The sequence below is a fragment of the Furipterus horrens genome, unplaced genomic scaffold, assembly GCF_987537825.1.
Source record: "Furipterus horrens unplaced genomic scaffold, mFurHor1.1.pri manual_scaffold_5, whole genome shotgun sequence".
In the NCBI taxonomy this organism is placed as follows: Eukaryota; Metazoa; Chordata; class Mammalia; order Chiroptera; family Furipteridae; genus Furipterus; species Furipterus horrens.
The window spans coordinates 188,078,385-188,150,057 of record NW_028327175.1 but is presented as its reverse complement, the minus strand read 5'-3'; the positions used below and the strand labels follow the sequence as shown (position 1 = coordinate 188,150,057).

At 48.9% G+C, this 71,673-nt stretch overlaps 1 long non-coding RNA gene across 2 annotated transcripts; it reads left to right on the top strand.

Moving 5' to 3' along the window:
* Positions 1–36,425: 36,425 nt before the first annotated feature.
* On the top strand, positions 36,426–41,469 carry LOC150010626 (uncharacterized). Of its 2 annotated transcripts, none has more exons than XR_016511409.1 (3): positions 36,426–36,647; positions 40,606–40,719; positions 41,159–41,469. It is a non-coding gene; the product is annotated as an uncharacterized LOC150010626 (long non-coding RNA). The 2 variants fall into 2 exon arrangements; XR_016511410.1 differs by lacking the exon at positions 36,426–36,647 and adding an exon at positions 39,391–39,527.
* Positions 41,470–71,673: the final 30,204 nt, after the last annotated feature.

Sequence of the window (71,673 nt, the reverse complement as noted above, 5' to 3'; positions counted from 1 at the left end):
ACCACATTAGCCTAGGTTTTTATTTTTCTGTTCTTAATTATTAATGACAACGTCTTCAATATTGATGTCAGAGAACTGTATCCTGCTTTCAGTCATGAAAATCTTGGCTCAGCCTGGCTTTTATGTATAAATATTCCCTCCGATCTTCCCTACAAAGAGTTCTTAATTATAGGAATATATGTATTTCTGAATTTTGGGGGGGGGGTTGCTCAGTTTTCATCAGCTTCTCAAAGTTTTGTTTTTTAAAGAAATGTATTTATTTTTTATTTCAGAAAAGAATCAGAAAGAGAATGAAAAATAATCTATTTCTTTCATTCAGATGACCCCTTGTTTTGTTATTTATTTATTTATTTTTCAAATGTTTATTTTCTTATTTGTAAGCCACTTATATTCTTTATGGACTCATTTGACCTGGAGCATAGGGTTTTTGTTGAGCGGGGGTGCTGTTTTTGCTTTGTTTTCATTTTATTCCCCCACCGCCCTCACCTCAGCAGCTGCCAATCAGTTCTCTGTTTCTGTGAGTTTGTTGTTTTTTTGTTTTTTGTTTGTTTGTTTTTGTTTTAAGATTCCATGTCATGTAAGAGAACCTACGGCATTTGTCTTTCTCAACTTCTTTCACTTAGCATAATGCTTGAGGGCATTATGTTTTTCCTTTTTAAATAAGTATGGAAAACAGTTCAAATGCTACAGAAAGAAGAGCAAAATCCTCTCAGTTTTCCCCCTGCCCCCATTCCAGTTTTTCTTCCTAAGGGTTTGAGCTATTCATGTTCTCTTATAAATCCCTCCAGAAAATGTCTAATGCATTTACCAGCATTATACATGTATCACATGTATCCTAGTCTTAGAAGGTCCTCCCATAAGTTACGAATGCTTGCTCTTTGACCTTTGGTAATCTATTTTTGTTTTAAAAAAATTTTTTCCCCCATGTCCTATCTGCATTTAAAAAATATTACTCAGAGGAATCTAAGTTTCTAAAGCTCTTCTGCTTTCAGCAAGTTACTTTACCTCTGTGACCTCAGTTTCCTCATCGCTAAAATGAGGGTTTTTGTGAGGCTTCAGTGACAGTGTGACTGGTTGGCTGGTCGGTGTTCCACAAATGTTTGAGCTTTCCCTGAGTCCCTTCTGGAAGGAGACGAGGCTGCTGGTTCTCAATGAACGTTACAGAAAGGCCTGTCAGCAGTTGCCCCTCAGAATGGCCTGTCACTTCGTTTCCCAGCTGCAGGAAAAAAAATGTAGGCGGCTCCTGACAGGAGATGACAGGGTCACATGAGTTCCTCACCCTTGGTGTCGGCTCCCACCCCAGGTGCCCAATCGATCAGGATTCTGGGAGGCTGGTCCCATCTGTCCTTGGCTGGGAAGGAATTCCTGCCAACAGCTGGGACAGGCCCCTGATATATAACCCCTGTCACCCTCCCCCTGTTTCTTCTCTGATCTCAGGTTGTAAGACCTCTGTGACCCCGGCATCAGGGGACAAACGGTTCACAGGAAAGGTCTCAGCATCTTCCAGGGTCCAGAGGCAATGTGGCTATTGTCAGCAAATCTGCATCCGGCCCCAGGGAGTCAGGAGAAAAGGCAAGGTTTTAGCCCAAGGCGGCAGGGCTGTGGTAATGGCAGATAATGGCAGAGCGTGGACAAGAGCCGTTTGTTGCCTGCAGGGAAGAGTCTGCCACAGAGCTGGGTCCTTTTCAGGTGTTCTTGCTTGGCCATCCTAACTGCACTCCCATTGTACAGATGAGGACACTGAGGCTCAGAGAGTTGAGCCAACTTGCTATGCAGTGATAACAGACAGAGCCAGGACTGGAATCTGACTGCAGTGTCCAGAGCCTATGTTCTGGCCCTGTGCCAAGCATGAGTGAATACGAGGGAGGGGACCAAACAGGGTCCCCAGAACTCAACGCTACGAGGTGGCTGCCAATTCACAAGCATGGTCAAACTTCTCTTAGGTCCACTTTTATTAGTCCTGCTCTCTCTGTATCCTCAGTGACTAGAATAGCACTTGGCAGGCACGTTGTAGGTTCTTAGGAAGTTTCTATGGAATGAAGACAAGAATGGCAACAAAGATGATTGATTAGCTAATTAGATGGCTCCACCCCATACTCCGAGGTTGACATTCCCTAACTTGTCTCAGAACCCTGTGACAAATGGGGTGAGCTAAATACTGAGCCACTAGCGAGATTTTGGGTAGGAGCACAGGCTTCACTCTATTCAATAGTCCCCTTGCCAGCACCCAGCCAGGATTGGAGACCCTCTTCCTTCTCTGTAACATGCAGTCGGGGGCTGTGAGTTACCAAAGCCCAGGCCCCTGGAGGACTAGGACCTCCTGCTGATACCTCTCAGACTGCCTGGGAGGCACTGACAAAAGGATGGGGGACAGGAAATTTAGCAACAGGAAACCCTGTGTCTCGAGTTAGCCTCTTGAGAATACGGTGGGAGGGAGGAGCAAGCGAAGGTCACAGTGGGGTCAGCCTTGGTTTCTTTCTGCCGAGCTGTGGTCCCAGCTCACGAGGTAGTCAGCCATCCACAGCCCAGCCTATGAGGAGCACATATTAATAATAGTAAGAGCAATAATTATGGAGTGTTCTCTATGCATCGGACTCAGGTGTCTTCCATGTAAGTTTCTCACTTAACGCTCACAACAAACTTAGGATTTAAGTACTATTTTATTTCAATTGTACAGATGAGAAAATGGAAGTACCAAAAAGGTAGGTTGTAAGTGGGATTTGAACCGCAAGCCTGGCCCCAGAGCCCTTGTGTTTGACCACTGGGGCCCACTGTCATGATCACGGCCAGGACCATGAGCCCTTTCCTGCCGGCTGCTTCCTCCAGCTTCTGAGAACGGCTCTACAGTTTTGGGCTGTCTGCCTCCATGGTCCTCACAAACCACCATCACCTCTGAATAACTGCAGGAAAAGCAGAGAAAGCTAGCTCTAGGGGAGGAGCTTAGGGAAAGCCTTAGGGAGGACTGGCCAGATGGGCAATTTGGAGGAAGGACATTGTGGGTAGACAGCAGAATGTGTAGAGGCACAGAAACAGAGGGTGGATTTTGTGGCGAGCTGTTCCATTAAGAGGAGTGGGGCATAAAGGGGAGGAGCTTTGAAAGATAAATCTAGAAGGCCATAGACAGAGCATTAGGTTGGGGAGGCCGAGACTGGTTTTTTAGAACCAGCAGCACCAGAGTGAGCTGATGGTAATAGTAGCCAGGCCCTGGGATACTGCACCTATGCATTCTGTGCCCACACCCTCAGAATACCCCATGAGATGGGGTATTCATTCTTTCTGGGCCTCATTGTTAAGGTCTTCCTGTAGAAGCTGAGATTCTAGGTAAGAAGTCCAGCTCTTCTGCTAGAGAGGCCATGTGGAGAGACCCATGGAGAGGGGGTGGTCCTGATGGACAGGGAGAGTAGCCCAGCCATCCCAGGGTTCCAGCTGAGCCCAGGCCTCAGCCGGTCCCCCACTGGCCATGTGCAACCACATACATGACACCCCTACCCCAAGATGAGCAGAAGAGTTGCCCCAGCTTGACACCCAAGGAGCAGAGATGAGCTGTCTCCACCAAGCCCTGCCCATGCAGCAGAATCATGAATAAATAAATGTTGTTTGAAGCCACTAAGGCTTGGGGTGCTTTGTTACACACAACAGGTATTTGAAACAGAAATTGGTCAGGAAACTGCCCTTGGAGATGTCAAATGAATGAAAGCATCAAGGGCAGGTGAGTCACTGAATAAGATGTGGGAGGGCTTTCTAGGTGGACCAACCCCAACCTGGCTCACCCAGGTCACTCTAGTCACTTTTCTTTGTTTGGCTGCCATTAATTGAGTCATTTATGTCTGTTTTTTGAGCCCTGTGGCAGGTTCCCTGGGGCTGGGGCCCAGGGAGTTGTGTTTGTTTGCCCCTGGGAGCCTCAGCTAGAGTTTTGCACACAGTGGTGGCCCAGTTCAAATTGCTGTCTGACTCACCCGAGTCAGCTTTTCCTAAGTTAGGTCTTCATCCCAGGCCAGGTGGTAACAAAGGAGAAACCTTCAGAGCCAAAGTATCTGGTTCAAAGCTCAGCTCTGCCATTTGTTTGTTGTATGATCTTGGATGATTCAAGTCAACTCTCTGGGCCTCTATGTCTCTTTATCAGTAAAATGGGGAGAATAATACTCAAACTTCCAAGGGTTATTTGTAAAGAGCCTAACACAGTGCCTGGTCTAGAAGTGCTCCCAAGAGTATTCATATTTCCTTAGAGAGAGTGAGCAATTTTAGGTTCCAATGACCCCCTCTATTTGCCACCCCTAAAAATCTCTTCTCTGCAAGTTAAGCTTGGGTATGAAATTCTAGCATCAGTCATCATTTTTGGCTGAACTCTCACTGATCAATTGTAGGTTGGCTAGAAAGAGGTTGATGATAGAGTGAGCCCCTTTTCTAGAATGAGAAGACCTAGGCTCCAGTTCCACCTTTCTGCTTAATGGCTGGGAAGCACTGGGCAAGTTGCTTCACCTTCTGTGCAGTGGGGTTTATAGTTTCTGTCCCTCACCTGACTCCAGTGGGGACCAACGGACATGGAGGAACTACGCCATTGGTATGGTGTTGAGCGTGCATCTGGACGGTGGTGCCATCATTGCAGAAAGTTCCACTGGCCAGCATTGCATTAGAATTTTTCCAATAGGACAACCAGCACAAGAATGAGAGGGAGAGATAGAGATAGGAAATGTAAGCAGAAATGGATGGGTCGCATGCATTTTTAGTTGATTTTTATAGACCCTGTTTGACTGGCCAGATTCAGGGATGGCTGCCACCCTCAACCCCCTCCCTGCTAAAAGCCATCTTGGGCAGCTTCTTCAGAAATAGGATTTTCTCACCATGAGATCAGGAAGCCTGAGAGTTGCCTCCAACAGTAAGTGGCCAGGCTGAGCACTGAATACTGATTTATTCCCTGGCTTGGCTGCTGGTTGGATAGGTCCGTGGGCTGACAGAGGGCATGGCCGGGAGCAGAGGCAGCGGTGCCAGGATAATGGTGCCTGCACTCAGTGCTAAGGGACCAATTAGCCAGTCATGGGGTGCATCCCATGACCCTTCTGCCAATTCACAGAGACTCCCTGAGCCTCGGAACCTCTCCCCACTCCAGGTCATGGTACTGAGAAGCCAGAGAGGTCAGGGTCACCAGCACCAGCTGATGAAGCTTGATCAAGAGTCTTTGTGACAGGGAAGGGATGGAGAACAGAAGGGACAGACCCCAAGTGCTCATGTTATGAGAGGCCCAGCTGGGAGGAGACCCCAGGGAATCTACATTTCCTGACTTGCTCTATAGAGCAACCTTCTTGCCTACCCCACGCCAGCATACAGACTGTATTCATGTATGTACACAGACACATAGACAGCAGGCACCCAGACATGTACGCATAGATCCATGCAGAGACAGACGTGGACATAGGCACCCAGACGTGCAAAGAAGACGTGCCCTCCCAGGTATAGGCACATAGCCATAGTTACCCATGGGCAGGCATCAGCTACCATTGGGCCAGAATTCCCCCACCTCCCCCTAAACCAAAGAGACCTCCCATTAGCCAAAAGTTTAAACTGTGAGTCTGCAAACAAAAGTGGTTCCAGGAGCCTCCCTGGTTGTCACTGACTACAGGTCAAACACCCTGTCATACCGCCAGCTCCACACACTGCACATGGGCTTGGGGAGGGGGTCACTCAGCTGCACACGTGACATCCCTGCTCTCAGCCAGAGGCTCCTTCTCTCTTGGGACAATGAGAATGTGAGAACACAGCACCTGTTCTCGGGGTTGTCCTAGGTGCACCTGCCCCTCCCCCTGTCTCCTTCTAATCTTCACAACAGCTTCAGTTTTCCCACGGGCCTTCCGGTGCCCTCCCCACCCTCTAGAGCAGGAAGGAAGCATGACAGGTGACAAATCAAAAGTCATTGTCTTCTGGACAGGTGTGTGCCAGGGCTGGAGTGCAGGGTAGGGAGGCCAAGGTGGTAGTTCCTAGAAGTCTGTGGGGCCCTAGAGTGTCATGGGCCTGAGGCTGGAACCCTGATTTCAGCAGATAGTTGAAGCTGTGGCTGAGTTCCTCCCCTGCCCCAATGCCAGATTCACTTGCCATGTTAGCCTTCAGGAACTTTGGCCACCTACTCATGGCTGGGCTTTCAAAAGGATTCTCAAAACAAGGTTGGTTCCCATCCTTTCTGCCCCAGCCAGGCCGACCACCCCTGCCCTCTATCCCCATGATTTCTCTGCCCACCCAGCTGCTGACATGAGGTTACTCAAGCCCTGAACCTATGGGCACAGTTGTCCCCACAACTTTTCAATCCACCTGCCTCGAGGCTGATAGGCTGGCTATCAATAGCTTCACCTCTCATCCCCAGGCCCAGTGGGGGCTTAAAGTAAGGTCACTCACTCTTCTCTGAAACCACAGGAAATGTTTTTGTGCCTTACTCTCTCCTTGCTTTGTGCCCTCTCAAGATCAACAGAGCAGGATTTATTAAATAATAACAGATCATTCAAAAATAATAATTAAAAATGGCTAACAGTTAACATTATTTACATAATAATAGTTCATTTACAAATAAGAGCTATCATTAGAATGTGAGCAACAATGCAAACTCTGCAAAGGCAGGTATTTTTGTCTATTTTGTTCACTGTTATATCCCAATTGCCTAGATCAATGTTTAGTGCATTGCAGGCACTTGTAAGTATTTGTTGAATAAAGTGCTTACGATGTACCAGGTACTACCTAACTGCTTTTCAAGTATTAATTCATTCACTCTTTAAAAGGTTGTGGGATGGGTAATATTATTCCCATTTTGCAGACGGGGAAACTGAAGCCCAGAGAAGCCTACCCAAAGTCACACCCCTATTAAGGGAGGCTTTGTGCCCAAGAGCCTGGCTCTAAGGCCCAGGCTTTCTACCACCTTGTCTGGGGCCTCTCTCGACAGCAATATCATGTCATAACACTTCTGCTCTATTTCATTGTTTTTTAACAATTAGTTATTGCTATCTCTCTCCCCCAGCAGACCACTATATCCCTGAAGCCAGTGGAGGGGAGCATGTCTTAAACATAGACAATGATTTAAATGTTGGTAAAATGAATGAATGAAGTTTCCTTCCATCTCATATATATGTCATGCACCAAATGTCTTGGAAATTATTGGGGGTGGCGGAAGGAGCTGAGAGCTCAGTAGCTAAAAGCACAGACTCCAGGGTCCAAATGGCTGGGTTTGAATCCCTGTCTCTACCCCTTTTTAGTCCTGTGACCTTGGGCAAGTTACTCAGCCTCTGAGGGCCTCAGTTGCATCATCTGTTAAATGGGGATAATAATAGCTTTTGCCTTCTCGTGTTGTTGTGAGGATTAAATGAGATAATGCTTGCTCAGTGCTTGGCACATAGCACGGGTTCCATAAATGGCAGTTATTACCACTGTTAATATGATGTTGGGGTGACTTCTGCTTGCCTTGAATCTGATGTGAAGTCAAAGCTGCCTATTAGCTCTTCCTCAGGCCACAGCCAGCGGCTTGTTGGCAGGCGCCTGCAGCAGGCATGACCCACTTCTCCCCATCTGTCGGGGTGAATCCTCTGCAGGTTCCGGTCGGACCTTACAACCCACTTATTAGGTTAATTAGATACGACACCTTTCCAAAGATACCCTGGCTCCAAAGCCAGCCCTAACATCTGGTGAAGGCTGTGGCTTGCCAAGGGTTTGGGGAATGACAGGTTCTCACTTGTTGGAACAAGCAGGGTAGGGGAGGGGGAGGGGTTGAAGGAACCATCCGTTCCTCTTGAGATTGTTTTTTGTCACCTGGGGCCTTCTCTGGGTAGCATTGCCTGATACAATACAGGATATACAGCTAAATCTGAATTTCAGAAAAGTGTCAATTTTTTTTGGCACATCTCAAATATTTCCCCAGGGCATTATTATATTAAAAATATTTGGTGTTTATCAAAAATTCAGCTTTAAATGAGTGTTTCCCCCTGTCCTGTCTTCCCCACCCCCTGCCCCCACCAGCCAAATCTGGCAATCCTATCTCTGGGGCTGCAGGAGAGGGAGATGAGGAGGGAAGACCCAGGTATTTGAAGGAGCAGAAGCAGAACTTGGTTGGCCCCAGCTCTCTCTGCTGCCCTGGCACTGGGAGCTGCACCCTGGGCCTCCTGGGTCTGAGGCGAGGTGACCCCAGGGGACCTATGAGAGCCAACCTCCTAAGTGAGTCTCTGCGGGAGGAACAGGGGACTGCTGCCAACTCAGAGTTGTTTGCACTTCACTGGCTCCCTGGAGCACAGGCCCCCTTCCTGGTTAACATCCTGGATGGGAGGACGAAGCACAACAGCCTTTCTCCCCCGAGAGGCATTGACATGCAGTCCCAGGAGCTCAGCAGTGGGGACAGGCCTCTAAGGCCCAAGACGGTGCAGAAACTGGAATACTCATCCCTCCTGTTACAAGAGGGTCTCCAGGAGGGTCAGGAGCTTGTCCGTGTTACACAGGGCATCCATGCTGGAGGTAAACCTAGAGCGTGGTCTCCGGACACCTCATTCCCATTCTTCCATGCCTACGTGGCTACCTTTCTGTGACGGTCAGGAGGGAACAGCTATGGCCAAAACAATTTTGATCCTCAAACTCGATAGGCTTCAGCGTAGACTGATCACCTTCCCTTTCCAAACTGCTTCTGCACCTGGTTTCACAGCTCAGTACAGGGCAGCCCACCTACTCACCTGTGCAAAATAGAAGCTCAAGCATCATCCTGGGCCCCTCACTCTTCCCCTTTTCCTGTAACTCACTAAGCCCTGTTAATGCCACTTCCTCTGCCCAGGCAGCCATCATCTGCCAGACTGCGGCATCGGCCTCCTGACTGGTCTCCTGGCCTCAGTCTGCTCCTTCCAATCCGTTCTGCACCCTGCAGCACGAGAAGCTCAGCTCTGTGCTTGTCAGCCTCTACCTTCTCATCTTACAAATGCACCCAGGCGTATTATTATTTTTAGGATCAAGATTGGCCTTCTTAACATGGCTTACAAACCTATGTATGATCTAGCCCTGTCCACCGCTCCCATCAGTAATTTCTCCAAGGGAATCCCTCTATCCACAGTGCAGTGGACCTAAACGTCCTTCACTCCTTCCATGAACCAAGCTCTTTCTTGCATTGGGACTTTCCAAGTGCTGTCTGCCTGCCTGCCTCCTCCCCTGGCTAACCCTTACTTGTCCTGCCTGTCCCTCAGAAATCCACCCCCTCCAGAAATCTTCCCAATAGCTCTGCCAACCTGCAGAGGCTGAGGTGGAAGCTTTTTCCATGCACCCCCACAACACTCTGTATTATAATGACTTGTAATAATTACTAGTCTGTCTGCACCACTAGCCTGTGGGCCTTGCAAGGGCCAAGTCTAGCATATTCCTTGCTATATCTACAGTAAGCAAGGTGGTGGTGGGCACAGAGAAAGGGCTCACTATTTATGATTTGTATTGTTATTATACATGTCTGGGTAATGTCAGGCTGCAAGCTTTGGGAGGAGAAAGGAGAGGAAAGGAGGGGCCAGCCCAGCAGTTTTTCAGTTCTAGCCACACAACAGAATTACCTGGGTTGTTTTATAGACATATTGGTGCTCAGGCACCACTCCAGAGATTCTCATTCTTTTGATCTGAGGTGGGCCTGAGCATGAGTAATTTTTAAACGTCTTCAGAGAGTCTGATATGCAGCTGGGATTGCAGAGCACTGGGTGAGCTCTAAGTCAGTGCAGTTAGTGTCAGCTCAGTAAATTCTTGCTGACTGGGGTCCACCTCTATTGCTAGTGGGAGGGGGTGTCCTGAGACATTTACCCCCAGTTTCCCTTCTTTGGGCAATGGCTCCCTGGCCCAAGGACCAAATAGTCCCCTTCTGCCCACTTCCTTACCATACATGCTCTCCCCTTGGAACCAGTCTGGCAGCCCCTGCATTGGTTCTGTGGGGAGATAGCCAGGCCCAGGGGACACAGGGGCTGGGATCTAGGGGTCCTCAGTCTCCTGCCAGAGCTGGCCCCAGGGGAATTCAGTTGGTTCAGCAAATATTTGCTGAGCACCCAGTTTGGGCCAGGTATTTTGCTGATGGCTGGGGAGACAGCGGTGAATCCGGTAACCCAGCATGACCACAGATCAGCCCCATATCCGGCTCAGGGCGGGGTCTAAGAGAAGCCGGTTGGGGAGTGACACTGTCAGCCCCCCAACACACCCCCATGGTCACCTAAGGAAAGGGAAACTGTAGACATCATGTTCCCACCCTTGCTGCCCTCAAAGTTTACTATGCTATGGCTCAGTGTGGCCAGAGCTGTTGCATCAGGATCCCATGGGAAATTTGTTCAAAACACAGGTTCCTGGGCACCCCCCACCCCCCAGGAACTTTGAGTCAGAGAGTCTGGCATGAAGCCCAGTACTCTGCATTTTCAACTAACTCCCCGAGGGATTCTGATGTAACAGGACGCTGTGATTCCAATATGTCGCTGCCTGTAAGAACCCACAGCAATCTCACTTCCCCAGATGGGTTTATGCATTTGGGGGGAAGAGGGCACAGAAATAGCACAATGTGTCCTGGGCCTGGGGCTGGGCCACACCTGGCTCTAACTGACTCAATTCACAGTCATCATTCCCCAACATTCTCCAAATATGTATTGGAGGCATTGGGCTGGGCCAGTTGCATAATCCTCACCCCATCCAGGAAAAGCTGGTGTTATCCCCATTTTATAGACTAATCTGAAGCAGGAAAGGGGGAATTACTTCCCAGGGCCCTTGAGCAAAGACAAAGTCAGGGTTCTGGCTCTCAAGCTGCTTACAGACTACCTCGTGCAAACCACCAGTAGCTCTGGGCAAAGTGTAATCGATGCACCAGGAGACATAAAAGCAGAGCAAGTGCAGAGAAAGAAGCAATTAATGTCTACTGGGGAATGACAGAGAAGGCCCCAAAGGAGGTGGTGGCATCTGAGTTGAACCTTGGTAGATAAATTCAACTTTGACATTCAGAGAAGGAAGGGGAAGGATACCGGGCAGCAGATACAGCATGAGGGGAGTCTTCGAGGGGGGGAACATACAGTAGGAACAGTGGGTGGGGTGCTGAGGTGCAGTGTAGGGTTTATGAAGGGACATGGGAGTGATGGCACAGGAAGGGTCAGCCAAGGCCTCTGCACTTGCTGGGCACTGGGAAATGGCCAGAGAGGTCTGAATAGGGCAATAAGGCTGCTCTGGCTTTAGGAAGGTAACTCTGGGGACAGACGACTGGGTGGAGATGGTTAAACCTGGGAGGGCAAGTGAGTCACTCCACTTCTCTGGGTCAGTTGGTTCATCTCCAAAATGGAGATAATTGTCCCTCCTTGACATCTGTCCCAGGCTTGAGAAGATGGAAGAAAATGGAACATGGGAAAGGGTGCTGGTGAAATGGAACATGGGAAAGGGTGCTGGTGAAATTTATGGGGACCGAGGGAGAGTCAGAATCGGGAGGTTGGGGGCCATGTGTACAATGATGTAGCTTGACCAGAGACCCAAGTGGCAGGGCTCCAAGACACAGGGACATCCAAAGCTGAGGAGGAGACTTGTGTCATATGAACTGAGAGAGAGACAGAGAGAGCAAATTCAAAGTCTGGTCTGAAGCAGGATGGCTGACTGAACTGCACCTGCCGCTTCTCCAACATGGAGACACCAGCGGGAGAAACCGCAGCCAGCCGGGCCCAAGGCCCCTGGGCGGGAGTGACGTGAGTACATCCTGCTCCAGAGGGGTTTCAGGGGGTCAGGTCCAATGTCTTGCCTCGGCAGGAATGGTTTCTGCAGTGTCCCCCCAGAGGACTACCCGCCACTCACCTCACCCCCACCCTTCCCCAGCCCTTGAGTCTTAGTCATTCTTCAACCCTGTTCCACTTGGGGCCAGCGCCTAACCCATGTCAGCACCTTTAAGCCTCATAACTCTCAGAAGTAAGGTTTTTCAATCCTAATTTTTCTGGTGAGGAAAGGGAGCCTCAAAGAGTTCGTACAACCAGCACATGGGAAAGCTGGGATTCAAAACCAGGCCTGAGACAGTAAGGGCTCGGCCTCTGCTGTATCATGCGTCTTTCAGAGAGGGGCTCAGCTGTCCTTTATCAACCAAACATCTGGAGGTAAAAACAGTAAGAAGCTAGCTATGTGAGGGCAAGGTGTGAGTTGATGAGCTCATTGGAAAATGCTTTCTGGAGGAGTCAGTACGATTCTGGGGGAGGGAGCCCACAGGCCAGTCTGGAGGCCTTGGCCTCTCTGGGCCCAAGCTCTGAACTTGCTCAGTTCCTTGGAAGTAGGCAGGCTGTGTTTCCAGAGAGACATGGTCCTGACCCACGCTTGGGGGCATGAGTCCAGTCCTTTCTTCCTATGTGGATTCTTTCAGCTCTATGGGTGTTTTGTCCTCAGGAATCAAGAAGAAGACACACAGAAACCCCTTGTTCTTAGAATAGACTGATGTCACATTCATGCCCTTTCGTTCCTCAGGCCATGACATCTCAGGGTCCAATGTGTTGGCCTAACCAGCCAGGAATGGTTGAACCCAACAATTCATATTACTCGGTGATACACTGGGTTCATGTTGAAGCTTCCCGATTTGGTGGACAGACCATAGGATTTTTTACATTTGTGTAACCAAAGGACCCCTTTAGTCACTTTCCCCAATAAAGGGCTAGGGATCTCAGAGGAGCATGGAATAACCAGGCTCTCTTCCCCCATGCCCCTTGGTTCTTCTTTTTTCTTTTACCCAGTCTTCCTACCTTTTCATACCCACACTAGTTCCAAGCGAAGCGACCATTCTCATACTGTCTCTGCCAAAGCCATTGGTTTAGCTGAGACCCCATCAGCTTTGCTTCGTTTGACTGACAAAGGAATCCCCATCTCCCAGGCCCCCATTCTTGTGACCATGGTCCGTTCATCTTCATTCTACCCCAGCTGGGGCCAGAATTCTCCTTGCTTTTGCTTTGGATTTAATTTAATTTTTTTTAAAATTAAAGTTACCCGTGAGTGTAATACGAGGAGTCAAAGAGTTCCACAGTTAGTGGTGGACAACTGCAGCCCTGATCCAGCTCCAGGTATAGACGCTTTCAACTCTTGAAACGTAGTCTTTGAAACATGCTCCGTCACATCTCTCAATAATGTCTCATTCTTGGTCTTGGCAGTTTTAGGAATAATTTATTGATTTCCTGTCCTGGGAGATGACTTCTTTCACCTCCTGTGTGCATCACCTCCACTCTCTTTCCTCTGCCTCCCCAATACAGCAGTATATGGTATAATAATTTTGGTTACATCATTATTCACTGTTGACCTTTTATAATTATGTAAACACTATGGCCAGCTGAGCCACATGGTGGGCTAGGATTATTTTTTTCCACTCTTCTTTTAAATCTGGGTAGTAACCAGCTCATGGACAGCACCGGGCATCAACAGCTTAGTAATAATCTGGTTCAACTGATCTCAGCCTCTGACATCATCACACTGAACCCTCAGCTTCTTCTTATGCAACTTCTGCAGTCAGGCTACTGGTGATTTTACCAAAAAGACATGGTCCAAAAAAACCCAAACCGGTGTGTATTTGTTTTATGAGCCACGAAAAAGCCATGGAATGGTGGCTCTGAGGGGGATTCCAGAGTCAGAGTGTGTGGGTTTGAATTCAGCATCTTCTCTCTGTGGCTGTGAGAACCTCAGAAAGTGACATATCCCCTCTGAGCTTCAGTTTCTTTACTTGGAAAATGGAATTAAAGGATGGATCTGCTTAGGACTCTGATTGGGATAATATGAGATGGTACATGCAATGTACTGAGCACACGGAAAGCGTAACAAATGGTGAGCACTATTATCACTACTGGATTAATCAGTAGGAGGGGCTCCTTTAGTGGGTATCCCAGAATGAAGAAACAGCATGCTTCAAAATGTGCAGGACTTACAGAGGGGTTAATGGTCAAGCCCCCTGTCTCCTGAAGGGTGAGTACTCCTGCACCACCTTCTGCAAGGAGCACAGTCTCTGAGTGCTGTGTGGGGCCTCCACCAAGTGCTGGAAGGTGGAGCTGTGGACTGGTAGGCTCCCCGGTCACCAGGGAAATGGAATGGTCTTTCCCCTCCCCCTTATTTTCATGATCGCCTCCCCCTCACTTGGCCATTTGACCCTCTCCAGTTTATTTCTTGTTTATTGGTGTGTGTGTTAAATCAGACCTAATGTGTGCTAATTTTAAGAAATTCATAGAGTGCTGTGCAGAAATGTATGAATAAAAATTAAAAATCTTTTTTCCACCCTAGAGGTAACTGCTGTTAACAGTTTGCTGTGCACCTCTAAGATTTTAATTCCTATGCTTCAAAATGTGTGTGTGTGTGCATGTGTGTAGAGTAGGTTCATGTACTATATTCGGTTATATATAGTAATAAACTGAGATCACACCATATATTTAATTCTGCTACTTGCTTTTCATGTGCTAATGTACCATGAACCACTTTCCAGTTTGATCTGTGTATATTTTCTTTGGGGGGGGGGGGCATTGCTTCCCATTTTTACCAAGATAAGCAGTCTTGTGATGAGTGTGCTGTTGGGGTATATGTTTGTGTACCTGTGCTAGTATTTTTAGAGCAGAGTCCTATAGAGAGAACATGGAAGCCGTTCAGGAGTTACTCATCAGTGATCTCTCTGACCCCTTAGCTTCAGGAAAATGATTTCCTCCAGCTTCCCTACCCACTGTCCAATCCACCAACCCACCGCTCCTCCCACAAAACTTCTAGTCTGGGCCAGGCTAAGGCAACTGGATCGTCGCCTGTGCGTGGCTGGAATCACGGAGCCCTCCATTGCTTTCCGTTCTCATGGAAAACAAAAGCGCTCCCACCATTTGGAGTTTAGGGAGCACACCTTCGTTCCAGCCTGTGCCAAAACTAGTATCATGCCTCCACCTCGAAGGACACAAAACTGCCTGCAGACCAGAAATGACTACTTTTCCTGCCTTTGGCCTTTTCATAGAGCTCCCAGATTCATAAAATGAAGAAACTAAAACCCAGAGAGGAAATGATCTACCTAAGGCCTGCCCCCTGGCCTCTAGGTCAGATCTGGGGCTCCAGACACAGACGAGGTGGCGTGAGAGGTGGAAGCAGTAGCAGAGGTGGAGGAGGGAATCTATGTGCTGGGACCTTTACCGAGTCCCCTCATTCAGTCCCAGTCGCCAAGCCGTGAGATGAAGGCAGCATCATTCCCATTTCCCGGGTGAGCAAACTGAGGCAGATCTCCCCTGCCCTTCCTCTTCCCTTGACTCTTAAGTCTGAGATCTGACTTACAGCTCTCAAGTGTTGTAGACACCCCAAAAGTAGTTGCAGGGAAGACACCAACTCTATGCCTTGGAGAGCCCAAACCTGAAGTGTTCCAGCCACTCCCCTTCACACCCCTTCATACAGCCAGTGAGGCTCTCGGGCAGCCTGACTGCCCTCCAGGTCCCTCCACAGGATCAGAACATGAGGGTTCCCAGCCTCCCTGTCCCTTGGCGGGCACCCCTGGTGACTTCTCAAAGATCATGCAGCAGAGTCAGATCCAAGTAGAGGGAAGAACCTCCATTTCCTCCTTCCCCCTTCCTTGGCCAGCAGGTCAGCCTGTACCGTCTCAAGTAGCCTGCCTAAAGGGCAGGGAGTTAAGGAAATGGGCACCTGGGCCAATCAGCCACGCTCTGCTCCGCGGAAGCTGGCGACTACCTGGGCAGGGCCCTCTTCCCCAGGACTCCAACATCCTGCTCAAATAGCAGCCCTGGTGGCTGGTCAACAAAACACTCCCCACAGGTGCAGCTCTTCCTAGGGATGGAGAACACCAGTCTTCAGGGAGAGGCCCCGTTTCCCAAGGCTGGCTCAGAGGTACAAGTGAGGCGTGCTGGGAGGCAGCTCCTGCTGCCTTGGTGTTTGGAACACTTGCCAGGAAATGTAGTCTTCTCCTCAGGCCTACGTGGCTCCTTCCTCCCCTCCCCTTCCTATCTGATGGTCATGCTCCCCAACCAGTTCAAGAAGGGCAGAGATCTCATTTCCTCATGATTATCTCCCAGTGTCTGGCACATTGTAGATGATCAATAAACATTCGTTGAATAAGTGAACATAATAAGTACCAGTTTACCAATTGCTTACGTGGGCCCAGCACAATAGCAGATATGGGGGGACACTTGGTGGAATAATAAGACAAGGTCAGGTTCTCAAAGGTGTGGGTGGGGGTGGAGGCACACTAGGGATGGGGGTAGGGGTTTGGGTAACTGCTAGAATGTCATGTCAAAGGGCTACAAGGGTGTGGGTTTTGAGGTCCTTTTGGGATATGATCGATCAAGTCATTGATTGATTGTCTTCTCTACTCTTCCTGTTAAACACAGACCCCTGGAGAGAGGGGCCTTTGTTTCTACTTCGGTCTGCTGCCTCCCCCACTCCTCCACCAGCCCCTCTCTCCTCACTTAGCCCAGAACTGAGGTCTACAGACAGCGTGTTAAGAGGGTGGTTGGATGCATGGAAGGATGCATGGATCTTAGAGCTAAAAAGCCAGCAGGGACTCAGAGATCCCTTATCCACACTCTGATTTTTAAAATGAGGAACCTGAAGTCTAGAGAGGTGGAGTACATTTTTTATCACTTCTTCTTTCTGAGAACTTCTATTAATTTCTCTCCTAAGCCTGTAAACATGTTGAAATACCCTGCAACCCACACAAAACAAAACACCTCTTTCCCTCTCCCCCACAGCCACTCTCCTGAGCCAGGACCTCCTCATTTTTTTCACTGCCAAAGTTCTTGAAAGACTTGTAAACTTGTCCCTGGACTTCCTCACCTCCCTCCACCCCTTGAACTCTCTGCCTCTCCTTCCACCCACATCGCCATGGCAACTGCTCTGAAGTTGCCACTCACCAAGGACCTAAGCCCTGAGCCCTTCCTTCCTTCGCTCCAGGCTGAGTTCTGAGCTGTCGCCAACTCCTCCTTCTGAAACCCTGAGGCCCTGCTCTGGCCCAGGGCCACTATCTTTTTTTTTTTTTTTTTGTCCAGGAGGCCACTCTTTTTCTCTCAGTACCCTCTGCCATAGATTGAATCTCAGCCCTTTCTTTGCTCTCATTCTGCAGTCTCAACAATTACTGGATGCTTTCCGTGTGCCCGGCACCACGCTGGGGGGCTCTCAGCTGTCCCTCCTTTTGTCATCCTCATGTTGACCCTCTGACTTGGGTGTATTAGTTTCATCTGCATTTTGCAGATGGTGAAGCTGAGACCGGGTCAGGATAATTCAGTCACCCAATGCCACACAGTTGGTAAGTGGTGTCTTTGGGCCTCAACCAAGGTCTTGCTATTTCCAGGGTTAGGCAAAGTCAACACCTTTCTCCTGTCTTGTTCACACTCGGACCTCACCTCTCTTCTTGTGACTCCCAAGTTAATATTTTCAGAAGTGACTTCCCTTTAGAAATCCAGACCTGCTCTTTCAAAGGCCTGGCGAGATTATTTTTCCTAGATATTCCCTTAAAATCTCAAAGCCGGACCCCTCAGATCTCTTGCTGGGGATAATCTTACCAGTCCTGTGCTCAAATATCTGCAATGGCTCCCCCTCCCCATTGAGCAAGGGGAGACTTCCCAGCTACTCTCAGGCTCCTGGCTATATGATTCCCACCTGCCCCACGCACCGCCCCACCCCCACCTGCCATCATCTCTTGTATCCTTTTGCCTCTGACTTTCTCTGTTTTCTGAAAGAGTCTAATGCCCCCTGTAGCACTCCCCGTGCTCAGAGGGGACCTTCACTGCATGTCCTTCCTCGTGTCCCCCTTGACCACCAGCAATCCTCAGTATCCAGAAGATACACTAGCAGAAAATGTACTAAACATTGACAATGGTTACCTCCAGGTGACTGGGACCCAGGTGACTGTTATTTGCCCATCTGTTTGGTGTTTTCCAAATTTCCTATAATGACGACAATTACTTTATGATCAGTAAAGTACTTGTTCAAATAATTTCAATAAAGAGTCTTATTTATCGACCCTGCCCACTTCCCCTTTAAAGCCATTCTGTAGCATTGTTCACTGGGGTCTCCCCAAAGGTCATGGGTGGGGCTGCCTTCCCCTCTTGAGAGCCAGGGGTTCTCTCAGGCACTGTGATCACCCTTGTCCCCTGAAGCACCCTCTCCAGTGCCCTGGGTATACCAGTCACCCCAGAAATGCAAGAGCAACAGAGTTATAAACAGACATATTCACAAGAGTGTTCACCAAAGGAGGAAAAGACTGGAGACCCAATGAATGTCCATCGATAGGGACCTGGTTAATAGTTTGTGGTGCGTCTAACGCTTGCCTAGAACCACTAGAAAGAAAGACATAGATCCCAGCTGCCAATATGAACCAATCTCGAAAATATGTCATTAAATGAAAAAGAATTCCAGAAAAATGTGAACTTTTTTACAATTACATAAAACATAAAAGGATAGACTCACATATATTATATATGTACTTCTATATGCATAGAATATCTTTGGGAGGCTATTCCCCCAAACTGGTAACATCAGTTGCTTCAGGGATAGGACTAGGGGACAGGGGAGCTGGGTAAAAGATATATATATTTATGTACTGTTAAAAAAGAAAAACGAAACGAAACGAAAGTAACTATCTGGGAGCCCAAAGCTATTAACTGAGAGGACCCTCAGGCACTCTGTACCCCCTTCCTCTCCCTTCTGACGGGCCTTCCCGAGGGGTGAGGGGGCAGAGAGCAAACACAATCCCCATCCCCACTTCGCCCCCACAGATGGAGCTGGACCCCTACCCCAAGGAGGGCTCTGGGCCCTGAGGAGTCCAGCCAGGAGCCGAGGCTGAGAGTCGCGGAGGGATCTCCTTGTGGGTCCCGAAGCCTCTCCCAGGTGGGAAACGGCTCCTGGGGGATGGGAGGGGCAGGCGGGTCCTCGCAGCCTGTTTGCCCAGGGTGCTTCTCAGGGCGAGGAGCATCAGCTGACAAGGCAGCTGCTGTCCCACAGGGGGAAGACGTGTGCATCGTGCCAGGTGTGGTGGCTCAGGATGTGGCGGAGAAGACAGCACAGACCGGGCTTCTTCTCTGGCTGGGATGCGGGACTTGACTGTAGGCAAGTGCTCTGAGCGTTTATCTTCTCCCCACAGGGGTTCTCTCCAGGGGGGCAGGGACCAGACTGTACACAGTCTAGCAGGCTGCAGTCCAGGGAGAAAATCATCATCAATGATGAAATTAATTTGCATTTCTTTGGAGTCTTTTATCTGAGGATCTCATAGCACTGAAAAACTCAAATTCTATTTGCAGTGAGAATTTGGCTGGACCAAGAGCTTAGGCACCCAAGGTGAGGCAACCCAAACCCTTCCAGTATCATCCCTTGTTTCACACCTACTACCTTCCTTCCCGCAGGCCTGGGGGCCTGGTTTTGTTCCCATCACCCCCCCATCAGCCACAGACACTGAGAGCAATAAACAGCCTTTGTCACTTAAGACCAGTTTGGCCAATGGCCAGAGCCACCTGTGCTGGCCCCCAACCCTGTGAGCAGCCCACCCCACTTGTCAGGCTGGGAACGTGGACGGGGACAAGGAACAATGGCCTGGGACTCAGGGGACCTGGGTTCTCATTGCTGTGGTCACTCCCAGGGCGAGTTCCATCTCCCACCTGGGCCTTAGTTTTCTCATCCAATAAATGGCCTTTGGAATTCTCCAGGCATTGTAAATCACGCTAAACAAAATCCTAGCATTTTCCATGGGAGCTTAGTGGCTTTTTGCCAATGCTCAATTCAAGTATAATTTCCAAAATGTATTTTAAACTGCTTGAAAATGTATAATAAGCATCAACACGCACATTTAGAAGCAATATGTGATTTTCACATATTGAAGCCCACTTGTGTTCACCCTGCTTTTATAAATAACACAGTAACATGTTGGCAACTTGAACTAAGAAAATAAACATAAACTAATGGAGTGTAGCTTTGATCAGCTGTATATGTTGGGTCCCCATGCCCTGTCAAATTCTGTTTGGAAGACTGGTTCTGCTTCTAAAAAGGTTGATAGGCACTGAGCTCAGTCACCAGGGAGAGACAAGGAGAAGGGATGTGACCAGTGCTTTTCTGCTGAGTGACATCTGTGTCCAGCAGCTATGCTAGGGGATGGGGTGGGGTTTTTCAGCAGACAGTGGAATGTCTTGAGATCTGACTCCTAGTCTGAGTAGTGCCTCTGATTGGCAGCAATTTGTAGAGTCAGTTCTGGAAGTCACTAGCAGGTGACAAGTGTTATACATGTCTCATGTGCTGGGCACCATGCTGCCACCTCCCCCACATGAATGCCTTATTCCACACATCTATATAAGGACGTCTAGCCTCATTTTACAGGTGAGGAAACTAAAGCAGAGGTGGTTTGACACCCTTCAAGTCTCACAGCTAGTGAGTGGGCATGCGGGTACCCCAATCCGCAGTGGAGTCCAGAGATCTGCACCCACGTGATGCAGGTGATTCTGATGCAGTTGGTCCACAGAGAAATACTTCACTGCCTTGCACTGGGTTCCAGGTACTGGGATACTGGACTGAGGTGCAAACAGTTCTGACCAGCAGAGGCCTTATCATGGCCATCTGCTTTTTACTGGCTTTTTATCCACGAGGCGGATCTGGTGGAACAATGTTGTAGAGGGGTCTCTGGCACCTGGTGCAGGCAAGCCCCTGCCCTTTCCCTTGCTTTCATTCCCCCATCAATAAAGTGTGTGTGTGTGTGTGAGGGGTTGGACTTGATGACATCTAGGTGCCTTTCCTGCTCTGACATCCTGCAATCCATCACTAGCCTGGGTGACCTGGGAGAGGTCAGGTGTCAGCGTGGTTAAGGGTCTTGCTGAAGTCTGACAGCAAGTCTCGCTTCATCTGTCTGCTGGGCTCTAGGTTCCCATAGTCTTAGCTTCTAAGCAGTGGCATCTCCAAGGAGTAGGGAGGTTGTGGGAGTGGTCCTGGGCGCAAGAAGGGGACATATTATTTATAGAAGAGTTCAAAACAATAATAAAACCAACTAAAAATAACGCACAGGAATTCTAAACAGTGTCAGTAATAAAGTGCTTTCCACTGAGAGGCGGGCGGCTGCCACTGCCCCCAGCCTGGTGCCGCCCACTGCCACTCTGCCACACTCATGAGTGACTGCCACGCACTGAGGCTTCTCGGAAGAAGGAGATGAAAGCACCTTGGTTTGGGGGCGGGGGTCCACTGTGACGTGGTCCCCATCCAGTCACACCAGCTGTGACAAACAGACCCAAGGGAATGTGGTCTGGGTGACTGCAGAGCTCATTTACCTCAGGCTAAAAATAGGCGCCTTCTCCGCAGCAGGTGTGTGACTCAGCAAGCTCCCGGGTGGAAGAGACGAGATGCTCGTGGCCCTGGTTTACCGCACGTGCCAGGACAACAGGAAGCGGCTGACGATCAGGGACAGAAGCGTACAGAGTAGGCATTTCACAGCTCTTCTGGGCAAGCTGACTTTTTCTCAGCTCCCCTCCCCTAAACTCACTTTTTAAAAGCCATGAAATTGCTGGTTCAGCCCCAATAAGAGCCACAAGTCCAACTGTCCAAACTCATGGTAACGTTCTCCCAGGGTTTAAAGAGAGAGGCTAGCGAGAAAGGGGGTGTGCGTGCGCGTGTGTGTAATGCGCACATGCATGCCTATGTGGTGTGCACACACATCCTTGGGTTCCCACCTGGTTGGTGTGGAAATAAACAGGCCACACAGTGGCCATATACAAAGGTCTGCTTTTGTCTCTGATTCCTACCCTGGCCCCTACCCACATGCAATTGAACCAGAGGAGGGCTGCTGATGCCCTGACTACTCTGCGATGCTCTGTGCCCAGAGAAATGAAAAGTGCTCCCTTCTCCCCATCCCAGGCTCTTCCGGAAACAAGCACAGTGCTGGTCTCCTCCATCCTTCTCCAGATGTTCAACGGAAGCTGAGGAGCGAGGCAGTTGTTTGGAGAATTCAGCCCCTCCTCAGGTAGCTGTCTGAGCAGGTTGGTGTTATTGGGAAGAGGAGGGACCCAGCACAAGGAGACCTGTTTCTGATCCTGGCTCTGCCACTTACTTGCTGTGTGACATCGAGCAAGTCCCATTTCCTGGTCTCCATTTCTCCTCTGTTAATCTATTTCTTTATTTCTTCAACAAATGCATACTAAATGGGGCCAGGCACCTGTGTATGCCATGCTAGATATATGAAAAGAACCCACTATAGAGAATGAAAAATGCCCAGGAAGTCTTGCACCTCCCCCTATCAAAGACTGACACCATTTCTTCATCCCTTGACTCTGGGATGACCTTGTAAATTGCTTTGACCAAAGGTGACATGTGACTATCACTCTCACCCTCTTAGAACCCAGCTGTGACATGAGGAAGCCTGAGCTACCCTGCTAGAGACACCCCCTGGAGAACTGAGGCGCCCTGACCAACAGCCTCAGCCAGCTGCCAGTCATGTGAGTGAGACCATGCGGAGCCCTAACCACTGGACCAGAGACAAGCCATCCCAGCTGTGTCTTACCCAAGCTGTCAACCCAGAAAACTGCGAGCTATTAAGTGGTTGTAGTTTTAAGCCACTCAATTTTGGGGTGGTTTGTTATGGAGCAAAACATAATCAATACAATTAATGTTTATCTTTGTGCCAGGAACAATGTTAAATATTTTACCTATGTAATCTTTTTTATTTCTCACATCAACTGCGTGAGGCAGGTATTGTTCTTCTAATTTCCAGTTTATAGAGGAGAAAGAACAGCGAGGCACGAGAAAGAGAAGCCACTTGACAAAGATCAAGGAACAGGTGAGTTGGCGAGCTGGGATTTGAGGCCAGACAGTTCAGGCTTCAGAACCCGCACTGGTAACCCCCACACTATACAGAGCCAAGCAGATGTGGTTCTTTTGCCCTCACGGAATCTACAGTCCAGGGGGAGCCTGGCACAGACCAGACACAGAAATAAATACACAACCACAAGTGATGATAAGTACTATGAGGAAAATGGGTGCTGTAGTTAGTCACAGGGACGCCCACGAGTCAAGGAAGGCCTCGGTGGAGTGCTGAGGATGGAAGCGGGGTGCTGAGAGAGACTGGGGTGCCTAAGGGGTTTGCAGTGGGGCCATGTTTCTAGCTTCAGTCAGCATAAGTCACTTGGCTCCCAGGTGACTCCTTGCCTCATTCCTCACGGATTCTGATTTGGTGGGTGTGATTGGTTTGGGGCCTGCTCATCTCTTTATTTATTTATTTATTTATTTATTTATTTATGTGCCCCCTGGGTGATTTTTATCATAAGGGAAATTGGAAAAACACAGTTCAACAGAGTCTTCTGAAAAGATTTAAAAATATAGCCGCCCAGCTGCCATCCTGAGATTAAAACTCAAGTGATTAGAAGGTGAGCCCAGAGAGCAGTACTTTTAGAATCCTCAGGTGATTCTAATGTGCAGCCTGGGCTGAGAACCAATTCTAGAAGATTCTACAAGGTCCCAGACTGCTTTTTTCTGTATCTCTTCTGAGACCCCAGAGTTACCTGGTGCTTATTGAGCCATCTCTTCAGTGAGTTAATACTGTGGCGGCCAGGCCCAGACTTACCTGAGATAAACCTGTGCTCAGAGACTCGCCCCTGATTGAACAAACTTTCCCTCCACCTCACAAACTTTCTCCCAGATAACTTTCCTAGGGGCTCCCCAAGGCTCCCAAGTCCCCTATAACTTTTACTTGTTTTAGAGTAGAACATCCCTTCCATTGCTGGGAGAAAATGACTACCATCACAAACACTGGCCCTGCCTCTGCTTTATTCTCTTTTCCTGACTTCCCAGCTCAGGGGCCTCTGGGGCATAGGTCCCCCACACTCAGAGAATGACGACATCAGCGGCGTCAGCGGTGTGGCCATAAGAAGGGGCATGTTGGTGCATAGCCGATTTCTTCTCCGGGCTGTGCCTCTTCCAAATAAGGCAGGAGGGCCACTGGGGGTTGCTCCTGAGCCTGCTTGATTGAGGTCAGAGAGTACAAAAGAATCCACTCTTGGCTTAGAGCCTGCCAGCCTTGGGCCTACGGAAGCTGGCTGGAGGCTAAGAAGGCAGAGAGAGCGTGGCTCTGGCCCAGAACAGCTTCAGCCCCCGGGGGAGCAGCGGGGCACAGGCCAGCAGCACGCGGAGGGGGTGCTGACGCAGGTGTGCGCTCCGCCACCCAGAGTCTCATTTCCTTGTTCTAAAGTGCGGTTAGCGTTCTCCGTGTGGAAGGTTGTTATGAGAACTCAGAGTTCACCAAAGGGCCTGCGGCACAGCAGGCACTTGCTGAAGTTTGCATTTGTCTTCTTTGGGACACAGAAATGAACTTGACCCTGTGGACAGAGACAGGGCCTGTTGGGAGAGACCCCTGGGAAAGTCCTTCTTTAGGGGTGGCAAAGACTCCAGCCACTGTGGCTCACCCCCAGAGGCCCCAGGAGCTCAGAGTTCACCTATCCTCACACACACAGGCCCCTGTAGGCGGCTCTCGGGCACAGCCTGCACCATACGCGGCACACGTGGCACCGCCAGAGGAGGGGCGGGCAGAGGGCGGGGCCTGGCCGCTGAGGAAGGAATGAAGAGAATGAATGAGGCCCTGAGTTGTCCTTAGGCTCCTGCCCTAAGAAGGAAAGGGCTTGTTTGGGGGTGTGGCTGGGAGGGAGCCAGGCCAGAGGGCACAGTGAGGAAGGAGGGTGCATTGAGAAATGAGGGTGCTGTGAGGCCTCTTAGCTCAGGGATAGATGATCCCCCTAAGGGACCCATTTAAAAAACCAATTCTATCGGGGCTCTCTTCTTTTTTCTGACCCATCCTTCTGACTGAAAGCCACAGTAGGAGGCCGCTGAAGCCACCTCAGGCAGGAAGCCTTCCCTGAGCTCTGAGCTAAGTCCCTCAGGAGTCCGGACTGACTACAGATTTTGAATCTACTTGGGCTGGAGCAGAGTTTGTCATTGTGCCTTGTTCTCTCTCCCCCCCCCCCCCACCCCTTCACCTAGCGCAGGAGGGACTGTATCCGGGACTTTTTATATACAGCACAAATAACTAAATAGTACAAAGACACCTGTGGGCAGGTTGTGGGTGGCCCTGGCCATCTCTTTGTATGAGTTAATTTGCATGGGGTAAGTAGGCCTCCAGGGAGGAAGTTCAGTGAGACATTGGGGGTGAGGATGGGAGAGAAGCAAGAGGCCCCAGTCTGACCTGTATCACTAGAATTTTGGTTGCAAGTGAATGAAAATTACTTTAATGCAAAATCAGAATGTGTTGGCCTTGCAACTAAAGTCCTGGGTGTGTGGTTGAGTTTAGACAAGGTTTGATCAGGGACACTAAACAACGTCACCAAGACAGGGTGCTCCCTATTGTCTTTTGGCTTGGCTCTTCTCCAGGTAACAGCTCTAACACAGGCGGATTCTACCCCATAGGGGCAGAATAGCTGCAGAATCTCCAAGCCTCACACCCTCTCACTGGGGCAAAGAACTGAAACCGGAAAAGCCGGTGTTCCTGCTGCCTGTCAGCTACCAGACCCAATAAGCAGGGACAGGGATTGGACCTTTATGGGCACTTTATTCAGATGGTTGGTGATCTGAGAAGACAGAGGGTTTGTACCCTAACAGATCATCTTCAATTGCGTTATAAACAGACCCTTTTTATAAGAAGAAAAGTGTAGGTAAGGGTTTTGGAATTCAGGGGAAAGGTTAATCAGATAAAAGCTGCAGCATTCCTTCATCTGTGTCCTGGACGGTGGTCTTTGTGTTCTGGGCGTTGATCTTTGTGTCCCAGGTGGTGGTTGTCTCACCCTGGAGCACAAAGGCTCCGATACCATTTTGATTGCTTGCTGTCCTCCTGAGGCACAAATGTGGAGCTGCTTTATGGTCTCCTAGAATCAGGGAGGGTCATACTTCCAGTTCCTGAAACAATAGCTTTTTACCAACATCGATTACCAGCTTATTAGCTGTTAGCTGAAACTAAAATTTTCTAACATTTGAGTCCCCATCAGAACCAGTCCGCTTCTCTAATAGCGCTAAGTTCTGGAACTCAGTTTCATGGGCTCTGATTGGCCTGACTTTGGTCAATGACCAAACATCCCTTAACCAATGACTGTGGCTGTGAGCATGGAGTACACTAATGGGGACTGGGGAGTGCCACAGTCTCTACCCTGTATCTGGATATCTGGGTATCTGGGTGTGTGGGACAGGGATGTTATAGGGAGCTTGGCCATGGTGGTAATGTAACAGAACCTCTGGGCTGCTCCGACTGAAGCAGAACCCACAGGCCGTTTAGTTAGGGGCCCGATTGCCCTCCGCCAGAAATGTAACCCTCAGTACTAGAGTTTAGTGAAATGAAAAAGAACTGTTTATTTAACAGTTAAATAGATTTAGATTATTTGAAGATTTCTGCTGTTGAGTCTTATGTTCTTTAAAATACCCACAAACACATAGTTCTGCCTCTCCCTACCAAACCAGGCCAGCCTTAGAAAAGTCGGAAACACCGTTTCCCTACTTCCTAGGCACAGTTCAGCTTTACCAGTAGCTGCCAATCACTCAGTTCTGATCGGGGAGGTCCTTTCTGCACCATGGTGCCCTCCAGCTTTTAATGAAGTACTGTGTGGATTCTCAGCCTCCCTTGAAAATGCCTTCTTCCTGCAAACTGCGTGGATCTCCTCTCCTTCTCAAAACCGCACGGTGAGAGCCTCTTAAAGCGGCCTGGAGAGGCCTCTCAAAACCGAATGGAGAACTCAGCTTCTTTAATCCGCACAGAGAAGGCCCCTTCACCAAGCTGCATGGAGGGGGTGTGAGAGAGAGCGTGAGCCCAAGCTAAAATGTCCGCAGCTGCTTATATACCCCTGACTGCGTCCTCCGACGCAGTGGGTGTTGCAACCAGTTCTGACCATTCACAGAACCCTATGCAGGCTCTGTAGGCTACTTCGTACCATCCCACAGTTCAAGACTCCTCCCATCTTCTTGGGCCTTGGAAGTATCAAAGCCATTTTGCATAACAAAGACACTAGCAACTAGCCCCAGGCATGCAAAGGCTTCCTAAAAGCTGCTTCCTCTTCCCCATCCCCTGTTTCTGTAACAGTAACGGAGATAATTTCATTGGAATCGTATAAAATGAGTTGAGGCTGCTACTGCAACTGAATAAATGGGCATAGGCTGCCAAGAAGCACTGACCCCTTACTCCCTCTCTAGCAAGGGCTGCAGGGAAAAGCTCAGAGGCTTCTTTGGAGCCTGAGTTGCAAATTGGGACACAAGTTAGAGAAGTCTTCTGCCTATTTTGGCTTAGAGACAGCACCACTTTACTGTGTCCTGAGGACCTGCTGCCGGAGCCAACACTGGGGGGCACAGCCTGAGTAGGGAAGCAGGGACCTCGTGGAGTGCCTGGGCAGTGAGAGAGCAGTGATGGCAGTGGACGTCAGCAAGGAGCTGGAGCAGAAGGAATATCTACAGATTGGTAGTGGGTACCTATGAGACACCCAGAGAAGTTCCAGCGATGACTGGGGGGAGGGCCCAGTCCACTGAGGTCCCCTATTAAAAAGAAGGGCTGCACCCCTGGTATGGGTACCTTTGCTGGCTATGATGATAATAAGCCAGACTGGGTTGGGGCGTGGGTCAAAGGATTTGGTTTGGATTTAGGCCATTGCCAGACCACTTGGTGGCTAAATAACCTTGGGCAAGTCCTGCTCCCTTTCTGGGCCTCAGTTTACTCCTCTGTGAAATGGGGGTGATAGCATTCACCTCAGGGGCTGATGTGGGAATGCAGGAGAGCCAGCAGATGGAATGGGGAAAGGCTAAAGTGCCGCCCCAGGGTTGGGCCCCTTCTCATCCTAGTTGCTGGAGACCCGAGGGAGCCCTACATTTGTGCCCAGAGGCGTTCGCATCATAAGGAAAAGCATAGAGGAACAGTGTGCCCAGTGGAAGTTTGTGGACACACAAACCCTCAGGGCAAGGCCGCCAGTCAGGGATGTGGGTGGCTCTCTGAGACACTTCCCTTCCTTGCCAAGGCATCAGGAAGGGACCCAGGCCGGCATCAGCGCTGCAGGCTCTATTGGTTATTGACAAGGGAGAGGGGAGGCTAAAGGGAGAAGGAAAAGCAGACAGAAAACAGAAAACACACCCATCCCTCCACAAACAACCTCCTCCCACAGCACAGAAGCAGATCTTCCTCTTTGGGCCTGGGGGAATGTTCCTAGGCCCCAATCTGTACTTCCTCTGGCCTCTTCCCCAGCCCAAACAACAGAGGCCCCTGGGTAGGGACTGCATGCTTCCCAGAATGTAGCTGGTCACAGGGACCCAGGCTCCTCGGGCCTCTCTGGGCATCTCAGCCCAGCCACCCCCCAGAGCCTGGGTTCCCTTTGCCTCTTTTCCGGGGAGGTATCTGCACTGCCCTCTCCCACTGCTACACTCTGTCTGCTAGACCCAAGTCATGTGGTTGAACCAGAATTAGATCTGGAATCTAGGAGACCTGAGAAATGTAGTGGTGCTTTTAAAATAAACCTTTTTTTTTAGAGCAGTTTTAGGGTCATAGCAAAATTGAGCAGAAAATAGAGAATTCCCATGTACTCCTGGCCCCACACACGCATAACCTCCTCCTCTGTCAACAACCCCTTCCAAAGTGGTATATTTGTTACAACTGATACACCTACGTAGGAGACACATCATGACCACCTGAAGTCCGTAGTTTACATTAGGGTTCATTCTTGATTTTGCACACCCTATGAGTTTGGGCAAATATATCATGACATATATTCACCAATATAGTATCATATAAGGTATTTTCACTGCCCTAAAGATCCTCTGTGCTCCATCTATCCATCCCTCTCTGTCCCCTAACCCCTAGTGACGATTGATCTTTTTTTTCTTCGCCAGGAATTGTCTTTATTACTTTTGCCCCAGAAAATCCATGTTTTGAAAGACTTAGTCTAGGATCAGGTAGTTAGGGGAACAGTCCTGGAGCCACAGTAGTCTGGGCTCATATCCTGGCTCAGCTGCTTCCTAGCTGTGTGACCTTGAGCAAGTCACTTGACACCTCTGTGCCCAAGGATCCTCTTCTGTATTAATAGTCCCATCACATAAGATTGATGTGAAGATTAAGTGAAATTAGTCATATAAAGCTCTTGACAGTGTCTAGCAGGTGGTAAAAATTCACTACGTGCTTGCTCTACTTGTTTCTTAGTGATGAAATCAAAGCAGCCGCATCACAAATACAATTTCTGTTAAGCCTTTTTCCCTCCTGACTTTTTATTTTGGAAAATCCCAACCTGCAGAAAAGTTGAAAAGTGAACATAATGACCACCTGGAGTCATGAATCACTAATATTTTGCCACATTTGCTTTTTCTCTCTCACTTTCAGGAGGTAAATTGTAAGCATGATGACAATTTATCTCTGAATACACAAGCTATTATCTTAGGAGAACAAGGACATTCTCTGCAACTACTTGCAGAGTCAATAGATTTTATGCAATAATAGGATCAAATATATATTCCATATTTAATGTTCTCCAAGGGTTTCAATAAGGTCCTTTTAAATCTAGGGTCTTAATATATATGAAGTCACTGGTTATCTTCTGCCTTTTCTTTCTTTCTTGACAATGACAGCTTTAAGAAGCTATTGACAGTTGTTTTAACAGAATACCATATAACTTTGATCTGTTCGATTGTCTCCTCATGGCTAGATAAACATTTTGGGGGCAAGAATACTACATAGGTGATATTCTCATTGCATCATATCAGGAGGCTCTAATGCCAGTTTGCTCAATTATTGGTGCTGCTAAGTTTGTACACTTAGTGATATCCTCCAGATTTCTGCATTTGAAATATCCCCAACACTGAGGTGAAGTGACCTTTAGAAATCATCTAGTTCAACCCCAATTTCCTGGGGAGGAAACTGAGGCCCAGAGTAATGAAAGCACCTGTCCCAGGGTTCATGGGCTCATGAGGCCTCCCAGAGGCTGCTTCAGAAGGTGTGTGGGGGTTAAGTGAGTGGGGAATGAATTTGACCTTATCCCATGTATCAGTGTCTGCTCCTCAGTTTCCCAGAAAGAGAAACTAAGTTTGTTGAGGGCATCCAAAGGTGACCACCACCTTGAACATGGTTGACATTAACTAAACTCTGGAGACCAAAGTCGAAACCGGAATCCCTTGTACTGATGGCAATGGCAATGGCAATGGAATAGTCTCGTGAATCAGTATCGTCATTTCCTGAAGGGTCCCAGCATACCTTTCTCTACCTAGTCATGGAGACAGTGTACCACAGTTTTGTTCTTTGAATTCCTTTCCTGAATTCGCTGCAGACCAGTTCCTCTCCCCTATCTCCTTTGGCCCATTCTTTCTCAGAAGAAACATCATATAATTTGTTAGCCTGTCCTTTCCTAGTTACAATAATTCATCTATCACACCTGTCTGAGGTTTTGCCCAGTGTCTTGTTTAGAGTCTGGGGATTCACAAACCATTTCAATCACATATATCTTCCCAAAAGTCTCTTGGATTGGATTGTTTCAAAAGATTCATACATTTATTCAATCATATATTTGGGGTTGACTTGTTACATGCCAGGCTCCAGTGGTACAATGGTAAAAAAGATCATGAGTGATTCCCATCAGGAGAGAATGTCACCAAATATTCTGCTTATACAGAAGACTGTGGATGGGGGAGGGGGAGGGGAGAAAACTAGTCAGGATACTTGGGGACTAGCCAAGGGACTATTGCTCTGAGTCAAACAGGAGGCTGTGGTGGCTGGAATAAGGTGCTAACCATGGAGATGGAGAGAAGTGAACAGATATGGAGGTACAATCAAAGACGTTTGTTGGTGGATCAAGGTAGTATCACATGTTGCTTAAGACCACAGACTCTGGAGCCTGACTGGCAAGATGGGTGATCATCTGTGAAATGGTGATAATAACTAAATGCACTATAGGATTATAAACTAAGGAGACAGAGCAATATAGTTTCTAGCTTTCTGGAACCCAGGTGCTACTCCTGAGCTAGGAAATGCAGGAGGAGCAGGTGGGTGTTGGGTGGAAGGTACTCCAACCCGTTTGGAATTCTTGGTTCTAAGGACCCTGCAAGGCATCTCACTGGAGTTGCTCAGCAGTTGGATGTCGCTTCACAGGCTCCAAAGGAAAAATCTGTGCTGGAGTTTTCCATTTCATTTTGATTTTTTTCTATTCGTTCTTTTTAATTTGGGCTGTGTGAGTCACAGCCTTCACAGATGCCTTACAGGCAGTGATAGAATTGGGGCTAGAACGCAGTCTCCTTTGTCTTAAATCCTTCTGCTTCACCGAGATGCACCTTCTACTCCAAGAGCCAATAGTTTCCTTTTATCAGCTCTTTCTATTAGTAAACACTGTGCCGAGTACGCCTGGATTCTCTCATCGGACCTCAGGATTCTCCAAGATAGCTACTATTGTAGATGAAGAAACGGAGGGAGGCTTCAGGAAGTTGAGTTGTCCAGGACCGCAGAGTAAATGGCAGAGGGTCTGTCCAAATTCCAAGTTCATGCCTTTAAATCTTCTGTTGTAGGCCAGCACCATCCCACAGAACTTTCTGTGATGATGGAATGTTATAGTTGCACTATCCAGTATGGTAGCCACTGGCCACATGTGCAGCTGAGGAATGAAATTTTGATTTTATTCAATTTTAATTAGTTTCAATTTAGTGACCACATGTGGCTAGTGGTAAGTGGCTACTGTATCGGACAACACTGTCCTAGTCCTTCCAGAAGGCCAAGGAAAGATCCAGTACAACCTTGCATGCTTTGTTGCAGTTAATTGGTTCATAGTAAGGCACAGGATTGTCTTGAGCAAAACACAGTTTTTTGCCACAAGTGCCTGAGCAACTCAAAATAGTACAGTGGGTCTAACCCTCCAGGGTTAACTTATTTCCTGCTGCCCACGGTGCTCAGAGGTACCAGATGGGAAAGTTGGATGGTTTGGGAGATGCGAAGGCCCCTTGTGGCTTCTGAGATGGGGAAAGGAAGTGCCTTTCTGTGGCATCCTGAAATACCAGAGTCCCAAGCTGTTGCCTGGGAGATGAGGATTGGTGAAGGGGCACCAGGCCTGCAGCAAGGACCACCCTTGAAAGGCAGTAGCAAGAAGAGGATCAGATGGGGCTAGGATGGGCCATTAGGGGCAGAAGGTGAAGAGATGTTGCGACTTTGTCAGCTTGTGGAAGGGGCCAGGATGGGCCTGCTGGAGATGGCGTGGCTGAGGGGGAGGGAAGGGATGGCAGTGGCTGTCAGAAGAGGGACATGGCGAGGAGTGTGTGGGGGGGAACAGAACAGCGTAGTGGAGACTCAGCAGGCTTGGGAGAAGTGGTGCCTACAAGCTCAAAACCCCTTACTTAAACCAACTCAGCAACAGCTGAATAAGAGTAAGTAATCAGAGGCCAGGAAGAGGCTTGTTACCCTGTAAGCGGGGCACTCACTTGCCTTCCAGACTGATACTTTGCTGGCTGTAAGGATGCCTTAGTTATCCTTTCCCAGCAGGATGATTTTTAATTACCTCTAGCCAGGCATACCAAGTGTGTTTCCCCCCTGCATTTCATTTCCGGGCCTACTGAATGCTGAATTAATTTTCAATCACCCCGAAGGTGTTCAGTTTAATTACACAAATTGAAAGCAACCAGAAGAACAGGATTTAGAGGGCAATTTTGGGGGGGTGCTTCTTGGGAATAAGAACATATATATTTCCAGAAGGCTGATGGGAGGGTGGGGTGGGGGGCAGGGCATGTCTGGGCTCTCCAGCTAGAGTGTCTATGTATTTGTGAGGCCACAGAACAAGAAGACATGGTCAAGGTGAGAGGAAGTAGGAAATGTGGTCCCTGGAGAAGCCCAAGCTGGAGAGAGTCTCGCCCAAGCACAATAACAACAAAGAAGCAGGACCGACGCGAGACCTTCTGGCCTCACATCCTCCATGGCAGAGTGAAGCCTGTTCATCAATCCATTCAACCCAGTGCTCTTTGTGCTACAGCTCCACATCTGTCCAAATCCAAAAGCCAATGGCCACTCTTTTTTCGTGCATCTTCTACATGCCAGCCAGGCATAGACATAGTTGCCTCCTAAGGTCTTTCCCCTTTCTGACTGGACGCAGGTAATCTCTCTGCCACATGGCCAGATGCTTGATTACCTGCTCACTTGGGGCCGTCCTATTTCCTTCACCAGAGATGTAGGTGTGGACACGTGACACCATCCTGGCCAATGAGTTGTGAGGAAAAGTCAGGAAGCAGGTTCTGAGAAAGGTTATTGTTTTGGTTCTCACAATGAGACACACAAGAGATGCTCCCCTTTTCTGCCAGATTGTGTTGTGTCTTGGTGTGAGGGTTCAAGACCTGAAACTGTGTCTTTTACCATAAGGGGAATTCCTTTGAGCATATGGCTGACATTTCTGAAGATGGTAGAGCAGAAAGAACCTGGGTCCTCGATGGAACCTGTCTGGGTTAAATCCTGGCCTTGCTATTGATTATGTAAACTCTCTGGGTCTCAGTTTCCACCTCAGTGAAATGGGTATAATGACACCTACCTCAGAGGGTTGGGTGATTACATGAATTGAAGAATGTAAAACTCCCTGGAATAGTGCTTAGCTTGTCCTCAGTGGGAACTGAATGAATTTTTAAAAAATAAATTATACAGTAGGAGCCAAAGAAAAGATGTTTTAATGGCTAAAATACAATGTCTCTGAGTTTTCATATTCTGCCAGGCTCCCTCTGAATCTCCCTCACGCTGGGGCTGCAGGAAGGGAGGAACAGGAGAAAGAAGGGAGTCACGGGAGGGGGAGGAATTCTCCTTCTACTATGAGAATGAGACCCAATTTCCGGTCTATCATTGTCAAGGGAAAAGGAAATCCTGCTATAGGGCTGGAGGAAAACCCCCACCTCACCCTCCACCCAGGGATGTGCACTGGCTAGAAGAGGGAGGGAGGGAGGTGGGAGGTCCTCCTTCCTCCCAGCAACCCCCTCCTGGAATCTCCCCCACATCTCCTCCCCCCACCCCCAGGAGAAGAGGCTGCTGGAATGCCTGTGTCCAAGCGTGAGCCATCTTGGTAACAACACCTGAACACATGCCTCCCGACCTCCCTTCCCTTCGAAGCTGAGCAGAGAATATTAGCATGGAGGCAGAGAGGGTGGGCTCTTGAATTTGAATGGTTTGGGTTCAACTCCTGTGATCCTTCCTGCGCACTGACAAAATGGCCTGTTGTGGTGAACACTGTTAGTCGCTCATGTAATAAGCCACACCCGCATTACCCCTGAGTACCTGTTAGTAAACACAACACACACACAACACACATATATCACACATGCACACACCACACACACATCACACACACCCTTTTTTCCTTGGAGTGACAGTGTGCCCAGCCCCAGGGAATGGGTTATGATTGGTCTCCACCAAGGACTGACAAACTATGGCCTGAGGGCCAAATCTGACTGCTCCTTCTTTTTGTATGGCCCACGAGCTAAAATAATTTTTTACATTTTTTAAAAAGAAAAACAACATTTTGCGACACATGAAAATTATTTGAAATTCAAGTTTGTATCCATAAATAAAGTTTTATTGGTGCATAGCCACACACATTTCTTAATGGGTTGTCTAGAGCCCTTTCATGCTACGAAGGCAGAGTAGATAAGTTGTAACAGACTGAACCGCCTGCAAAGCCTAAAATATACACTCTCTTGCCCTTTATAGAAATTTGCCAACCCTTAATCTAAGGTAATTGTGATAATCCTGCTCCCTTTTCCCCAGCCTTTCTTGCAGCTAGGAGTGACCACATGTTCCAGTTCTTTCCAAAGGGAACTAATCTGAAGTCTGCCAGGGAGATGTGTATAAAAGCATTGCTTTTCTGAAAAGGGGACGGCTAAGGCTGGGACCTCTTCTTCCTGCCTTAAGCGTGGGTATGTTGTCTGGAGTCCACTCAGCCCTTTTCTTTCAGAGCTCATTTCCTGCCCAGGAACCGGAAAGCAAGGTCAAGAGTCCAGTTGGGAGAGACGGCTGGGCTGGCTGGGGTCCAAGGAGGGAGGTCCACCCTGCGCATCTGCCCTGGAGCATGGGTTGCTTCCCACCCAGACCTAGTTTGAACGGAGGAGCCACCAGTCCCCTGGGCTGGACTGTCTGCTGGCCCCATATTGACATCCAGAGAGTGGAAGAAGGGCTGAGAATCCTAGTGGTCAGCACTTCTTTGGGCCTGCCTCGGTTCCTCTCTCCTCCTAGCTCCTTCCACAGTGGCTGAGAGAAAGGAGGTGATAAAAATAAGGTTGGATGGTTGGGTAGATGGATGGAGATGAGGGGAGGGAATGAATGAAGGCAGGCAGAAAAATAGTTTTAAGAGGCTTCCACACAGATGCGCTGACAGCAACAATGTGAGGTCACAGGCTAGGTCTCATCATGCTCATTTAACAGAGGAGAGAGTGAGGCTCGTTAAGACTCATTGACTTTCCTGAGGTCACAGAGTTAGAAGACATGAAGCTGGGACCCTAACCCCAAAGCTGGTCCAAATCCCTGGGCACAGGGCCCTCCAGCCTCACCTCCTTGGGCATCACCTCCAGACCACTCTGGGCCCACTAGACAGGGACACAGACGAAGAACCTGCCATCACCTCGGCGAAGCATGAAAGGAACTCATGATGTGGGTCTGGGCCGCTGCCAGGAACGCCTCTCATCCACATCCTCCAGTTCTGCTCTTGGGGCCGCCAAGGACACGTCACCTCCTTAGCAGGTGCTCAGAGCATATTTGTGGAATGAATGAGTTGCCTTGTATCAATACAAATTCCTCAACAAAAAGTCATAGGCTGCAAAATCCAAAAAAAAGTAGGTAAAACTGACCTCGCATTTCCTAGCTTCGCACTGGTGGCGGAGTAAGCCTCCTGTTGTGCTATGTGAACACATGATAATCATGGCTGTGATATAAAAGAACTGCACACACACATGCCACTCACTATACCCAGGACTTGATGTAAATCATCTCAGTTAAACTTCAGAACAACCTGCCAGGGTAGATAGCATTGCTATCTTCATTTTATGGGTGAGGAATCTGGAGCTCAGAGAGGTTAAATGACTTGGCCACAGCCACACAGCTAGTAGGGGGCACAGTCTGATTCAAACCCAGGTCTTTTGCCTCCATGGAATAAGAGAGGAGGTGCAGGAAGACTGAGGTGGGTTGGGTCTCTGGACTGGCTTGGCGGACACATGCCCTCTCTGTAATCTGTATGGAGCGTTGACAGGGAAGAGAGCGGTGCAGCTCAAAGAAGCAGAAGTGGGTGAGGCCTCATACGCCCACAGGACCGGTCATTTCAGCCGGCCTGTCTCGTGCCAGATTAGCCCTCGTGTGATCGCTCAGCCGGCCTGTGTGTGTTTGGGCGTGGGGAGGGCAGTGGATTAGGAGGGACCCGGCTGGGCTGGCGTGATTGTGACTCTCACCCACATCAGCCTCTCATTGAAATGCTGGTGATTCATCTACTCTTCCCAGCCAACGGGGCCTCTATCAGGGTGTGACTTGTAGTAAACAAGCCACAAAATGCCATCTGGGCAAGGGGGGAAGTGAGGAGGGCAGGGTGGCTCAAAGGGCGGCCACTGGTCTCATCCTGGGTGGGCCAGACCTCCCGTACCAGGCCCACCCAGCTTATGGCAGGAAACCTTTTCCTGCCTGGGGTGAAGCATGTTGCAGAGTGTCGCTGCTGGCTGCTCTGATCTCTTTTTCCAGAGACGTTCAAGGACCTCCCATGCCCTAGGCTGGACCACAGGTATGGCTTTCCTAGCGTGGGCCATGGATCTTGGTGCCTGGAGACCACCTCTTTGGGGGCTTCTGAGAGGTGTGCCTGGATAAATTGACCTGCCTGGGGTCATTGACAACTACTCTAAGTCTGGCAGATTAAGATGGCTGACGTGGGATAGGCAGGTGCTCTATCAAACTTGCTGCCTGACTGAGTGATTAGATTAAATGGACCTAGAACTCAGAGGCCAGAGGAGAAACCAGAGGAGGCATATCCCAGCCCTCGAGGGACCTCCTACCTCACTCACATATAATAACACAATTAACAGAACAATTAAGTATTAAGTTGTAGGGTTCTCCCTGGGTATTCTTGGCATTTAACATGGGGGCTGGGACCCTTCGGCAGACTTCCTGGAGGAGGTAGATGCAGGTTGTTCCAGTGGGGAGCCCGGAGGTGGGTTTGAGTGCGAGGGAGTTCAGTCTGAGCCCAGCGAGAGATGTGGTGATTGTGGGATCCTTTACAGTGTGAAGTCCTTAAACGTCTGGTCTGATGCCCACAGGCCCGCACCCCAGTGCCAGGGGTTTACCCCATGCTCTGTGTCAGGAACCCAATAAGCTCAGGCGCATCCCTCTTACTTCATCCTCATGCCAACCCTGTGATGAGGGTATCACTATTGTCCCATTTTATAGATGAAGAAACTGAGGCTCTACAGGCTCAGTAAATTGCCTGAAGACACATAGATACACAGGGGAGACGGAACTGGACCTACATGTCCAATACGGTAGCCACGACTGTGTGTGGCTATTGAGCCCTTGAAATGCGGCTAATCCCAAATGAGCTATGCTGAGCGGAAAAGAGCACAGTAGACTTTAGAGACTTAACGTGAAACAAACAAAAAATATAAAGCATCTCAATAACTCTTTTTAGTACTTAGGATATTTTGAATACATTACATAAAATAAAGTATATTATTAAAATTAATTTCCTCTGTTTTTTTAATGTGGCTTGTAGAAAACATTTTAATTACATGGGTAGCTTGTATCTTATTTCCATGGGATGATATCCTGCCACATGGCTGTTGACCTCAGCATGAGCTGGTGTTCAAGCCACTGAGTTTGTGTTTAAGCCGCAAACTCAGTGGCTTAAACAACAGAAATTGTTTGTTTTACAGCTCTGGGGGCTAGAAGTTTGATATCAAGGTGTTGGCAGGACTGGTTCCTTCTGAGACGGGGAGGGAGAAGCTGCTCCAGGCCTCTCCGCTGGTTTGGGGGCTTGCTGGCCACCTTTGAGGTCCTTGGCCTGTGCCGTGTCGCCCCAGTCTCTGCTTTCATCTTCTCATGGTGTCCTCCCTGTATGTGTATCTGTGTCCAAAATAGTCCTCTTCATAAGGACACGTCATATGGGATTTAGGGCACATCCTACTCCAATATGACTTCATTTTCCAAGACCCTATTTCCAACTAAAGTCACCTTCTGAGGCACTGGGGGCTAGGACTTCAATCTACGAATCTTGGGGGCACACGATTCAACCCCTAACACACGGGGAACACCTCCCCTCTCCTGTGGCTCATCGCATAGTATTTGGATCGCCCTAGAGTGCCAGCTCACAGATCCGCTAAGGATTCTTCCTTCAAATCACGTGCAAATGCCTGGTGCACCTGCGTAAGGGGGCATTAGGGGCCAAGGACATCCACATTTCTTCCTCTGGAGCCCAGGTGTGACTGGCCCCGCCTTGGTTGAGACTGCATCTGATTATAACGACTGGAGAGCAGGAAGGAGAAAACTGATAAGGGAGGGAAGGTTAAAAATAACCTGGGGGGGGGGGTGTTTGTCAGCCCAGAAGACCTTGCCCTTTGCAACTTTGATTTACAAACAGCACAACCAGGAGGTCACCTGGGTCCGTGCCGGCTGTAAAAACCCCGTCGGCTGACACAGCATCTGCTCAGTGGCCTGGGAATTCCCAGTCCAGGGGTGATGTGACCATAACACGGTGGGTCACTTCTCTTTCTTCGTCCTGGCAGCCCTTCAACACATTTCTAAGCATGGGGCGGTAGGTCCCGGTGAGGGCTGAGTCTGCCAGACTTACCTCCTCCGTCCCCGTAAGAGGATGGGGTTGGCCGAGGAGAGCTCTCCAGTCCTTAAGGGCAGGCAAGTATCTGGGGCCCAGCTCAACTCCCTGCCACAGGTGCAACTTGGGAAAGTCACAGAATTTATTTGAGCCTCTGTTTTTTCACCTGCAAAATAGGAATAAGAAAGAAAGCTCGCCCTGCCCACCTCACTGGGTAGGCTGAAGAGTAACTAAGAGGCGCAGTTGGGCTTCAAGGTGTAGGAAGGACCAAGGTGGTCACCAGTCCCACCAGCATCTTGGTTCCCCTCACTCATTGTATGTTAGGTTCATTGGGGCCCTTGCCACTTAAAGTGTGGGCCCCAGTGGGGCAGCAACTGCATCCCCTGGGAGCTTGTCAGATGTGTAGACTCTCAGGTCCACCCCCCCAGACCTGCTGGACAGAATCTGCATTTTAACAAGATCTCCAAGAGATATGTGTACTCACTGAAGTTTGAAAAGCACTGTTTGCGTGAACATTGTTTTTGCCTGTTCTGGGTCCATTCCCCCTTCTTCTGTTAAAAGTGTCTTATTTTCTTTGGGAGAACCATGCCCCACCCCGCCCCTTACTCTAGCTCTCTGTGCTTCACTGGGGCTTATCTACTCTTCGGATCCCTAATAGGGCAAGAAAGCTAGTCCTGGCAAGTCAGAGCCAACCTTGGGACTTTGGCTGGAGCTGTGGAGCAAGAGAACCTTTCTTTTTGTGGCCTTTCTCAGCTGTAGGTTGGAAGCCTGGAGCTGGGTGCCACCATCCTGGCCACCACTGCAGGGAATCTAAGAATGGAGTTCTCACAGAGAGGAGCAGAAGTATGCGCGTGCGTGCGTGTGCGCATGTGTGTGTAAGAGGCAGAGAGAGGAAGATTCCTTTGGGCTTTTCAGTCCATATAAGCCAGCCAGTTCCCTTTTCCCTAAGCCAGTGTATTATGGGTTTCTGATAGTTGTAAAGCAAGAGCCTTCCTTGCTAAGGTGCCGCTGAACTGAGAGTCAGGCAAGGGTGGTGGCCTGGTGGCGCTCACCCAGGGGAGGACAAGAAGGGGGCCAGGTGCTGGCAAGTGGGAAGCAGCCTGATAGCGGGCAGCACCAGGGCTCGAGCTGCCTGCCTGTGCTCGCGTGTGGACGGACCTCTGCCTGTGTGGGTGGCTGAGTGAGGGGAAGGAACTGACGTGACGCTGCTGCTGAGTGCAAGTCGTGAGAGTCATCTGTCGTATCGAAGTGGGTCAGGTCCGGGTCCCACGGTGGTGGGTGCACAAGCGGGGAGGGCGGGGCTTGGCATTATCTTTGCATCTGTGGGTCCGCTGTGTGTTCATCTCGTGGGTGGAAGCGAAAGTGGTGGGAGGTGTGAGTTGCCTTTGGGAGCTGTTTTGTGTGTAAATTCGATACAGCTCTGTCAGTTGTGGGAGGGACAATGGGGAACATTGTTGTCCTTGTGAGCTGTTTCGTGTGTCATTGTTGGATGTAGGTATGAGTAGTGATGAGTGGTGAGCCTGTGTAAGCAGGTGAGTGATCTGCCAGATGTGTGAGTCCACGTGCGTGTCATGTCCCATGGGTTGGTGAGGCATGTCCTCATGGCGATGTGACAGGAGGGTGTCCAGTGTGGGTCCATTGAGTGGATGGGCAAAGTGTGTCCACCCAGGGTCAGAAGTCAGTGCTCATTACTGCCTCAAGGAAGGAGTTCCTATCCTAGGGCTCAAATTGTCCTTGGTTAATTCCCAGTCAATACCTCAGCCTGGAGGAGTTGACTGTGCGCCTCTGCCCACACCCACCCCCACCCCCACCCCAGCTAAGGAAGCTGCAGACTACTAGGCCACACAAAGCCCCTGGGTCGCATTTACCACCTTTTTAAAGAAGGAAAATGGCTAATGACACTTTCACTTTCTGCTTCCAGATCAGATGTGCCTTTACACCAGGCTTGTGCCTATAGTACCTGATGATTCCCTTGGCATCGTTGTCATAGATCTGGGGAATATTGGAGCGACAGAACCCTGATCCATTGTGAAAGGTGGGGAAAAAAATGCCTACGCCTTTGTGTGAGGCTGAGGGGAGGTGGGAGGGGCGGGGGGTGGGGAGGGAAAGGAGAGGCTGGCGATCAAGAGGGGCAGGCCAAGAGGGGCTTCCTGTCCAGAAACGGGGTGACCTGGCCAGTTATGAGGCACCAGGGAGGGGCGGACACCAGGAACTGTCAGGGCTGCACACTGGACCTGGTTGAGGAAGGAAGGAACCAGAGCCTCTGGGTGGGGTCTCTATACTCTGTCATAACCACAGCAGGAGAGCACGTGGGACGGGGCTTCCTCTGTCACCCATGTCCCTTACTTGACTCCCAGATCTTCTTACCTGCGTGGGAATTGGGGCACTAGAACCAAACTAGAACCAAAAGTGCATAATTGTGTTGGACCTTACCTGGCTTCAGCCCTTCTTCCTCATGATTCTTTTATCCTCAGCCAGAAGAGGACCCCAGCAGAGGAGAGTCCCCACCCCCTGCCCATGTGCGGAGGGCTGGCTGACACCTGGGAGGGTGTGCTCCCTGGGCCTCACCTGGATTCCAGCCACACCTCTTAAAACACAAACCCCAACATGGCAGACAGGGCTGCCTCCCACCACGCAGTGGCCGCATGGCCGGGCAGAGCAGTGCCAAATGACTTTCTCCTCCTGAGTTCTGTGGAGGGAAGCTGTGAGGAAATAAATTTCCTCTCAATGCGCTGTGGATTGACTCCAGCAAGCTTCCCAATGGTCCATTAAAATAATAGTAACATTTATTGGGTACTTGCTTTGTGCCAAGCGCTAGCTATTAAGATCTCCAAGAGAGAAGCTATTAGCAGCTCCATTTGTGAGAAAAGAGAGGGTAGGCGACTGTGCCAGCCTCGCGTGGATTAGGAAATCCCAGTGCCCAGGATTGGAGCCCAGGCAGTTGACCACCGGTGTCCTTGTACTTAACCACTAGGCAACCCTGCTTCTTAAGAAAAAGTAGGTTTGCCCCGGTTGATGTGGCTCATTGGATTGAAGGCCAGTCCATGAACGGAAAGGTTGCCAGTTCAATTCCCAGTCAGGGCACATGCCTAGGTAGTGGGCCAGGCCCTGGTCAGGGGTGTGCAAAAGGCAACTGAGCAATGTTTCTCTTGCACATTGATGTTTCTCTCCCCCTGCTTCCCCTCTTCTAAAAATACATAAATAAAATAAAAAAGAAAAGAAAAGGTAGGTTTGTGAAATGCAGTGAGGAGGGGACTGCACAGCATGTCAAAGGCCTCGATGTGTGTCATTCCCAGCAGGGAGCCACACTCATTCTCTCCTTGGGGTCTTTGCACTGCTGCTCCCTCCGCTAGAAATGTCTTCCTCCTGACCCTCTCACGCTGACCCTTCTCATCATCTGGCTGCAGCCTAGATGCCTTCCCCTCAGAGAAGCTGCCTGGTGCTCTGGTGTGTCATTTCAGTTGATTTCCAGCATCATTGTCACCTTTCGGACACCGTAAGCCTAACCTGCTTACCGACTTGGTCCCATGTTTATGGTCTGTCCCTGTGAAACCCTAGACTAGGGTTTCTCCACCTTGACACGATTGCCTGGTTGTGGGTTGTTCATTTAGTCCCAGAGCCCGGCATGGTGCCTGGCACAGAGAAAGCTGAGAAGATAAGGACCAGGAGGGTCTCTGAGGGCTGTAGGTGGGTTCAGGAGCAAGCCATCCTGTGTATTATAGAAACACACCCAGCAGACGAGGCTGGGGTTCTTCAGAAGGGACTCGGAGAGCAGCCAGACCAGAGGAGAGGCCTTGGCAGTAGAGTTCCCAAAGGCCTGCATTCAGGGGCTTCTCTGCCCTAGCTTGTCAAACCTCTGGGGCCTAGGGAATCCTTCACACTCTTGATGAGATTTATAGCAAAGGAAGCACTTTTTAAAATGTGGTCTTTGGTATCCAATCATGCGCTTATAAGTTTTAGTTTCTAGTCTGGAGACAAGACAAAGGAAGACATACCCCTCCCACCATGGGTTGCCCAGAGGCATGATATAGAGCAGCCCTTTCTTTCCCGTCCTTATCTCAGCCAGACATCTCTAGAGTCCTGTCCCTCGGTGGCAGTGGCGTCATTAACTGCAGTCTGTCCCCCCATGACATGACCCAGCTCTGTGCTTTACATCATTGTTAGTAAGGTCACGGGGGGGGGGGTACATGGGGTCTTGAGGGTCACATATCCCAGACCTCCTTTCCCGCCCACTGTGCTGGGTGGACATGGGCCCAGCCACTCTGCAGCGCTCCTTCCAGCACCATAATACTCTCCCCAAGGCACACAGAACTGTTTCTCCTCCTGCCTACAGGCTCCCCTGGCCTGCTCATGTTCTACAGTAGGGTGTAAGATAAGAAATTTCCACCCAAAGTACACCTTCAACAATAGGGAGCTGGTGAAGCAAACCAGAAATCATCTAGACTAGGGTTTCTCAACCTTGACACGATAGACTGGTTGTGGGGTACTGTCCTATACTATTGGATGTTTTAGCAGCATCCCTGACCCCCATCCATCAAATTCCAAAGGTACCTCATACCCCAATGTGACCACCAAAAATGCCCCTGGACATCGCAAATTATCTGTTAAGAACCAACTCCATTGGTCTATACAATGGAATTCTATGCAACTGTTAATGACAAACAATACTACAATAAAAGTAATTATAATTAACACTGATTGAAGGAACACTACTCACCAGACCCAGTCCTGAGCTTTACACATAATTTCTTTGATCCTCACAGCATCCCCATTTTCCATATGAGGAAATTGAGGCACAGAGAGTTTGGGTAACTTACCCAAGGTCACACAGCTAGTTAGATGCTCATGGCATATTATTAAGAGAAAAAAAGATATGAAAACAGTACATGTAATATAATTTCATTTTTTTTGTTCAAGAACACATGTATATACCCCTACACACACACACACATATGCATCACAAAATATATGTGTTAACCATGGTTCTTTCTAGGTCATGAGATTGCAGATGAATTTTATTTTAGTTTTGCACCTCTATAGTTTTGTATGTACAACTATATTTATATATAAGTATTCTACATATTTATATGAAAATAATATATAAGTTTATGTTAATATTTATATCAACACGGGAGGAGACAGATACCGTGTCACTCCCGAGTCGGACTGCACAACCATTCTCGGTGGTGCAGATAGACTCTTAAGAAGCTACACCATCGTCTCTCGAGATGGACGGCTGCTGCCAACATTTGTGTAACAAGAAAAAAACATGGTCTCATCTCCAGTTTTGGAGCTGAGGTATCTTCAATCCCATTTCAAGTTCAGGGTGACAGGTAGGGATGCTCATGCAGTTCTGAGGGTTCCGGGTGTCTCTGGGGTCTTATCTGGAGTTTCAGATAAGACTAGACTTCCCTGGAGACCAGGGGAAAACCTTCCCAGAAGCCACTGGGAAGCCTACATACAGTAGTCCCTCTCTATATCACAGTTCACTTATCGCATCCTCACTGTATCGCGGGATTTTTTCAAATATTATATTTAATTATTTAGGATTTTTCGCTATATCGCAGGACTTTGCGGTACTGTATATGTATGTTTTTAAAGTTACGTAGGTTTAAGAATGCAGAATATGTTTAAGAACATAAGTAGTGTTTATGAAAGTGTGGAAAAGGTTAATAAGGGAGTGGGAAAGGTTAATAAGGGACTGGGAATGGTTTATAAGTGTGTGGGAAGGGTTTATAAAGCCTTAAAATATATATAAATACTAAAATAAATGTAAGGTTCCTACTTCGTGGATTTTCACCTATCATGGGGCGTGTGTGTCTAGGACGAAATACCCCCGATAAGTGAGGGAATACTGTATTTTGGCTCTTTCCAGGAGGGGGTGAGGTGAGGACACGTTACCCAATGCTTGGTATGTAGTCTATGTAAGAGCACAAACCTGGCAGAGATGCCCCCTTGAGAAATGTCGGGCAGAGAATGAAGAGGGCCCAAGTGACCCCAGCAGGGCAGGGATGGGGACAGGAGGAAACACACAGCCGCACAACAACATGAGCCTGATCCTTTTAAAAACAATTTAAAATAACCCCAAAGCGAACATTTCATGAGTAAACGATGTTATAAATAGCATATCTTATTATTTCTAAAATACCCAAACCAGCCCACGTTTCTAAGAGCAGTTTTGAAATGTAAAACAATTATTTTTCAGGCAAGAAAAATCCAAATATTAACAGTAGCAGGACCGAGGCTGAAATAGAAAACATGAGCTGAGCTCCGCTCCACTCACCCTAGCCCTTCCTCCACAGCCCGGTTTCTCTGGTCCTAACACGGGGTTCACACTGATGTGGAGGGTGGGGGTGGGGAGCTGGAGGGGAGTTTGCGGGAGTCTGAAGCCCAGTTCCTGGCACAAAGTCTGCACTCAGTGACTGGTAACTGTCATCACCACCGGAAGGTAGCCTTGTGCTTAGTTGTTTCCCTTTGTACTCTGGCCAGTTTACTATAGGTGTATTAATTTTAGAATCAGAAAGAGGAAAAAAAAAAGTTATGATACAAAGAAAGGTGAGGACTGATAGGTGACAAGTGATCTCAGGGAGCAAAGGGCAAAGAGACAGATGCTCTTTAGATACATGGCTCTGGGGTCTGGAATTTAACCTGCAGTTAACGAGGCTGAGAGAGGCAGGTGGGCGCACCCACAGGTTTCCTTACCGAGAATTTCCTGCCTTTGAGCCCACCCACCTGTCCTCAGTTCACAGATCGGAGGGAAACCCCAGGGGCACAAGCCCCGCCGCACTCACACGCCCACTCCTGGTGAGCAGACCCGCCGAGAGAGGGCGAGATGGCCGGGGTTGGGGTTTCCTGGAGCTCCCGCAGCCTCCCCCTCACAGCTCCTCTGAGGGGCTGTGCCCTGGGCTGGGGCGTCTGGCACGCAGGTGTCCTCGGTTAAGGAACAAAGGTCAAGTACCACAGAACCTCTGTTTTGTTTCGTATCTGTTTCACCTTTCTGCTCTTCCTTTGGTTCTTTTTTTTTTTTAATTGTAAATATTTTTAAAGTCATTCCTTTAGATAAATTGGGCTTCATCTAAATTTAAAACTTCGTGTATGATGAGACACCATCAACAGAGTAAAAAAGCAACCTAGAGAATGGGAGAAAATATTTACAAATTATATACCTGATAAGGGATCAATATATAAAATATATAAAGAACTCCTAAAACTCAACGTAACTAAGCAAACAACCCAATTCAAAAATGGGCAAAAAGACTTGAATAGACATTTTGCCAAAGAAGATACACAAATGAACAACATGTGCAGGACAAGAGGCTCCACAACCCTGTTCATTAGGGAAATGTAAATCAAAGCCACAGGAGCCACAAGGAGGTACCACCTCACACCCATATCTAGTTGTCATCAAAAAAGCAGAAAGCAGCAAGTGTTGGCAAGCAGGTGGAGAAGTTGGAACTCTATGCATTGCTGGTGGGAATGTAAGTTGGTGCAGCCTCTATGGAAAGCAGTACGGAGGTTTCTCAAAAAATTAAACAGAGTTATCATATAATCCGGGATTTTCCATTCCTGAACATAGACACAAGAGGTTTGAAAGCAGGGACTTGAAAAGATAGCTGTACACAAATGTTGTAGCAGCATTATTCACAATAGCCAGGGTGGGAACAACTCAAATGTCCCCTGATGGATGACTAGATAAACAACGGTACTCTATACATGCAATGCAATAATCATCTGCCTTTCAAAGAAGTGAAATTGATACATATTACAGTATTAATAAACCTGGAAGACTTTATGCCAAGTGAAACAAGCCAGACCAAAAAAAGGACAAATATGATTCCATTTATAAGAGACACTTGGGACAGACAAATTCATAGGGACAGAAAATAGAACAGTGGTTACCAGGGGCTGGAGGGAAGGGGGAATGGGGAGTTATTGTTTAATGTGGATAGAGTTTCAGTTTGGGATGATGAGAAAGTTCTGGAGATGGATAGTAGTCGTGGCTATACAAGAATGTGACTGTACTTAAGGCCACTGAACTATACACTTAAAATGGGTGAGGTAACATAATTAAATTTCATGTTATATATATTTTTAACACAGTGAAAAATTTAATGCAAGGACCATTAACCATCTCCTAGTGCAGAGACCATCTCCCTTGTTCTGCAGAGAAACAAATTAAGGCTCAGAGAGGTGGGGGGAAAAGTCGCTCCTTTAAAACCACTTTTGATAACTGAAGTGTAACAGGTATTCTTGAATTTAAACATTACAGATAAACTGAAACCCCCTTCAGTCACCCTCCTTAACCACATCCCCTCCCAGGGGGTAACCGTGGCAAAATCATTTGGTGCAAATTCTTCTAGATCTTTTTTTAGATTTACAGAAATGGAACCATTCTGTACCAATTTTACAACTCAGCCTTTACACTTAGTTCATGCTATTTCTTGGAGATCTTTCCCTGTCAGCTCATAGGAGTGACCTCATTCTACTAAACTGCTGTCCTCTAAGTCTTCGTATGTGTGTAGTTGTGCACAATGTGTTAAACGTTCCCCTACGGTTGGCCACTTTGGTTGTTTTCAGTTATTTGGCTATTTAGACCATTCAGCATAAATTCCTCTTTGTACACATGCAGAAGTGTTTCTTTAGGAAATAATTGTTACTTATTTACTTATTAAGATTTCAAGCATACATTAATGAAAACCAATAAAATGGTTGGCATGTCTTGTCACTCAGGGAATGCTAAATATTTTACATCATCATCTCACATGTTGTTTCTCCCCCAATCAACCCTGTGAGGAAGTCCAGTCATTATCTTCACAAACAAGAGAAAGGTCCAAAAAACTCAAGTCACTTGCCCTGGCTCACAGAGCTCATGAAATAGCCCTGGGCCTTCAAGTGGGCCTGGTCGAACCATGGAAGGTATCTTAGTTTGTGATCTCCTCAAGAAGGAAAACTCTGACTCCAAAAAACCTCCGCTGCCTTGCGGCATACCTCTTCAGGGGAAAGGCTAAGGGAGTAAACCCCGACAGAAAATCCGGAGCCGGAGTCCCTAAGGCGGTTTGACGTTGTAGTCAACACCGGCAACTCCTGCAGCGCACCTGAAGCCAAGCTGTATTGACTCCGTCTTTCCCTTGGATCCTTCAGCTGCGAAGAGAGGGGGGGTCTGCTGCATGGGCAACAGCAGACCCTCCATATCACCCTGCCCAGGCTCTGTAGCTTCAGCTTCACTGGAGAGGACACTCCAGCATCATCGCAAGATGTCGATTCAACACGGGAGGAGACAGATACCGTGTCACTCCCGAGTCGGACTGCACAGCCATTCTCGGCGGTGCAGATAGACTCTTAAGAAGCTACACCATCGTCTCTTGAGACGGACGGCTGCCGATGACGATGACGACGATCTCCTCAAGACCAAGACTTGGGTCTGTCTCTTGCTGGATCTCCTCATCTAACATAGGTCTACAATGTCATGGGCACTAGCAAACATTCTTTGAATGTTGTCAAGTAAATGAAGGAAGGGATGGGGGTGTGGAATCTTAGGGCAGCTCTTGGCACTCCGTGGTCAGCATGTGTCGAGCCCTGGCCGTTCACCTGTGCTCCCTGCTGCCCTGCCTTAGACCATATCAGGAAGGGAAGTCAGATAGTACCAGTCTCTCCAATCTCATTCTCAGCTGCCCCACAGCACATCCCTCAACTTTAACCATTGGAGGGTGACCTCTCAACTGGACCCCCTGACTCCCCTGCTCTGATATAGTCCCCGGCCCCAGACACCCAGCCAGATGCACTAGGCCTTTCATAGTCAGCCTAGCCCAGGTACTCCCTGAGGTTTTATCCTTTTCATTATACACTTACTTTCCTTTTAAAAGTTTGAACGGCCCTTATTCCCTTTGAAAACGCTACACTGTAAGTGCTCAATACAGATGAAGAGGCCAAGGGGCAAAGAGGTCACGTGGCTTGCCCAGGGCCCCAGCCAGGGAGATGGCAGTCATACCTAGGTGGGTCTTGGCAGCCTCCAAGGCTGATGATGCCTTTCCTGTTACAGTCAGATGGCCTCCGAGAAAAACCCGGAGGCTCACTTGTTATCAAATGGAAGTCTCACAGGATCTTGAGCTGGGAGTAACATTCATTTTCCGATACCAACTTAGCCCGCAGGACCACACGGGTTCAAGTGGCTGAGCAGCCAAGGCCACAGTTACTCAGCTTCACTAGACCCTCTTATCCTCTGGGTCCCTGGGGCCCTGTCTTCTCCAGCCTGAGGATATAAGACTCATTCATTTTAATTTGTTAATTTACCTCTTTATTGTCATTACGTGAGGTTTATAACTATACTGAGAGTTTATTATTTCTTCTTTTCCTTTGATGTCCAAAGAGGTACAGCGGAAGTCATCCATCTTATTAGGAAATGGAGTTTTTAAAAACAAAGTCTTCGAACTTTCCTTTTCCTGGCTTCTATCACTTCCTGCCCCCAAATTGCAAAACAAGATGGATACAGAAACACATGAAAAAATGTAATGGTGAACTAATGTTTACAAAAACAAGAGCATGTGTTCAAAACAGATCCCGGTCTCTTCAGAATATATTTTGCAAATTCAAATTTTAATGCTTATTTGCAATTTTATCAATCTTTACATATGGTGAGAAAACTATATGGAAACTAATTGAATCATCGCTTCATTAGAAATGAATAAAAAAGTGTGAAATACATATAAAAGTCATTTAAACTTGATACTTAATTTGTTTATAAAAATAAGACTTGATGGATAAATCTAGAGTAATTCATGTTGAATAAGAAACTATTTTTCCTATTGTGTAATAACTACCTTATCTTGAAAAATAGCTCAAATAGTAAAGGATATTGTTATCTTAAAAAAGGAAAAATAGAAGCAGTTATATGTGTTACAACACAGATGAACCTTGAACACGCTATGCTAATTGAAAGAAACCAGACACAAAAGGACATATAAAGTATGATTCCATTTATATGAATCGTCCAGAACAGGCAAATCCAGATAGAGAGAAAATGGTTGTCAGGGACTAGGAAGAGAGGAGAGAGTGAAGGAACTGCAGATGGGTGCGGGCTTTATTTTGGGGGTGATAAAAATGTTCTGGAGTTAAGAGTGGTGCACAGTTTTGTGACTATACTAAAAACACTGAATTATATACTTCAAAATTGTGAATGTTGCCCTAGTTGGTGTGACTCAGTGGATTGAGCCCTGGCCTGTGAACCAAAGGGTCACTGGTTCAATTCCCAGTCAGGGCACATGCCTGGGTTTCGGGCCAGGTCCCCAGTTGGGGGCATGTGAGAGACAACCACACATTGATGTTTCTCTCCCTCTCTTTCTCCCTCCCTTTCAGCCAGTCCATCAAGGCCAGGATCCCAGTGCTGATGGTTCCACATGCCTGGTGCCCTGGGGACTGGCTGTCCCCACATACCCTGTCAGGAAGCAAGGCAGGGGCTCCTGCTGCTGAGGGCCTCCTCACCTCCTGTGGGAAGAATCACTTTCTGGCCCCAGAGCAGGTGATGTAAGGGAACCTGCTCTCCATTACAACCCAGGGACATTCGTCTATCCCAGTAAACCTGCTCCGTTTAGCTCTTCTGCAAACCCTCTAAATTGTCCTCAATATTTGAACAAAGACCTAGCAAGACTGGCAAGATACTCCTGCTTGAATGGGAGAAAGGAAAAGGAAACACTAGAGAGAAAAAAGAAAAATTAATATTCCAAAGTATCTAGTTTTACAAGTGACCACAGTGTTTTATGTGACGGGCTCAGTAAGGCCACGGCAAGAAGGTCCCACTTGAGGGTCTCTCTGAGTAGGCATGTTTGCTTCCCAAGTCCAAGAAAGCCAAGGAGACAGCCAGGAAGAGCAGGTGAAAATGGAAGGGCACCGAGCAGGAGGCCAGTCTGTTACCTTTGCCCCTTGTTGCGTTGGGTGGTGGGAGCCATTTGAAGGGTCAGTGGTAGCAGGAGCTGTCAGCTTCAGAGAGACAGCTAGGGCTTGCAGGTGGCAGATGGGGGTGGGAGAGCTTCCTCGGGCTAAAGGCTGTAGCTCAAGCCAGTGAGGATTGATCTCCAAGCGGTTCCCACACACATGTGATTGGGGGGAGGGGGAGACCAGAGAGAGAAGCAGAACACAGAGGTGAAAACAGTTGCAGGGTCAGCTGGCCGGGTCACCAACTTTACTTTGTGGGGAGGATGTTTATTTAAGGAAAATCACTATGTTTACTCAAAGCTTTGGGTTGCAGCTCTCAGGGGTGAACTTATCAGTGAAAGCTGGGCTATAAATCAATTGTGGGTCCTGGTGACAGGCCTCCTTCTTTTTGGGAGAATGGGAGGGACATAAGAGAGAGGGGAGGATGGGAGAGAAGGGCATGGCTGGGACCCCAGCCCATGTGGGAATAAATCTGATCCCAGGAGCAGGAAGATTGCGTGGGAAGTGGCCTTGAGGTGGCGCCAGGGGTGGGAGGGGAGCAGAGGGTGGCCTTTCTAAGGCACAGGAGTCATGGGACAAAGCTGGACGGAAACCACACTTCGGGATGCTCCCTGGCCAAGGCCAGGTTGCCTGAGGAGGAAGGATAAACTTCCTGGACGGACACCCAGACGCCAAGCCCTGGAGAAGAGGGCAGGGGTGGGGCCGTGGGGTCTCTCCAGGCCACTGCCAGGACCTTGGACAAAGCCTGAATGGAGCATGCTCTCAGGGTCATGAGCTGGACGTGGTGCTGAGCCAGAGGCATGGTCCTCAGTAACTTCCCCCTTGGCCTCAACCCCGCTCAGCCAGCCTGGCTGGGGGAAGAGAGGGATGTATGCTTGGCCCCATGGAGAGCAGGATGGGCAGGTGAGGTAGGGGAGCCAGGGGTGCTGGGGGAGCCATGCACAGGCTTGAGAGCCTGCACGGGAGGCCATGAGAAGCCTCGGGGCTCAGAGGGCAGCTGGTCCAGAGAGAGGACAGATGGAGGAGTGAGACACCCAGTATGTGTGCCTGGGGCCTCGGGCCATATCCTCTGAGCGTGGCACAGCGGAAGTTCTCTTTATGGGGGACTCAGAACAGAGCAGGCTGCTCACGCTGACCATCTGGTCCATAGTGTGGGACAACTGCCCTGTAAGAACACAGGAAGTGATGAAGGGAGGAAGGAAGGGAAGGAGAGAGGGAGGGAGGGAGGGAGGGAGAAGGGAAGTCTGGGAGCAGGGAGAGGAGAAAGGACCTCCCCTGATGATGACATCAGTAGTGCCCACCACAACATGGCACTGGTGAGAAGGTACATGTAAAGCACCAGACCCAGTACACATGGAGTGCTCAGTAAACACCACTGGTATTATGATTATGACTGTTCTTCTTATGTCCAGGCTTTCCTCTTCCCTCGGCCACACTCCACTCCTACGAGGGCCTCCGCCCTGCCTCCACTCAGGCTGTAGAACAACAAATTATGGGAACATTCAACCCGCTGTCACAGAACCATAGGACTGAAGAGCCCTTTTCTGCTACTTGTTAGCTGTGTTACCTTGGGCTACCTACTTAACCTCTCTGTGCCTCAGTTTCTTCATTTGCAAAATGACGGCAATAAGGGTATCTTGTGATGTTATAAAGATGAAATGGATAAAGATGACATGTTTAGCATAGGGCCTTGGCCCAGAGTGAATCTAGATGCAAGTTACTATTGTGGTCATGGTGGAGGGGGCCGGGGGATTGCTCCTGCCTTTGCTCCGAGGTGAGGTTCCCTGAATGGGTCTGTCAGGGTGGGCAGTGGGGGCTGCAGGCAGCATCCAGACTCTTCTTTGTAGGATATGGAATGGTGAACACATCAGCTCTCACTGAGTCTGGAGACAGAGCTGCAGGAGGATGCCCCTCCAAGTAGGCTTTCTGTCCCAGCTCTGGATTGGCAAGGGAGAGAAGAAGAGACCCCTGGCCCCCATCCTCCATCCTTCCTCACCTCCTGGGCAGATCCTCATCTCATCAACAAAACGTCGTGAAAGGTCAAGCCAGGTGACCTCTTCAGATAACAAGCCCCCTGAGGATGCTTCCTGCCCCATAAAGCAGTTTCTTTTACAAGAATACAGAAAGACAATTAAAAAACCTACCTGGCCCCTCTGTGCTATCTTAAAAACCACGCAAACATCATGAAATGGGGTTAAGCATCCGGTCAGGTGTCCTTTCAGGAAAAAGGGAACTGGAGACTGTTCTTTTTAAGGGAAGGGGTACCTCTCAAGTTTTCTGTGGTGGAGAGTTGGCAGGTGGCAGGTGGGGGAGGGTAGCCATTGGGGCCATCTGGCTGGGGAGGGGAGGAGTGAAGGAAGAGGCCTGAGCTGCCCTAGAGGCTTGCTGGGGGAGGGGGCCATGGAGTGATTTCCCAGGAAGGCTTTGCAGAATGAAGCTGCCCTCCCTGGCCTCCATCGCTGCTGGAAGTGGGCAAGGCTGCCCTGTGTCCCTGCTGCAAGATCCAGGATGTGACCAGTGGTATAACTGGCCAGCTCCAGTCCATCGGCTTTTCCTCCTTCTCTTCCTTCCCCACACTGTGATGAAACGCTTTCTCCTGCCGGCTCTGGGGGCCCCGGCGGGTTGCAAAGACCTGGCTGTGGGCCCTCACACACCTGTGGCCATTACAGTTCCCATGGGTGTTTCTTGTCCATCATCACCTGCGACCTCACCACCACTCCAAGTGTGGCCCCTTCCTAGCCTGGCCTGCTCTCACTGACACACTGGACTCCAGCGGGTAGAAATATTGGGAGATGTCTCACTTTGTCTCTCACTTCCGTTGTCTCTGCCTGGGCTGATCCCAATCTTAGATTCCCCCAAATAGAGCCTGAATAAGGACTTGGGTGCAGGTAATTTATGTGGAAGGTGATCCTGGGAGTGAGGTAAGGGGAAAGCAAGAGGGAAAGGAGGAAAAGCCCAAAGAACGGTGTTTTATCAAGTTGGCCTCTGTGGGAAGTGGGGCTCAGCTCTCCTGGAAGCACCCAAGAAGCCTTCAACAGGCCGACCAGAATTGTCTACCCACTGGCTTTGTCCCCCACCAGTGTGGGGTTGCCCCAGCAGAATGAACTTCTGTCACTGCCGGCCTAGGCTCCCCTGTAGACCCCATAGGCACCTGCAGTGTGGGAGAGCCTTGGGTCAGGAACTAGAGAGGCTGTGTCAGGCTGGTGGGGCAGTGTCCACTGCAGCTTTGGCCGGGAGAAGAATGGCCCAGGGCATGTGGGATGGGCACCAAAACCCCCCTATAGAACCCCTGATGGGCACTGGGTTCTCCTCATTTTGGTGTTCTTGGCAAGTGCTTAGTAAATATGGAATGGCAAGGACACCAGGGTATAGAGAGCCCAAGCGACCCAGCTATGGCTAGGGACTCTAGCTGAGAATTCTGGACTCCTGAATTTCCCTTCAGTGGGGCTGGGGGATTTCCTTCCTGTTACTCATCCCCTAGCTACTTCTCAGCTTAGATCATCTTCAGAAACTAGATTCCACTGACTGAAGGGACTGGAGATGCTCTGGGGATCTGACACAAGAGGAAGTAGAATTGCTGCGTCATATATAATCCCCAACTATTTTCAATTGCTGTGGGTCTCCACGCAGGATTCAGATTCTAGGAAGAGTGTCTTATTGGCCTCACTCAAGTCATGTGAACACCGCATGGCCAGGAAAGGGTGAGGCACTTTGGTGGACAGTCTCACAACACAATTCAATGGGAGAGAGGTGTTCCTTAAAGCAAAGTTAGGGTGCTGTTACTAGCACAAGTGTTGGTGGGTGAGGGCAGCTTAAAACTGCAGGCTGTAAAGTAGGGAATAACAGCTAGCTTTCCATGCCATGGAGTTGTATGGCTCCCACAAAACCATGTGTGTCGCGGGACTTGGAAAAATATGAGATACCCTCAAATACGTCTTCATGAGACAAGAGAATGTCAACTGGAAAGAAAGGATCTGGCCAGGGAGCCAGGACACAGCCAGATCTCCCTCTGAGCACTTCACTAACATGCCCTGACCAGCACCCAGGAATTCTGTCCTCACCCTAAAACAGGAGCCAGCTCTCAGATGTGATAACTCTTTGAGCCACATCCTCATGACCAACTTCTGAGTCTCCAAATAAGACCTCCTTGCCTTCAAGAAGCAAACAGTCTAGGAGCAGAGATAAATGAGTAACTATTTCTATAACAGTAAAGTGTGATGGCTTCTAGAACCCAGGCAAGCAAAAGACATTCAGGGGCTGGAGAGGAGAAAGAAGGAGTCTGCTGATCCATTTATCCAACAGGAACTCAGGGGTGGGGACCACTTCGAGGTTGGCCCTGCGTTAGGTGCAGGATTTGCATCGGACGATGCAATCTCTTCCCTCCTGTGCCTCCGCCGCCTGAACCAGGATCTGCTTTGTGGGCTGCCTGTACCTGCTGGGAACGTCCAGGAAGTACCACCTCCTCTTTTAACCTATTCTGACTTCCCTGGCCCGGAGTGAACACTTTAAACCTCTAAAGCTGTGTTAGTTTGGGTCCTCTGAGGCGCAGATGCCAACACAGGATTGGACATGCCAGGGTTTTACTTGGGAACATACTCGTGTGAGAAAAAAAGAGAGGGAGCCAGTAAGACATCGATGTGTCTTACTGAGAGAAGAACAAGAGGGAGGTGGGTAAGAGCAGCTAGACTGTTGTGCAGTTTCGGGAAGACCTCAGCAGTCGGGGGCTCGGTGGTCTCCAGGAACCGGCCTGACACCTTGCCCCTGCGACCCTGTCAGTGGCTGGGAACAATCCAAAAGATGTATGGCCTCAGCAGTGACGGATTTCAGAATCCAGCAGCAGGGGCCTGCAGTTGAATACACTTCCCACAGCTGTGGGTCTGCAAAGCTCATTCTCATTGGCCTCCCCAAAGCGCTGGGCTCTACAAATCACACCCTCAACCTGATGCTTAAGTAAAGATTATCTTCTGCACCTGCAGATTGTTTTAGGTCTGCCTTGACCTCTCCACTGGCCCGTGAGCTGCTTAGGGCAAGGGTGGCATCATAATTCCTCGTTTGTGCATCTGTCTATGGATTGTTTCTCCATTTATTATTTTTTTTCCATGTGTATCTACCATCGCTCTGGCCACCAAGGGTACAGGACAAAACAAGGTGACCCTCAGGAGCACAGAGAAGAGGAAGTCATTAAATCCAGGGAGTTTCTAGATGAAGGTCAAGTGGGTTTCTATTTCCCTTCTCCTCACGCCAAGAGGGGGTTTTCTCTGAAAGGGCAGCTCTCTCCAGGGCACATCTCACGCCCTGGGCACATGAGTCAGCCCAGGTCAGGAAGAACACTCAGCGCTGCAGGACCGGCGGTGACACAGCCCCTGGATTCTCTGGGGGAATCTGCTTCTCACCACTTTCCTGGATCCTGGGGAACAAGAAAATAAAAACACTGAGGGCAGACTATCCCTCAAAGGAGAAAGGAGAACTGCCTGCCCCACCTCTTGAAAGACTTTCAGGAGTGGTTTCTCTCTCTCTCTCTCCATAGAGGAATAAATAAAACTATGCTGAATAAATGTTAAAGTGCAGACAGAAGACAGGAAGCAATAAGCATTACGGTTTTTCCTCCCCGGGGTTGGGCTCTGAGCTAAGTGCTTTTCCCTCTGTGAACCCCAGGCCAGCCCAGCTGCCATTTTACAGAGGAGAAGCTGAGGCTCAGAGATGGTGAGCCACTTGACCAAGCTCACACCGCTGGTGTGAGCCTGTGCTCTTAACCACCTACAACACTGCCCAGGACATGCCTCCCTCTGGTTTCTCTCCCAACTTTGCAGATGGCGTGTGACCTCCGCCACTGACAGGAGTCGGGGCTTGTAAGCAGAGCACGGAATATGGACAGAGCCTCCTTGTCCCTGTCATGTGTCATTGGTCTTCACACACAGTATCCCTTGAGTCCTTCGGCAGAATTGGGGTGCTGACACCAATAGAAGTTATGAGTCATGTCCCTTACAGTTATGTGTAGGGTGAATATGGTTCCAGACCCATAGAAAGCTATTAGCTTATTTTATCTTAAAAAAAAAAAAAAGTTTTAGGAGCTAGAGAACCAGTATAACTACTATACCAAGAGGGGAACTGAGGTACAGAGCATCTGGCTGACTTGCCCAACTCAACAAGCTCTAGAAAAGATTTTTATGGAGTCCTGCCTTCTCTTCTTCATAAGCCCAGTGCTTTCTCCTTTTGCCTCTTTCTTGTAAGTATTCTTGGTGAAGAATTGGAAGTTCAGTGATACAGAAGTATTAAAGACAATTATGATAACCATCACTTACTGCTCCTGCTGTTAGTGATCAACTATTACACATTTGTTGTGAGCCAGGCACAATGTCAACACAGTATTCCCTCACTTATCATGGGTATGACATTCTAGAACCCCCCCCCCTCCCCGTGATAGGTGAAAATCCGCAAAGTAGGAACCTTGCATTTATTTTAGTATTTATATATATTTTAAGGCTTTATAAACCCTTCCCACACACTTATAAATCATTCCCAGTCCCTTAACCTTTCCCACTCCCTTATTAACCTTTTCCACACTTTCATAAACACTACTTATGTTCTTAAACATATTCTACACTCTTAAACCTACATAACTTTAACAACATACGTATACAGTACCGCAAAATCCCAGGATAGAGCGAAAAATCCGCAATAAATAATTAAATATAATATTTTTAAAAATCCCGCAATACAGTGAGGCCGCGATATGTGAACTGTGATATAGAGAGGGACTGCTGTACATGCACTCCATAAGAATTTACAGTGTAATCATGTGGGATGGGTGTTTTAAGCCCAGATCATCACCTTCTGTAACTACATCCAGGTCTTACAGCTCAGATGCTACTGGACAGACCTACAGGAGAAACATGCAGGAGCCTTTTGAGAAAACTTGGCAAAATAGCAACCCTGAGAAGCCTTTGTAAGCTACTGCACCTTCCCAGGTTGCTTTGGCCCCTGCCCCGTCTGTGGCCTTGGTCTTCAACTACAGGGTTCCCTGTGTCCATAGGCTTTGGAGCCATGGGCAGTATCAGGGTGCCGATACCAATAAAACATACCATGAATCACATTTCTGATGCCCTGATCCTTGGAACCCTTGGACTGCAGAACCGTGCATCTGGGCCTGGCACCTGCTGAAGGAAGGCCCATGTGCCCCGGGGTGTGCACATGATGCTGCCTCTGGACCCTGGTTTGTGATGATCAAAGTGTGAGTGGCCTAAGAGGACAAGAGGAGCCAAGAAGATGGATCCCCAAGGCTGGAGGCAAGGAGAAGCCAGGGAGGAGGAGGTGAGAACACAGCCCATGGAGGGAAGCCTGGCCGCAATGGGCCTGGGCTGCGCCCTGGTGGGTCCATTCGCCTTGGGGTTTGGAGAGGGTTCTGCTGCCCACTGCCTCTGGGAAGGAAGCCTCATCCTCCTCCCAAGGTGCCTGCATTAGCACCCGCTCTGCCCAGCCCACGCTTGCTCCCCCGGGCTCCCGGTGCGGTGGTGGTACTATTCACAAGCTGACTTCTGTTTTCTTTTCAGAGCCAAAAAAGGCACCAAGCTGTCAAAGAGCCTTTTTCGACACTTGAGCTGGGTGTAGGTGCTAGGAGAGTCCTTCATCTTTTTGCTCCATGGGGAAATGACCAAACACAGGATTTTAATTCATCCTTATGGGGCCATCCCTTATGGCTCTGCAAACAGTGAACACATTACCGCAAGGTGTACATGTCCTTGTACACCGAGCACCTGTGTGTATGAGGTGCAGGGAGGAGCCAGGACAACACCAGAAATAAGGATCATCAGTTAATAAGTAGTCATTGCCTTCCAGTCTTTGGGCCTTTACATCAATCATCTTATTTCATCTGCACAGCACGAGGATCATCATTCCCATTTCATAGGTGGGAAAACTGAGGCTCAGTTGTCCCTACAGCTGGTAAGAGGCAAAGCGGTTATTTGAATTTTGGTCTGACCTCAGAGTCTGAGGTTAGCTATAGAATCAGGGTTCTCAGAGAGGCATCCAGAGAATATCCACTTGGGCATTTCCCAGGATGCTAGATAAAAATGCAGTGTCCTGGGTCCTGGCTGGTTTCACTGAATGAGAATCTCAGGGAATGGTGCCCAGAAGCTGCAGTTTTGACAATCTTTCCAGATTGTTCTGATGCACATCAAGTCTGAAATCCTCCACACTGGGCTCCACTGTCCACTTAGTGGGGAGAAGGGTGGGTGCTGCGGTGGGAGAGCATGAGGTGAGAAAACCCCGGTGGCAGAGGGTCCTGTGTGATGCACTGAGAAGCTTGGAGGGTTTCACTGAGCAGGGGCCTCCTTTGGAGAGCTCCCCTGGCCCCTGGCATGGTCCTTTCACTCTGCCTGCATTAGCTGGAGCCTAACAAGCTACCTACCCAGTCTCAGGTAGGGGCTGCCAGGCCCCCAGACCCCCAGGAGATTCCTCAAGGGGCCTTGGGTGCTCGTTCTATTATTTTAGCCCAAGTTCCTGCCAGGACGAGGGCTAACTCATCCTGAGGACGTCCAATCCCCCAACCCCTCCATCAGAAAAAGCTGCCCCAAGAAGACTCCACCCTCTCCCTCCCTGTGAACCTCACATTGACCTGCCCACAGCCTCAGCACTGCTCTTCTAACCAGGTCGCTAACCCAGGATGATGCTTCACTGGAGTTAGTGACGGTGACTTCCTGGGTGGGGATGTTAGGTGTATAGCCACCTTCTGAAGCACAGTTAGAAATAGAGAAGGGAGGTATGTGGCTGATGACAGTGACCATGATAAGCGAGGCAGGCCTTCCTAACTCACTGAGACAGCAATAAGTGACCTTTGGGACACGGGAAAACAGCTGGACCCCTCCTGGCCTGGAACTACCAGCAGGTGGGGTACGAGGAGGCTGCTGCTAATATCCAGGGCTAATAGGCCCCTCCACAGACTCTATAACCTGAACTTGCCCTCCAACATCACCCCAGGAAATGTGTGGGACCCACTTACCCTAAGCCCTGTGACTCAGCTTGTATTCACAGATGCTGTGGATGTTAGTTTTATCCTGACTGCAGCTACATGTGCAGGGATCGCATTTACCTGGACAATTCCACTAATAGGGCTGGTCCCAAGCAATAGAAAGGTGACAAACTCCCCTTTCCAGCACTTCGAAGCATCTATGCCTGGACACCTTCCTCCCCACTCTCTCCCCCAACCCCCACCCCTGCCCTGCCTCTGCCTTGTGAACCTGTGAAAAAGAAGCTGGGTCCTCACAGGAAGTGAATGCCACCCAACCCAGCTGCGAACTGGTCTGCCTTTGCTCCCATGTTTCCTGACTCACATCCTGGCCATGTTTTGTCTTGGGATGGTTCCTGGCACCCCTGGGCTGGCATCTCCAAGCCAGTAAAGAAGGCAGTCCCAGAGGCTATTGAGTTATCAGAGATGGAGGCTTCCACGCAGCTGGAGGAGGCCCCGAGCTCTTTCCATCTGCTAGCTGAGTTTCTTCCTCCCACCACGTCACCTCCTCCTCATGTCCTCCAGGAGAAGGGTAATGCAGATGGGCAAGCACCCTGTCTGTTTGGAGATGGCTGGTCCAGACAGTGAGTTCTGTTCCTTCTCCATCTGGCTCTCAGTGAACTTTCTGCTGAACCCTGTCCAACCCCGTCTGCAGCTCTCCTGCCAGGAGGAGCTGGTGCCAGGGAGAACGGAATAATTGCCTTTCGTGTTGTGCATGCAGAGCCTTCATTAACACGTCCCCAGAGTGGCATTTGCAGCCCTCTGTCACAGCAACCCACCATTGAATAGCGTGCAATTCATCACCCCCAGATTCTCTGCTGTCTTGAAAGAGCCAATGAGCCCTGTGTTTCTGCATGTTGCTTTGGCTCATTTGTAGAGTCACGTCGTTGGCACTGGTGTTATTTATGGAGAGGAGGTTTCTCTGTGGCCTTGCTCACTCAATGGCACATATAAGTGACCTGACCCAGTTACTCTTCATTTCTTTGTCAAGAGAAGGGGATGCTTCTAATCCATGGAGAACATGGATGGAAGAACATGCGGCAGAGAGGGGTGTAGGCAGAAATCAGGAGACCTAGGTTCTAGTAATGGCTCTACCCATGGTTAGGTGTGTGACCTTGGGCAAAACAACATTTCCAAATGTCACTTTCTTCACTTACAGAATAAAGGGGTTGACATTGACACAGAGGCTCATGGAATCTCAGAGCTCAGTGACTTCCCATCACTTTACAGGCAAGTAAATTGAAGTGTGAAGCGCCTGTTCAGCTCACCCAAGGTCGTGTAGGTAGGTGATGTCTAGGCTTGAGACCTCAGTTCAGGATTTCTGCCTCCTGGATGGCGGTCAGACTGGATGAAAGAAGGGAGCATTTCAGGAGAGCATGGAAGGAACCAGGTAAGGATGACTTTTCCTTCACATCAAAGATTCCAGAGCTTCAACAAAAAAATAAATAAAATAAAGATTCCAATCCTGACTGGTGTAACTCAGTAGATTGAGTGCCAGCCTGTGAACCAAAAGGTCACAGGTTTGATTCCCCATCAGGGCACATGTCTGGGTTGAGGGCCAGGTCCCCAGATGGGGGAGTGAAAGAGACAACCAATCGATGTTTCTCTTGCACATTGATGTTTCTCTCCCTCTCTTTCTCCCTCCATTCCTCTCTCTCTAAAAATAAAGAAATAAAATATTTATTTAAAAAATGAAGTGGTGGTTCTCGCCTAGGGGCTATTTTTCCCCCCTGGGGACGTTTGGAAAGTGTCTGGAGACAGTTTTGGTTGTTAAAACCAGGGCAGGAAGGTAGGGCACATTTAGACAGTAGAGGCCAGGATGCTAGAAGCACAGGATGGAGAATGACCCAGCCCGGGAAGTCAACAGTGCTGAGGTTGAGACCTACTGTCTCCTTTCCTGGAGTTGTGAAAATTCTTGCTTCCTTACCTTCAGCCTCAAAGAGCTCTCTTTTTGTTGATTTTGCTATTGGTCCTGACTGTGAAAATGATTTTTTTCTTAAATATAAAAATCATCCATGCTCATTTTAGAGAATTTAGAATATTCAGAAAGGTACAAAAAAATCTATTCTACCACACAGAGCTAACTAATAAGAATATTTTTATATTTGGTAGTTTTTTCAGATTAACTGAAAAAAATCTATTCTACCACACAGAGCTAACTAATAAGAATATTTTTATATTTGGTAGTTTTTTCAGATTAACTGAAGGTCACTGAGCACCCTCTTTCCCTACCCCCATTGCCACCTTCAAATGACAAGTCCTCCAGGAAGCATTACCAATCACTCAGGACACCACCTAAGCTGGGAGACGTGAACTCTCCTGTCTCTGTATTGCTGTGGCACATTGCACCTCACAGCTGTCTATTTTGACAATCTTTTTTGTTTTTATTCCAGTTTTGTGTAAATGCTTTGAAGATGGAGACTAAATTTCAGCCTATTGAATGTGTGTCCCCTTTCCTTCTGGTTCTGTCTCTTCCAAGTACACGCACACACACGCAGCACCTAAGATGGATCTGTCTGTCCTCTTACCACTTCTGACATCACCATACTCTTACTTCCAGACTAAATGACAATCTTTTAGTTCTTAGTCACAGAGAACATTCCAATCTGTGGCTTTTGGCTCCATCAAATGGGATTATTCTGGGGCTCTTCTTTCTGACTGCATGAATCTTAAAGATATTTAATTATATAATAAAATTAAAAGTTTTAATTTAAAGCTTCCCTACTTTCTGATTCAACCACAACTTTGGGAGAGGTTTACAAATGTGAACACTGAGGCTTAGCAAGGCATTGCAACTTGCCCAGGGTATGGGATGTGGCAGTGCGATTTAACCCAGGGCTGCCTGGATCCATGGCTAACTGTACCTACCTGAAGTTCAGCAAGCCCTATGCAATAGGCCTGCTCCTGCCTACCTCTGTTTCTATAGCGAGGGGCAGCAGGCAGGTGCATCAGAGCCTCTGGTCTGGGTGGCCCCAGGCAAGGCATCTCCCAAAAGGGAAGTCACAGAGCCTCATCCAGCTCCTTGGCCGTGGGAACCTCTGGCCTGCAGTGGGGTGAGCCGCTAGGGAGCCAGGTGGACAAGGAGTGTGCAGTCTGTGGTCCCAGGAAGCAGAGCATTCCTTGGCAGGATGAGTGCCTGTGGACAGTGGCATCCGGAAGTCATGCCTCTTGGTCTGGGGCTTCTCACTGCTTTGTGCTAGGTGTACTACACAGGAGGCCAGCGATGGGTGGCTTCCTCTGTAGACACTTGTCTGCTGGAGGCCCAGCGTCCTCCTACTCTTGGCAGGGGGCTGGCTGATCAGCTGGCCTGAGCAAAAGAGGTCAGGAGCTGAACTCACCAGAGGAAGGCACATCTCTCCTTCCCTGATCACCCCTTCCCTCCCAGTCAGGCCAGCCCTGCTCTCCAAGCTTCTGACATCTTTTCAGCCTCTTCCCAGAGATTCTCTTCTTTTGTGGTGTGGCAGCCCAAGTACAGGCTCTAGGTCAGGGTTAGTTTTGTCTCAAGCCCAGTTTTTCCAATGAAATGATCTTGGGCAAGTCACTCACCTTCTCGGAGACTCAGTTTCTCCATCAACAATACGGGAAGAATGACACCCAACTTCATGAGGCTGGGATGAGAATCGCATGGATGACAAAGGGAAACTAACATGTTGTAGATGCTCAAAAAAATCTCTCTCTTCCTTTCTGGTAGACATCGGAAGATGGTGGGAGGTTGCTTGGAAAACATGTGGGAGAGGCAAGTGGGCTGGAACGGGGAGGCTGGGAGGGGCAGGCAAGGAGTGGCCGGTCCCTCCTGTTTGTTTTTCCACCTGGAGTCGGGGCAGAGGGATTCCCCTTCGTGGATTGTTGGTAGCCTCCCTCAAACACACTCAGTCATTCACGCTGATTAAACCTGCTGTTCTAAACCTCCGTGTGGGCTCAGAATGGGCTTCACTCCACTTCCATGAGGCAGCGGAGTGCAGTGGTTAGAAAGCCTCTGGACTGCCTGGTACACAGGCTCCACCACTGTGCGTCCTCAGGCCAGCTGCTTAGTTTTGGAGCTTCAGTTTTCTCTTCTGTAAAATGGGAGATAGGAATATCTGATTGGGTTGTCTGATGTGATTAAGTTAGATCCCACATGGGTTGTGCTTGGCTCAGAGACTGATATACAGGACAGGCTTTAATAGGTGAACTACTATTGTTCATTTTTGTGGTTGTTGTCACCGTTTCTAGCCACAGACTATGTCCATATCCTGGGCTGCCTGTCTTGGGGACATGCCCATTGGGAGAGGGGCTGGTTCACCAGCAGTTCCATGGCCCACACCTCAGAAGCCACATCATTCAATGGGTCAGCCTCATGGCCGCGGCTCAGCAGCCCAGGTGTCAGAAGAAGCTGCATTCCAGTGGCAGAAACTTTAAAACCAGAGGAAGACATTCCCCAGGCAGATTCAGATGGCATGCCAGATGTCAAACCCAAGGCTTATGATGCAGACTTAACCTGATGATAATATGGAGAGTGATGTGAAGTGTGGACTGAACTCCAGGCCATCTCAAGGTATCGAGGGAGTGGGGGAGATGGTGGGGCTGAGGGTGGAGGCTGTCAGCGATCCCACTCCACCCCAGGTTTTACACAAAGCCCCTGAAGACAGAGCTGTGGTTCTTTCCACCAGAACTTCCCAAGTAGAGGCCTCCAAAAGCTCTGACTTCCTCCTCCTGCTCCTCCTTATGAGGAAGTCACCTGGGGTGGGGGTGCAGGTGGGGGCCAGCTGACCTTTTGACTCCTGTTCTCTCCTGGGAAAATGAGAACTCCTAGAGCCTCAGTGTTGTGATGGGCAGGCTGTCAGAGGCTGATCCTTCATTGGGGACTTTCAATGGTCCCTATTGTGGACCAGAGCCCATGCTACGTTTACTGTCCCAAGCCAGGAAGTTCCCAGGGGAGTTCCCAGTGCACGAGGAGGAGGGTGGGCATGGGAAGAAAGCAAACAGAGTCCATGAATTGGCAGAATAGCATCATGTTTAGGTGCACAGAGCCACCCGAAGGCAGGTGGGGAGTGGTTGCGGGAGTCCAGACCAGAGACAAGAGACCTGGCATAGCAGTGCGTTGAGGGAAGAAATCGAGGAGCCAGATGCAGAGGGAGGAGGATCCACAGGCCTCTGGCTGCTGAACGGGGTGGTGAGGGAGAGCGAGGCCTCCAGAAGGTGAGTGCCTTCACCTGGAGACAGTGCGGCCAGAGGAAGGGACTCAGAAGGGAGGGAAAGCGGAGGGGAGTAACAATAGGCACTAAGCTCAGTGTTCCTTTCATCCTCCAAACATCTTCCTGATGTGGGCGTTTAAGTCGCCTCCAAACAGAAAAGTGAGGCCCTGAAAGCGTTGGGGACTTGCCCGGTTCCAGTACTGCGACTTTTGCCGCGGGTTCACCTTCCCCGGTCTTCATACAAACCAGACTTGTGGGAGGAGAGAGCGTCCGTGCCTCTGTGCGTCTGTGCAGTGTGAGCGCGGTCCGCAGAAACCCCGCCGCGCTGCGTGTCAGAGGTTTTGGACCAATGCTGCCTCACGTGACTTGTGGATATATTCATTTATTTGCTTATTTTATCCAACTCACTCAATAATCTTAAAGGAGCATCATTCCTGGAGGATTTGCTATCCATACATCATGGTCTCGCTGCAGTCTGTAAGCAGGAAGGAAATGGGCAGGTCCAGAGGCCAGAACACCTGTCTCCTGTGTGTCTTGTAAAGGTGGGGAGCTGGGACTCTTGTGACTCACGTGGAGACTGGGCTTCCCTTGGACTTTGAGGGTGTGGCCACTCTGGGCATGGCTGGAGGCTTGGACTATTTGGGGTAGGAGACGGGTCCTGGACTGCTATCTCCCATGGGGCCAGTGGCTGCACCATACCCCCAGCTACTTCTGGCCACTCCGGGAGGAGGTGCCTTCTGGCTGATGGTCACACAGCCAGGGAGGCGTTGACCTGAGATTTGAACAGGTCTCAGGAGCACTCCGTGATCAACTCTCCAGTCCTGAGGACGGCACTTGTGACTCTGATAAAAGTCTTTACTTGTTGAAGCCCAGCTCCTTTCAGGTGTTAATTTTTTTCTGCTCCTCTTCTTTTTTAGGCTTGGGGGTTGCGGAGTGTGGGGGTGTGGGGAGGCGGGGACCAAAGGTGGAGATGTGCTGTTTTGCGCAACTGCCTTGCCTGTGCGTCATCCGAATACCAAGTTCCGTTCGCACAGGAAGTGAGAGGTGTCCGATTCGATCATGCAGAACGCAGCTGGGCTGCCTGAAACAAAATGCAGTGGCGACTCTGAAGAAGGTGTCATCACCCCTGGGCCGGTGCGGAGTTGAGTCACAGCAAATGCCACTCCCACGTTAAAAATACCGGGCCATTGTCCCATGGCGCTTGGTCCCTCATTCAGGTCCTTTGAGACACACTCCCTGGAATCCACAGTAAAGGGAAAAGGGAAAAGGGGGAAGGGAAGGGAAGGGAAAGTTCGGTTCAGGATGGCTAAGTCGCCAAGTGAGAAGAGAGCTGGCCAATGGGAGCAGCACCTGAGTGTGGGATTTCCCCCACCCCACCCCTAACCCCCAGTTGTCTGTCTACCTCCAGCCTGGGCAGTGGTTATGCCCATGGGTCATCTTAGCCTTGGTTACATTTTAGACCCAAGAACAAATCCAAAGACATGCAGTATGGAGTTTTTGCTTAATAATAATTTTAAAGGCACGCCATTGCGAAAAGAAGATTAAATACAAAGTGAATATTTAGATTAGGGGGGATCACAGCAATTTGATGAGGCCAGGCAGATTCAGGTGTGTTTCTTCAGAGATCTCTTCGCCAGTTGACCAAAAATGTGCACGTAGAAACACCTCCTGTTTGTAACCTGGCTTCCCTCCCTTGCTTCTGACACTCCCAGCATTCCCCTGCTCTCTCACAGGAGCCTGGAAGCTCATGTCTCTTCAGTTTTACAGTAAGCGCACCACTGGCGAGACTTCATGGTCAACAGTCTGACAACTGTGAAAGCTGCGGGCTCACAGACATCACCCAGGATGGGTGTTTGTAATCCTTTTTGGTGTCCTGGTCCCATATGAGAATTGAACGAGAGCCATGGACCCTCCCCAGACAATGCATGATCCTCATGTCCACTAAATTTTATGTACGATTCTGGGGATTCTTGGACCCTTTTAAAACCTACCGATGGATCCCAGGTAGGGACCCCCTTGATCTAGTGTGATCCATTTATTTCCCAGATGAGGCAACAAACACCCTGAAGGGTGAGTGACTTACTCAAGGCCACACAGTCAGCTGGGAGCTGGAACCTAGCCCCTGGTTCCCTCTCCTCCTGCACTATAACAGCCTTTCCTTCAGCACTGGACAGAGAGGCGGCTCTCCAGGGAAGGAGCCCCCAGGTTAGGGCCCCTCAAGAGCCTTTCTCATGTCTTCTGGTTTCTTTCTTAGACATTTATTTTTGCCAGTATAGTTCAGAGAGAGCAAACGATGGCATTGAAGCACAAAAACAAGAAAAATAAAGGACTGCAGAATCTGGGTTTAAATGCAATAAGAAATAGAAAAGAGAAAGAGAGAGAGAAAGCCAAGAACTTGGGGCTGCACTGTTTGGCACCTGGAGACATGAAACCTGGGGAAATCCAGGAAAAGTCACATCGGATTGGGCCATGATGGAGCTCCTGGCCTCTCCTCATGTCACTCTCTCCCTTGTATCCAACTTGGGTGAATGGTGGCCCCTTGGTGGCCTAAGCCACATGCTCCCAGGTGTGGTTTCTTCTGACTGCACAGCTTGACCCTCCCCCAGCCTCAGCAGCCCGTCCGCCACAGGGCCGCACAGCTGCGCCCACAGTCCCTTGGAGCCCTCAACTAACTGAAGGCCCTGGTGCCTCCCATCTCAGCACCTGATTCTCCTCTTTCAGAGCACATAGTGTCATTTACAGTTTTGTGTTTAACTGTTTCAGGTCCGTGTCCCTCGACTAGACATTCAGTGCTGTGTGAGCAGGGACTGAGCCCTCGGTGCCTCTGGTGCCTCTGGGCCCTCTGAGTGGCATATGGAGACTCTCCACAGTCACTGGCTGATTTCAATAAAATTGGGTAATCAGTGGCATCTGCTGGTTTGGACCGGGCACCTGGAACAAACAAACGCCTGTTAGTCAGCTCGTTCCTGAAATCCTGGCCAGGCCTGCCTGCAGCTGGGAGCTTGCTTAAGCATTTAGCTCTAGGCACAAAGGGAACGTGAGCAGGAGGCTGGTGGGGAAAGGTGCCCAGCCCTTCAGAGCAGGGGCACCAGCCAAGCAGGCTCCGAGGTGCTGAGGCACAAGCCAGGCTCTGGGTGTCCTTAGAGTGGCTCCTGGTGCTCCACCCTTTTCTTTAGAGCTCATCTCTTTGAGCTGTGAGGGTCTCCCAAACTCCCAGCCGGCCAGCTCACCAGCCGTTGTGCCAGGGGCTGCCAGCTGAGGTCACCTGCAGAGGCAGATGGCAGAGGCAGATGCCCCTTAAGGGCTGTAGCACTGGGAATAATCAAGAAGCCGGGGAAGAGTTCCTCTCCTGCTTTCTGGGCTGCCTGCCTCCAGATCATGGAGCTGCCTTGAAAGGGCAACCTGTTATTCACACCCAAGTGTTTTTTCTTTCATTCCATTTAATTTAAGGTACAGTCTATTCTTCTTTTATTTTTTCAGCTTGACACCCAGGACTGATGCTGTGTGTGATCCTCCCAAGAGCCAGGGAGCCTCCATCAATTCTTCTTTCTGCTTCTTTTCAGCGTTGGGCTGGTGAGGTGGGAGGGGGAGGATTTATGTGGCTGAGAAGCACTGAGGAACAACCTGTTTTTCTCCTCCTAGACTTGCTGGCTGGGGAGCAGGGGCTGTGGGTGGAGAGAATTGATACCAACTGTAGATGATTTCTTTTCCCCCCTCTCAGCTCCCCAGCCACTGGGGGTGGGGTGGCAAGAAGCCAGGGACAGGTGAATTCACCTTCGCAGGTGGGTGTCTGCTCCATCCAGTGAGCGCTTGTTTCCTCTTAGGCATACTCCAGCAGAGTGGCCTCCTTCTTTTCCCCGACCTCAGATGAAATAATCAGGAGGAAATTTTGTGTCCAATAAGATGCCAGATCCTTATTTTCTTGCACCAATCACCTTTGCAGGAGATGAAAAATAAGCCACCCTAGATGCTTGGGCAGATGAACAAAGCTGATAGGTGCTGATGGGGTGGGGGTGCAATGCCAGAACCTGCCGACTTGCCCATCATTCTTGTCCTCTCCAGTGAATCATGATGTGGCTTTCATCAGAGTCCTGCAGCCTCAGTGGATGTAAGACAGTCTCAAGGCCAGAGTGACAGAGTGTCACCACAGGGCCCCGCAGCCTCCCTCCCTTCCTTACTCAGCTGGCGACTCTGTCTTTGATCACTGCTTCATGGCTTTAGCGCTTTGTCTCTGTTCTGGAAAAATCCTTGCATTTGCTCTGTCAGACTCCCCTAACCTCCCAAGGCCAGTGCATCAAGACAGTCACTATTCTGCAGACAGTGTTTCTGCTCCCAGATGAGTGGCAGGGTGTGTGAGGCTGTCAGGAAAATGCCTGAGCAGAAACAGTTGGCTTTTAGTATAGGATGTAGCAGGGCTCTGTAAATTCTTGTCACATGAATTAATGAATGCTCGGAATTCCTAAGGGTGTGAGAAGCAATGTGGAGGCAGTTCTACACACAGCCTCTGGCGTGTACTGCCCAGCTCTGAACACTGGCTCTGCCACTCGCTAGCTGTGCAAGCTTGGGCATGCTACCTGAGCTCTCTGTTCCTGTTTCCTCAGCTATAAAATGGGGATGATAATAATCATAAACAGTTATTATGTATAAAGCAGTTAAAATACTGCCTGGCACATAATAGGTATCATATAAGTCTTTGCTATTATTAATTAGACTAGAAAGATAGTTACTCCAAGGAGTTGAATGTTACTTTTAACCAGAAACTGAATTTCCTTATATTGTAGGCATTTATCTTCTACCCCCACAAGCTCCTTCTACACACATGGATCCATTTCTTGCAGTGGGCGGCAAGCTTTTTATGCAAAGGGTCAAAGAGTAAATATTTCAGACTTCACAAATTACACAGTTCCTGTCTCAACCACTCAACTCTGCTATTGTAGCATGAAAACAGCAATAGACAATATGAAAGTGAATAAGCAAGACTGTGTTCTAATAAAACATTATTTAGAAACAGGAGGCTGGCCTGATCTAGGCCACAATTTGCCAGCTCCTAAGGCAGAATCTATAGAATGCTTGTCAACTTGAGTTGTCAGTTGGGCATATATGGTGAGAAATCTGCATTAGTTTCTTGGGGCTGATGCAACAAAGCACCACAAATTTGTTGGCTTAGAGTGACAGAAATTTATTTGCACACAGTTCTGGAGGCCAGAAGTCTAAAATCAATGTGTTGGTGGGGCTGTGCTCCCTACAAAAGTTGTAGGGAAGAATCTGTTTCTTGCCTCTTCTAGCTTCTCATGGTTGCTGGCATTCCTTGGCTTGTGGCTGCATCACTCCAATCTTTGCCTTAGTCTTCACATTGTCTTCTATACTTCTTTGTGTCTTTTCTTCTGTCTCTTACCAAGATGCTTGTCATTTGGCTTAGAACCTGCCTGGGATGATATTATCTCAAGATCCTTAAGTATATCTACAAAGACCCTCTTTCCAAATAAGGTCACATTCACAGGCTCTAAGGATTTAAACACAGGTGTATCTTTTAGGGGCCACCATTAAATCCACTATAGGATCTTATCATTTTCACTTAAATTGATATCTAAAGTATTTTCTGCATCATTGAACAGTCCTCCAAAAACAATAGTTTTATGGCTAATAAGTCAACATTGTGGATATATTATAATTAACTCAATTTGTGTCCTCTTGCTAGACATTTAGATTGCTCCACTGTCATAATAAGGATGCAATGCATGGGTTTTAGAGTCAGATATTCCCAGTTCAAATTCTGCCTCTTCCATTACCAGGAATGTGACCATAGTCAAGTTTCATAAACTTTTCTGAGCCTCAGTTTTCTCATTTGTAAAAGGAGGATCATAATATACTTATGGAGGATCCTATGAAACAATATGTGTAAAGTGGTCAGTAGAAGAATGTTTGGCACATATAAGTGCTTAGTAATTTGCAGCCATTGACATTGATGATATGTCAATTACTTTCCGTAGTTCGTATTTATGGACTAGTCCCAAATGAGGGGATGTGGACAGTTTTAAGGTTCTTGATTTGTTTTTTCAAATTGCATTCCAGTAATAAAAGCATCAACAAAGATACTCAATCTTACCTAATCCTACATAGTAACTACTATCACTGGGCTCTGCTGGCCACCTTAATCAATAGAGGAGAATTTTACAAATACCTGTTATGGAGCCAGGGTTAAGCTTTGAGGAGCTGGCAGTCCAGTTGGGGTAACCCAATTGCATACATAAAACAAGACAAGCAATTCAGAAAATGGAATTTATTAAATCAGCTAATATATGTTGAGCCCTTACTATGTACCAACTACTGTCCTAGATAATGGTTATTATACATTGGTAAACAACGCAGGAATGATCATTGCCCTGAGACAATGTATAAACCAGTGGATAAGAACTGGGTTCAGCATGTCATTTTCACAGTGGAACTCAAGGGGACCAGGTGGTTAGCGGAAGCTTCAGGAAGCAAGGACAGGAGGAAAAGGAGTGCGTAGACTTGGAAGTTTGTGCCTCACTGCCTCCTAGATGTCTTATGGAGGGTAGAAGTGGAAAAGGGCTGAGGCAATTCCATCTTGAAAGGCCAGGACAGTCTTGAGCACTGGCCTAGCAGGGGAGGTCACATTTATTTTGATTTAGAAAACAAGAGACTTATAAAATTTCCTGAGCAGAGAAAGGCCAATGAAAGGCATTTAGGAAGAGTGGGAGGGTCTGGATGGGTCAAGCCTGGAGCCAGAAGACCAGCCATGCTTGGTGCTATAAACCTCATCAGGCATGGCAGCATGAGTTGGTGGCAGTGCTTATGTGACCTAGCATATGGAGTCCTGAGCCCGTCTCATGCCCTCCTCCCTACTGCTCTGCATCTTCTC